At 42.4% G+C, this 68,360-nt stretch overlaps 2 protein-coding genes across 3 annotated transcripts; both read right to left on the reverse strand.

Annotated features, from left to right (window-relative positions):
* Nucleotides 1-14,250: 14,250 nt before the first annotated feature.
* LOC139395722 (E3 ubiquitin-protein ligase RBBP6-like) lies at nt 14,251-58,509 on the reverse strand. The gene is made up of 14 exons (XM_071143063.1): nt 57,851-58,509; nt 55,750-55,838; nt 53,493-53,589; nt 52,113-52,249; nt 51,443-51,552; nt 51,192-51,254; nt 40,494-40,597; nt 39,232-39,845; nt 39,057-39,123; nt 38,772-38,887; nt 24,150-24,503; nt 20,941-21,036; nt 18,092-20,650; nt 14,251-16,069 (listed from the first exon to the last, which is right to left on the reverse strand). Exons 2-14 carry the CDS (start codon nt 55,785-55,787, stop codon nt 15,154-15,156), a joined length of 5,271 nt encoding a protein of 1,756 aa, XP_070999164.1. The 5' UTR covers nt 55,788-55,838; nt 57,851-58,509; the 3' UTR covers nt 14,251-15,153.
* Nucleotides 58,510-62,463: 3,954 nt separating this feature from the next.
* LOC139395723 (E3 ubiquitin-protein ligase RBBP6-like) lies at nt 62,464-68,248 on the reverse strand. 2 transcript variants are annotated; one of them, XM_071143065.1, is made up of 4 exons: nt 67,180-68,248; nt 64,051-64,150; nt 63,529-63,662; nt 62,464-63,375 (listed from the first exon to the last, which is right to left on the reverse strand). In XM_071143065.1, the coding sequence occupies exons 1-3, from the start codon at nt 67,343-67,345 to the stop codon at nt 63,554-63,556; spliced, it is 375 nt and encodes a 124-aa protein (XP_070999166.1). In that variant the 5' UTR covers nt 67,346-68,248; the 3' UTR covers nt 62,464-63,375; nt 63,529-63,553. The 2 variants fall into 2 exon arrangements, with proteins under 2 accessions (XP_070999166.1, XP_070999167.1); XM_071143066.1 differs by having other exon boundaries at nt 62,464-63,427.
* Nucleotides 68,249-68,360: the final 112 nt, after the last annotated feature.

The raw sequence follows: 68,360 nt of genomic DNA on the forward strand, positions 1-68,360 counted from the left end.
TACTATAATTAGTCTGGTTAGTTAGGTCTACTGTAGTATACTATAATTAGTCTGGTTAGTTAGGTCTACTGTAGTATACTATAATTAGTCTGGTTAGTTAGGTCTACTGTAGTATACTATAATTAGTCTGGTTAGATAGGTCTACTGTAGTATACTTTAATTAGTCTGAATGGATATGTCTACTGTAGTATACTATAATTAGTCTGGTTAGTAGTATACTGTAGTGTACTATAATTAGTCTGAATGGTCTACTGTAGTATACTATAATTAGTCTGGTTAGTTAGACCTACTGTAGTATACTATAATTAGTCTGGTTAGTTAGGTCTAATGTAGTATACTATAATTAGTCTGGTTAGTTAGGTCTACTGTAGTATACTATAATTAGTCTGGTTAGTTAGGTCTACTGTAGTATATTATAATTAGTCTGGTTAGTTAGGTCTACTGTAGTATATTATAATTAGTCTGGTTAGTTAGGTCTACTGTAGTATACTATAATTAGTCTGAATGGATAGGTCTACTGTAGTATACTATAATTAGTCTGGTTAGTTAGGCCTACTGTAGTATACTATAATTAGTCTGTTTAGTTAGGTCTACTGTAGTATACTATAATTAGTCTGGTTAGTTAGGTCTACTGTAGTATACTATAATTAGTCTGGTTAGTTAGGTCTACTGTAGTATACTATAATTAGTCTGGTTAGTTAGGTCTACTGTAGTATACTATAATTAGTCTGGTTAGTTAGACCTACTGTAGTAAACTATAATTAGTCTGGTTAGTTAGACCTACTGTAGTATACTATAATTAGTCTGGTTAGTTAGGTCTAATGTAGTATACTATAATTAGTCTGGTTAGTTAGGTCTACTGTAGTATACTATAATTAGTCTGGTTAGTTAGGTCTACTGTAGTATACTATAATTAGTCTGGTTAGTTAGGTCTACTGTAGTATATTATAATTAGTCTGGTTAGTTAGGTCTACTGTAGTATACTATAATTAGTCTGAATGGATAGGTCTACTGTAGTATACTATAATTAGTCTGGTTAGTTAGGCCTACTGTAGTATACTATAATTAGTCTGAATGGATAGACCTACTGTAGTATACTATAATTAGTCTGTTTAGTTAGGTCTACTGTAGTATACTATAATTAGTCTGGTTAGTTAGGTCTACTGTAGTGTACTATAATTAGTCTGGTTAGTTAGGCCTACTGTAGTATACTATAATTAGTCTGAATGGATAGACCTACTGTAGTATACTATAATTAGTCTGGTTAGTTAGGTCTACTGTAGTATACTATAATTAGTCTGGTTAGTTAGACCTACTGTAGTATACTATAATTAGTCTGGTTAGTTAGGTCTACTGTAGTATACTATAATTAGTCTGGTTAGTTAGGTCTACTGTAGTATACTATAATTAGTCTGGTTAGTTAGGTCTACTGTAGTATACTATAATTAGTCTGGTTAGTTAGGTCTACTGTAGTATACTATAATTAGTCTGGTTAGTTAGGTCTACTGTAGTATACTATAATTAGTCTGGTTAGATAGGTCTACTGTAGTATACTTTAATTAGTCTGAATGGATATGTCTACTGTAGTATACTATAATTAGTCTGGTTAGTAGTATACTGTAGTGTACTATAATTAGTCTGAATGGTCTACTGTAGTATACTATAATTAGTCTGGTTAGTTAGACCTACTGTAGTAAACTATAATTAGTCTGTTTAGTTAGACCTACTGTAGTATACTATAATTAGTCTGGTTAGTTAGACCTACTGTAGTATACTATAATTAGTCTGGTTAGTTAGACCTACTGTAGTATACTATAATTAGTCTGGTTAGTTAGGTCTAATGTAGTATACTATAATTAGTCTGGTTAGTTAGGTCTACTGTAGTATACTATAATTAGTCTGGTTAGTTAGGTCTACTGTAGTATATTATAATTAGTCTGGTTAGTTAGGTCTACTGTAGTATATTATAATTAGTCTGGTTAGTTAGGTCTACTGTAGTATACTATAATTAGTCTGAATGGATAGGTCTACTGTAGTATACTATAATTAGTCTGGTTAGTTAGGCCTACTGTAGTATACTATAATTAGTCTGTTTAGTTAGGTCTACTGTAGTATACTATAATTAGTCTGGTTAGTTAGGTCTACTGTAGTATACTATAATTAGTCTGGTTAGTTAGGCCTACTGTAGTATACTATAATTAGTCTGAATGGATAGACCTACTGTAGTATACTATAATTAGTCTGGTTAGTTAGGTCTACTGTAGTATACTATAATTAGTCTGGTTAGTTAGACCTACTGTAGTATACTATAATTAGTCTGGTTAGTTAGGTCTACTGTAGTACACTATAATTAGTCTGGTTAGTTAGGTCTACTGTAGTATACTATAATTAGTCTGGTTAGTTAGGTCTACTGTAGTATACTATAATTAGTCTGGTTAGTTAGGTCTACTGTAGTATACTATAATTAGTCTGGTTAGATAGGTCTACTGTAGTATATTATAATTAGTCTGGTTAGATAGGTCTACTGTAGTATACTTTAATTAGTCTGAATGGATAGGTCTACTGTAGTATACTATAATTAGTCTGGTTAGTTAGGTCTACTGTAGTATACTATAATTAGTCTGGTTAGATAGGTCTACTGTAGTATACTATAATTAGTCTGGTTAGTTAGGTCTACTGTAGTATACTATAATTAGTCTGGTTAGTTAGGTCTACTGTAGTATACTATAATTAGTCTGGTTAGTTAGGTCTACTGTAGTATACTATAATTAGTCTGGTTAGTTAGGTCTACTGTAGTATACTATAATTAGTCTGGTTAGTTAGGTCTACTGTAGTATACTATAATTAGTCTGGTTAGTTAGACCTACTGTAGTAAACTATAATTAGTCTGGTTAGTTAGACCTACTGTAGTATACTATAATTAGTCTGGTTAGTTAGACCTACTGTAGTATACTATAATTAGTCTGGTTAGTTAGGTCTAATGTAGTATACTATAATTAGTCTGGTTAGTTAGGTCTACTGTAGTATACTATAATTAGTCTGGTTAGTTAGGTCTACTGTAGTATACTATAATTAGTCTGGTTAGTTAGGTCTACTGTAGTATATTATAATTAGTCTGGTTAGTTAGGTCTACTGTAGTATACTATAATTAGTCTGGTTAGTTAGGTCTACTGTAGTATACTATAATTAGTCTGGTTAGTTAGGCCTACTGTAGTATACTATAATTAGTCTGAATGGATAGACCTACTGTAGTATACTATAATTAGTCTGTTTAGTTAGGTCTACTGTAGTATACTATAATTAGTCTGGTTAGTTAGGTCTACTGTAGTGTACTATAATTAGTCTGGTTAGTTAGGCCTACTGTAGTATACTATAATTAGTCTGAATGGATAGACCTACTGTAGTATACTATAATTAGTCTGGTTAGTTAGGTCTACTGTAGTATACTATAATTAGTCTGGTTAGTTAGACCTACTGTAGTATACTATAATTAGTCTGGTTAGTTAGGTCTACTGTAGTATACTATAATTAGTCTGGTTAGTTAGGTCTACTGTAGTATACTATAATTAGTCTGGTTAGTTAGGTCTACTGTAGTATACTATAATTAGTCTGGTTAGTTAGGTCTACTGTAGTATACTATAATTAGTCTGGTTAGATAGGTCTACTGTAGTATATTATAATTAGTCTGGTTAGATAGGTCTACTGTAGTATACTTTAATTAGTCTGAATGGATAGGTCTACTGTAGTATACTATAATTAGTCTGGTTAGTTAGGTCTACTGTAGTATACTATAATTAGTCTGGTTAGATAGGTCTACTGTAGTATACTATAATTAGTCTGGTTAGTTAGGTCTACTGTAGTATACTATAATTAGTCTGGTTAGTTAGGTCTACTGTAGTATACTATAATTAGTCTGGTTAGTTAGGTCTACTGTAGTATACTATAATTAGTCTGGTTAGTTAGGTCTACTGTAGTATACTATAATTAGTCTGGTTAGTTAGGTCTACTGTAGTATACTATAATTAGTCTGGTTAGTTAGGTCTACTGTAGTATACTATAATTAGTCTGGTTAGTTAGGTCTACTGTAGTATACTATAATTAGTCTGAATGGATAGACCTACTGTAGTATACTATAATTAGTCTGAATGGATAGGTCTACTGTAGTATACTATAATTAGTCTGGTTAGTTAGGTCTACTGTAGTATACTATAATTAGTCTGGTTAGTTAGGTCTACTGTAGTATACTATAATTAGTATGAATGGATAGACCTACTGTAGTATACTATAATTAGTATGAATGGATAGACCTACTGTAGTATACTATAATTAGTCTGGTTAGTTAGGTCTACTGTAGTATACTATAATTAGTCTGGTTAGTTAGGTCTACTGTAGTATACTATAATTAGTCTGAATGGTCTACTGTAGTATACTATAATTAGTCTGAATGGAAGGTCTACTGTAGTATACTATAATTAGTATGAATGGAAGGTCTACTGTAGTATATTATAATTAGTCTGAATGGAAGGTCTACTGTAGTATACTATAATTAGTCTGGTTAGTTAGGTCTACTGTAGTATACTATAATTAGTATGAATGGAAGGTCTACTGTAGTATATTATAATTAGTCTGGTTAGTTAGGTCTACTGTAGTATACTTTAATTAGTCTGGTTAGTTAGGTCTACTGTAGTATATTATAATTAGTATGAATGGAAGGTCTACTGTAGTATATTATAATTAGTCTGGTTAGTTAGACCTACTGTAGTATACTATAATTAGTCTGGTTAGATAGGTCTACTGTAGTATACTTTAATTAGTCTGGTTAGTTAGGTCTACTGTAGTATACTATAATTAGTCTGGTTAGTTAGGTCTACTGTAGTATACTTTAATTAGTCTGGTTAATTAGGTCTACTGTAGTATACTATAATTAGTCTGAATGGATAGGTCTACTGTAGTATACTATAATTAGTCTGGTTAGTTAGGTCTACTGTAGTATACTATAATTAGTCTGGTTAGTTAGGTCTACTGTAGTATACTATAATTAGTCTGGTTAGTTAGGTCTACTGTAGTATACTATAATTAGTCTGGTTATTTAGACATACTGTAGTATACTATAATTAGTCTGGTTAGTTAGACCTACTGTAGTATACTATAATTAGTCTGGTTAGTTAGGTCTACTGTAGTATACTATAATTAGTCTGGTTAGTTAGGTCTACTGTAGTATACTATAATTAGTCTGGTTAATTAGGTCTACTGTAGTATACTATAATTAGTCTGAATGGATAGACCTACTGTAGTATACTATAATTAGTATGACAGGATAGGTCTACTGTAGTATACTATAATTAGTCTGGTTAGTTAGGTCTACTGTAGTATACTATAATTAGTCTGGTTATTTAGACCTACTGTAGCATACTATAATTAGCCTGAATGGATAGGCCTACTGTAGTATACTATAATTAGTCTGGTTAGTTAGGTCTACTGTAGTATACTATAATTAGTATGAATGGATAGGTCTACTGTAGTATACTATAATTAGTCTGGTTAGTTAGGTCTACTGTAGTAAACTATAATTAGTCTGAATGGATAGGTCTACTGTAGTATACTATAATTAGTCTGGTTAGTTAGGTCTACTGTAGTATACTTTAATTAGTCTGGTTAGTTAGACCTACTGTAGTATACTATAATTAGTCTGGTTAGATAGGTCTACTGTAGTATACTATAATTAGTCTGGTTAGTAGTATACTATAATTAGTCTGGTTAGATAGACCTACTGTAGTATACTATAATTAGTATGAATGGATAGGTCTACTGTAGTATACTATAATTAGTCTGGTTAGTTAGGTCTACTGTAGTATACTATAATTAGTCTGGTTAGTTAGGTCTACTGTAGTATACTTTAATTAGTCTGGTTAGTTAGACCTACTGTAGTATACTATAATTAGTCTGGTTAGATAGGTCTACTGTAGTATACTATAATTAGTCTGGTTAGTAGTATACTATAATTAGTCTGGTTAGATAGACCTACTGTAGTATACTATAATTAGTATGAATGGATAGGTCTACTGTAGTATACTATAATTAGTCTGGTTAGTTAGGTCTACTGTAGTATACTATAATTAGTCTGGTTAGTTAGGTCTACTGTAGTATACTATAATTAGTCTGGTTAGTTAGGTCTACTGTAGTATACTTTAATTAGTCTGGTTAGTTAGACCTACTGTAGTATACTATAATTAGTCTGGTTAGATAGGTCTACTGTAGTATACTATAATTAGTCTGGTTAGTAGTATACTATAATTAGTCTGGTTAGATAGACCTACTGTAGTATACTATAATTAGTATGAATGGATAGGTCTACTGTAGTATACTATAATTAGTCTGGTTAGTTAGGTCTACTGTAGTATACTATAATTAGTCTGGTTAGTAGTATACTATAATTAGTCTGGTTAGTTAGGTCTACTGTAGTATACTATAATTAGTCTGGTTAGTTAGGTCTACTGTAGTATACTATAATTAGTCTGGTTAGTTAGTTCTACTGTAGTATACTATAATTAGTCTGGTTAGTTAGGTCTACTGTAGTATACTATAATTAGTCTGGTTAGTTAGGTCTACTGTAGTATACTATAATTAGTCTGGTTAGTTAGGTCTACTGTAGTATACTATAATTAGTCTGGTTAGTTAGGTCTACTGTAGTATACTATAATTAGTCTGAATGGATAGGTCTACTGTAGTATACTATAATTAGTCTGAATGGATAGGTCTACTGTAGTATACTATAATTAGTCTGGTTAGTTAGGTCTACTGTAGTATACTATAATTAGTCTGGTTAGTTAGGTCTACTGTAGTATACTATAATTAGTCTGAATGGATAGGTCTACTGTAGTATACTATAATTAGTCTGGTTAGTTAGGTCTACTGTAGTATACTATAATTAGTCTGGTTAGTTAGGTCTACTGTAGTATACTATAATTAGTCTGGTTAGTTAGGTCTACTGTAGTATACTATAATTAGTCTGGTTAGTTAGGTCTACTGTAGTATACTATAATTAGTCTGGTTAGTTAGACCTACTGTAGTATACTATAATTAGTCTGAATGGATCGGTCTACTGTAGTATACTATAATTAGTCTGAATGGATCGGTCTACTGTAGTATACTATAATTAGTCTGAATGGATCGGTCTACTGTAGTATACTATAATTATGCTACCAATTATATCCTATCTTCTGGGCCTGAGTTCCCATAATGCAACACTAGACTATACATGGAGACACAGTTCCCATAATGCAACACTAGACTATAAATAGGACATCAGGAACAACTCAGAGGAACCGTTTTCTGGACAAAGGTTTAATAGTTGAAGACTTGTTTTAGATCATTATTGTTTTGTACCAATATGACAACACTCCTCCTCTCTTTTTGAGTTAACAGGAAACACTCTCCCTCCAACCCTCCTCCCCCCTACCCCTCCCGGAGTCCTTGGGTCGTACCTCTCCTGGTAACACCTTACTGCTGGGTCTGAAGAGGCTGTCTGTGCGGCTGGTCGACTGCAGGAAAACACCGGTGCTAGGTGGGTTCATGCTGTTACATACATTTATTTTGGGACACACCCTGAATGGCATTAATTACCACTAAGTACAATATATTTAAGGATGTAGAATCATTACAACTCTACACCCTTGGATACATTGACAATTTGAAGATTTAATACGATTTTACATTGAAGATTTTAAATTCTTAAATTCGGTTACAAGAGTGTGAAAAGCTGGGCCTAAATCTGTCTTCGATATGAAGGAACCATAACTGTCTGTCTTCGCTTCACAGGGGACAGTCCTAACCGTCACTCTCTCAGTAGAAGGGGCTTGTCAACTTGGGAGGCTGATGCTGAGGAGGCAGAGAAAAGTCTCTCCAGATCAGAACACCTCAAGAAACACCAGCAGAGACCCACACGGAAGAAACCTCACTGCTGCTCTGACTGTGGGAAGAGTTACACCTCTAAAGTAAACCTTAGAGGACACCAGAGAATTCATACTGGAGAGAAACCTCACTGCTGCTCCCAGTGTGGAGCTAGCCTCTCCTCTGCCAGTGCACTGGAAGGACACATGCGGATTCACACTGGAGAAAAACCGTACCAGTGCTCAGAATGTGGGCAGAGATTTACATACTCCAGTGGTTTACGGATACATGAGAGAATAAAACACACCAGCGAAAAACCACACTGTTGCTCTGACTGCGGGAAGAGATTTGTTACATCGCAACGCTTAAAAGCTCACCAGCGGACTCACACTGGAGAGAGACCGTTCCACTGCTCTGAGTGTGGGAAGAGTTTCAAACAAGCCTCAGCACTGTCTGAACACAAACGAATACACACAGGAGAGAAGCCTCACCACTGTGAGCAGTGCGGGGGAAGCTATTCCTCTTCTAAATTACTCAGAATACATCAGAGGATTCACACAGGGGAGAAACCTTACCAATGCACTGACTGTGGGAAAAGCTTCAGATTTCTGTCTTCTTTAAGACGTCACCAGCTAAGACATACTGGAGAAAAGCCCCACCAATGTACTGAGTGTGGGAAGAGGTTTGCTGTTAAGAGTGGGCTCTGGTTACATAACATAGTGCACACTGGAGAGAAAGGATACCAATGCCCACAGTGTGGCAAGAAGCTAGGATCATCTCATTCTCTAGAGCAGCATAAGCGTACACACACTGGACAGAAACCCTTCCACTGCTCCCACTGTAAGTTAAGCTTTGCCACTAATTCAGCCCTGTACAAACACCAGATAATTCACACAGGCGAGAAACGACACAGCTGCAATGTCTGCCAGAGGAGATTTGGACGGTCCGATCACCTGAAAATTCACATGCAAATTCACACAGGAGAAAAGCCATACCACTGCTCTAAGTGCGAGCTGAGTTTCACTAACAACAGATCTCTGAAAGAACATGAGGTCAGACACACAGAAGATAAACCTCACTGCTGCTCCCAGTGCGGTGCTAGTCTCTCCTCTGCCAGGGCACTGGAAGGACACATGCGGATTCACACTGGAGAGAAACCGTACGAGTGCTCTGAATGTGGGCAGAAGTTTGCACATAGAGCCAGTCTTGGGTCACACAGAAGAATACACACAGGAGAGAAACCCTATCACTGCTCTGACTGCAAGAAGAGCTTTCAAAGACTTGGCGCTTTAAAACTACACAAGTTCACACATTCAGAGAAGATGTACCACTGCTCTCAGTGTGAGTCGAGCTGCACAACGCCAGACGCATTGAAGAAACACCAGCGTATACACACTGGAGAGAAGCCTTACCACTGCTCCCACTGTGACAAGAGCTTCCTTCGGCAACAGTCTCTCAAAGGACACGAGCGTAGTCACAAGGGAGAGAAACCGTTCTCTTGCTCAGACTGCGGGAACAACTTTGCCACAATGGAAACCTTGCGAATTCACCATCGAAGACACACAGGAGAGAGGCCATACCAATGCCCTTTCCCTGACTGTGGGAAGAGTTTTTCCCAGGCCAGCGCCTTTAAAGTCCACAAGAGAAGGCACACAGGAGAGAAGCCGCACCACTGTGATCAGTGTGGGATGAGTTTTGTCACGTCAGGTGACTTGCAAACTCACTCCAAAAGAAGCCATACTGCTGCACAGCCTGTGTTTCTCTAGATCTCATTACTTAAAGATTCACCAGAGAGGCCACACAGGAGAGAGGCCATGCAGCTGCTCAGAGTGTGACAAGAGTTACACTTTGAAGAGTCACCTTACAAGACACCAGCGGAGACACACAGGAGAGAAACCTCACTACTGCGCAGAGTGCGGCAAGAGCTTCAAGTGTTTAATGGACCTGAGATGCCACGTTCAGCGCAAACATAGTGGGACACCCTACCACTGCACCCAGCTTCAGCTCCCCTCAGCATCTGAAGTACCACCAGATGACACACACGGGAGAGAAACCATTCATATGCACCGACTGCGGGAATTCACTCAGGCCGTGGTTTTGACGTACCACAGGAGGATTCACACCGGAGAGAAACCTCACAGCTGTGATCAGTGTGACAAGAGTTTCAGTAAAAGGAGCAGTCTGCAATCACACCAGCGGACACATACAGAAGAGAAGCCTTACAGCTGTGATGAGTGTGGGAAGAGATTCACCAATTCAGGAACCCTGGTTTCGCACAAGAGAATACACTCCTGAGAGAAAGATTACCACACACAGGAGCGAGGCCTAATGGCCATGTTCAAGTGAACACACACTGATAATTTTTTTATGCCTGGATTAAATATGTAGTTTTGTAAATGATGGAACACATTTTATAGAATGAGCATCAAGGACACACAGTAACAACTGTGAAACATGAAACACTTCTAGTTTGTCCTTGACAATTCCCACAACTGAAACCACACTTGAAAATACAGAGGCTTTCACTCAGTGTTGTGGCCAACCGCTATGCAGATACAGGTCTGATTGAATCAAGCTCTGAGAACGGACATATTTCTCAACATCACAACTTGCTGTTGGATACAAATTATTAAATTATTAAAAATTATAAACATTTGAAGAAGTAAACGGTGCAGGTGAAGTTCTAATCGAACTCTGTATGGAACATGATATTTACCATCTACTGTTCTTTCAAAATTAACACTTGTTTCGTTTTGCTTTTGGATTGTGGGCTCAATTCAATGAGATTTGGCGTTTGCCGACACCTGCATAGCTGGTGTTGTGACGATGTCTGAGGTGGAACTGTACCTATCATGAACATTGGCTGCATGGAGGAGTAGGAATCCCATCCAGCCATGTTTACAAACTCAAACACTGTCATTTAGGGCTGGATTCAATCTGCCTTAATCCGCCATAACCGACAACTGCATAGTCGTTTCATTGTTTTCAATGTTTTTATTCAGGTGATGTCCGAGGTGTAACCACATTGTAGCTGTCGAGGACATTACCATAATCTCATGCAGTCTTTTTAGATTCAAACCTTGATTAGCCTGAGATAATGCTGTAATCTACACCTCAAATAGCCTGATATAATGCTGTAATCTACACCTTTATTAGCCTGATATAATGCTGTAATCTACACCTTGATTAGCCTGATATAATGCTGTAATCCACACCTTGATTAGCCTGATATAATGCTGTAATCTACACCTTGATTAGCCTGATATAATGCTGTAATCCACACCTTGATTAGCCTGATATAATGCTGTAATCTACACCTTGATTAGCCTGATATAATGCTGTAATCCACACCTTGATTAGCCTGATATAATGCTGTAATCTACACCTTGATTAGCCTGATATAATGCTGTAATATACACCTTTATTAGCCTGATATAATGCTGTAATCTACACCTTTATTAGCCTGATATAATGCTGTAATCTACTCCTTGATTAGCCTGATATAATGCTGTAATCTACTCCTTGATTAGCCTGATATAATGCTGTAATCTACACCTTTATTAGCCTGATATAATGCTGTAATCCACACCTTGATTAGCCTGATATAATGCTGTAATCTACACCTTGATTAGCCTGATATAATGCTGTAATCCACACCTTGATTAGCCTGATATAATGCTGTAATCCACACCTTGATTAGCCTGATATAATGCTGTAATCTACACCTTGATTAGCCTGATATAATGCTGTAATCCACACCTTGATTAGCCTGATATAATGCTGTAATCCACACCTTGATTAGCCTGATATGTTGTACAGTGCACAATTACAAGATTATGTTCTATACTGCTATGGGTTTAAAGCCAACAGGTAGGCCTCTGGGCTTAAAGCCAACAGGTAGACCTCTGGGTTTAAAGCCAACAGGTAGGCCTCTGGGTTTACAGCCAACAGGTAGACCTCTGGGTTTAAAGCCAACAGGTAGGCCTCTGGGTTTAAAGCCAACAGGTAGGCCTCTGGGTTTAAAGCCAACAGGTAGGCCTCTGGGCCAACAGCCGATTGGGTGTAACCTTGTGATAAGGCTGCATCCTGTCTTCCAGACACTGAGGGTGCAGCTACATCCTGTCTTCCAGACACAGAGGGTGCAGCTACATCCTGTCTTCCAGACACCGAGGGTGCAGCTACATCCTGTCTTCCAGACACCAAGGGTGCAGCTACATCCTGTCTTCCAGACACCGAGGGTGCAGCTACATCCTGTCTTCCAGACACCGAGGGAGCAGCTACATCCTGTCTTCCAGACACCGAGGGAGCAGCTACATCCTGTCTTCCAGACACCGAGGGAGCAGCTACATCCTGTCTTCCAGACACCGAGGGTGCAGCTACATCCTGTCTTCCAGTTGATTGTCGGAGAACTGAAAGATTACTTTTGTATAGCAACAGCAATATGACCTGGAGACAGAAACTCCACCTATTCTGAGCGAATCTTGTTGTTCCTGCTCGAGTGCACAATATACCCTTTTATGCTTGTCACACTTCTGCTGACTGCTATGTAGACAAAGAGCTTTTTATTAAACCTGAGACCCAACTCTGTTCAGGGGCTCTTATCTCCTCACCACTGAGTGATTGTTAACCCCTCCAGAATTGTAATTCTTATAATAAACGTTGTTTTAAGAATCTGCAGCAGCCTCTTCCTTCTGATTGGAATTTCCACAACAGTTGCTGTGTAATTATGTAATTGATGAATTAAGTTATGTGTAATCTACACCTCAACTAGTCTGACGTAATCTATACCATTATTTAGGTTGTTTGAGATTATTATTTCTCTCGTTAAAACTTGATCTGAATGAATGGTGCCCTAAATGTCAGAATGACTAACCAGTGAGCCTATCATTATGGATTGGTGACTAAACTGAATGACTAACCAGTGAGTCTATCATTATGGATTGGTGACTAAACTGAATGACTAACCAGTGAGTCTATCCTTATGGATTGGTGTCACGAGAATATCTAATCCCAATGATGATAATAATCACTATAAGCTTTGACCAATTCCCCAGAGGTTGTAAGGCCCTGGCTAATAGAAGACTTAGACAAAGTCTCAGAATTCTGCAAAAGGTTCTGAGTTCTGAGATTTTTCAGAGTTCTGAAAATCATACATTGCACATAGTCTTTTATACCTCACATTTTGGTTATAACGTACACTTTATAAATGCCCCTCTTCTCTAACTCTCTCCCAATGTTCTGCCACATGCTCCATAATCTACCGCAAGCCTAACGGTTTCTCCCCTCCCTGGGTGGGGAGACTTCCTTCCTGTTAACAGTTTCACAAGTCGTCTGTTGACAGTTCCTCTTCTCCTTGAACGTCTCAACTATACTTCTGCTTATTGTCAAATTAGTAACATACTGTCTTAGTCTTCCTATGCACACACATTAGAGAATTATACTCTTATAATTCTAATACATTTCACTCTGTTGTACTGTTTCAGGCTGGAATACTTTAGTCATTACCTTAAACATAAATTCCTTTATCAATTGGTGACTAGCCAGCTTATCATTATGGATTGGTGACTAACCATCTTACCATTATGGACTGGTGACTAACCAGCTTATCATTACGGATTGGTGACTAACCAGCTTGTCATTACGGATTGGTGACTAACCAGCTTATCATTACGGATTGGTGACTAACCATCTTATCATTATGGATTGGTGACTAACCAGCTAATCATTATGGATTGGTGACTAACCAGCTTATCATTACGAACTGGTGACTAGCCAGCTTATCATTATGGATTGGTGACTAACCAGCTTATCATTACGGACTGGTGACTAGCCAGCTTATCATTATGGATTGGTGACTAACCAGCTAATCATTACGGACTGGTGACTCAGCTAAATGCACATATGGTGTTTCACCAAACATTGATTTTGCGTTAATGAGAGAAGTGTTGAACTCCAATGAATGGCTGATCAAAAAGGGTCCTGAACATAAGATAGCAGGTTTTACAAGTGTTATGAGTTTAGAAAATAAACCATTTAAACATGTGAAAAATGTGTCACAGTCAATAAAACACAAGAACTGTGGTATTCTGATATTAAACATTAGACAGGTTTTATTCACCAAACTATAAATGAAAAGACAACAGTCAGAAAGTTTAAAGGGAAAAAAAAGTTTAATAACAGTAACTTCCACTAGTCACCATTCAGTTAGCCTGGCTTCAGATCAGTTAGCCCCGGCTTCAGATCAGTTAGCCCGGCTTCAGATCAGTTAGCCCCGGCTTCAGATCAGTTAGCCCCGGCTTCAGATCAGTTAGCCCCGGCTTCAGATCAGTTAGCCCCGGCTTCAGATCAGTTAGCCCCGGCTTCAGATCAGTTAGCCCCGGCTTCAGATCAGTTAGCCCCGGCTTCAGATCAGTTAGCCCCGGCTTCAGATCAGTTAGCCCCGGCTTCAGATCAGTTAGCCCCGGCTTCAGATCAGTTAGCCCCGGCTTCAGATCAGTTAGCCCCGGCTTCAGATCAGTTCATATAAACATGATGATATAACCTACTATACATCAGGGAGGTGTCCCAAATTAACCTCTAATCCCTTTATAGTGAACTACATTCGACCAGAGTCCTATAAACTAGGGCCCATTGGACTAGGGTGCTAATGACTAGGACCCATTGGACTAGGGCTCTAATGACTAGGGCCCATACGACTCTGGTTAAACGTAGTGTACTATATAGTGAACAGGGTTAAATTTGGAACACTTCAGAGTTTCAGACACCTTATAGCCATAGATCAGGGTAATGGAATATAATGCAGCATCATCTTTGTACAAAAACACATTCACAGAGAACCTGCATCAGAGAGAGAGCATCACATTAACAGAAAACACAAAATACTTACAAATATCTGAGGTGAGCTCCACTTATTCCAGTGGTTCCATTATAGATAAACAAACTATATCCAGCTCAGCTTAAGTACTTAAAAGAATTTGACAAAGTATCCCCACAAGAAGGTTTTGTCCAGTTATAATAACCTTTAGCTAGATGCTAACGGAGCTAGCATAAACTAGCAAACTCAGGTTGTAACCATTAGCTAGATGCTAACGGAGCTAGCATGAGCTAGCAATCTCAGTTGTAGTCTTTAGCTAGATGCTAACGGAGCTAGCATGAGCTAGCAGTCTCAGTTGTAGTCTTTAGCTAGATGCTAACGGAGCTAGCATGAACTAGAAAAACTCAGGCTGTAACCATGAGCTAGATGCTAACGGAGCTAGCAGGGTCTCAGATGTTGGCTGACTCCTGCCCAGTCTTCTCCTCTGCCTCCCCTCCTCCTCCTCCCTCTTCCTCTTTATTCTTCCTGTGCTTCTTCTTCTTGTTCTTGTGTTTGTGTTCCTTCCTTCCTTCGACGGGAGGCTCAACGTCGGCAGAATGCTTCTTGTGCTTCTTGTGTTTTTTATGTTTCTTGTGTTTCTTCTTCTTCTTCTTGTCCGTCGCCGTGGAGCCGCTGTGGTTGCTAGGGGAGCCGCCGGGGCTCTGGGAGGCGGGGCTCTGGGTGTTGTGTGAGGGGCTATGGCTCAGGCCACTGCCTCGCTCCCCGTCTGACCCCTCCCCTTCGCTGTAGTCGGGGACGAAGGCTGCCTCGTCCGTCTCTCTACCCAGGTCAGAACACAGACGCTGTCGCCTTGGTTCTGGCCCCGCCCCTCGACTCTCCTCCCTCCCTACCCCTCCTCTTCCTTCCTCCTTCACTCCTCTGGATTCGGTCTTAGCTGGTTTTCTAAAGTTCACCTGACCCTTTTTAAGGCCTCTGCCTTCCTCCCTCCTTCTAGTCCCCTCCTCCCTCCCTCTCCTCCCCTCTGTGTTGGCTGTTTTAGAGACACTACCCTGCACCTCCCTGCCTTGGCCACTAGGCGGTGCTGGTGAGACTTCTCTCCTCAGAGCGTCTCTGGGCACGGAGGAGGAAACCGCCAACGCCCCATTCTCCCTGGACGCTGAGTGCTGCTCCTCTTCCTCCTCCTCCTCCTCCTCTCTCTCCCACTTGGACCGGGGTGGAGGCTGGATGAGGACTCCTCCGGTCTCACGGTCCCTCCTCTCCCTGCCTGGGCTGGGGAACTGGACGGGACTGGGTCTCCTCTGGGTCTGGAGGTCCCGGGGTTTTGACACAGCACCCTGGCTCTGGCTCGGCTCAGACCTGCTGCTGCTGGAACACACAGATCCAAGATCAGGGGTTAGAGAGAACATCAACTAGGAACCATTATACCCATGTTATATACACAGATCTAGGATCAGGGGTTAGAAACCATTATACCCATGTTATATACACAGATCTAGGATCAGGGGTTAGAGAGATCATCAACTAGGAACCATTATACCATGTTATATACACAGATCTAGGATCAGGGGTTAGAAACCATTATACCCATGTTATATACACAGATCTAGGATCAGGGGTTAGAGAGAACATCAACTAGGAAGCATTATACCCATGTTATATACACAGATCTAGGATCAGGGGTTAGAGAGAACATCAACTAGGAACCATTATACCCATGTTATATACACAGATCTAGGATCAGGGGTTAGAAACCATTATACCCATGTTATATACACAGATCTAGGATCAGGGGTTAGAAACCATTCTAACCAATGTTCCCTCATTTGTTTCGGGACTGAGACATTTCAGGTCAGCTGAGCTCAAACTTGAATGTTGTGAAAATACTGTGCAACTTCCGGCGGCCGTTTACTGTGAAGGCCCCACCCGTTTACTGGGAAGGCCCTTACCCGTTTACTGGGAAGGCTTTACTGGGAAGGCCCCACCCGTTTACTGGGAAGGCCCTTACCCGTTTACTGGGAAGGCTTTACTGGGAAGGCCCCACCCGTTTACTGTGAAGGCCCTTACCCGTTTACTGGGAAGGCTTTACTGGGAAGGCCCCACGCGTTTACTGTGAAGGCCCTTACCCGTTTACTGGGAAGGCCCTTACCCGTTTACTGGGAAGGCCCCACCCGTTTACTGTGAAGGCCCCACCCGTTTACTGTGGCCTGGGAAGGCCCCACCCGTTTACTGTGGCCTGGGAAGGCCCCACCCGTTTACTGGGGCCTGGGAAGGCCCCACCCGTTTACTGTGAAGGCCCCACCCGTTTACTGTGAAGGCCCCACCCGTTTACTGTGAAGGCCCCACCCGTTTACTGTGAAGGCCCCACCCGTTTACTGGGAAGGCCCCACCCGTTTACTGGGAAGGCCCCACCCGTTTACTGGGAAGGCCCCACCCGTTTACTGTGAAGGCCCCACCCGTTTACTGTGAAGGCCCCACCCGTTTACTGTGAAGGCCCCACCCGTTTACTGTGAAGGCCCCACCCGTTTACTGTGAAGGCCCTACCCGTTTACTGTGAAGGCCCTACCCGTTTACTGTGAAGGCTCTACCTGCTTTAAGTTCCAGTTTTGACAGTGGCCAAGTAGGCTACTGTGGTTATTTGTTCAGTGAATGGCACAGATCCATATATGGCAATGGCTATTTGCATATAGGCCTACTGCAGCTCTGATTGGTTGTTGCACCGGTCTGTGCAGAATATTCGATCACAATTCTCACAGTAGAGGGAAACGCTGATAGTGTTAACTAAAGGAGAAAGCTCTAGAACGCTGATAGTGTTAACTAAAGGAGAAAGCTCTAGAACGCTGATAGTGTTAACTAAAGGAGAAAGCTCTAGAACGCTGATAGTGTTAACTAAAGGAGAAAGCTCTAGAACGCTAATAGTGTTAACTAAAGGAGAAACTCTAGAACGCTGATAGTGTTAACTAAAGGAGAAAGCTCTAGAACGCTGATAGTGTTAACTAAAGGAGAAAGCTCTAGAACGCTGATAGTGTTAACTAAAGGAGAAAGCTCTAGAACGCTGATAGTGTTAACTAAAGGAGAAAGCTCTAGAACGCTGATAGTGTTAACTAAAGGAGAAAGCTCTAGAACGCTAATAGTGTTAACTAAAGGAGAAACTCTAGAACGCTGATAGTGTTAACTAAAGGAGAAAGCTCTAGAACGCTGATAGTGTTAACTAAAGGAGAAAGCTCTAGAACGCTGATAAGTGTTAACTAAAGGAGAAAGCTCTAGAACGCTGATAAGTGTTAACTAAAGGAGAAAGCTCTAGATAGTGTTAAACCACAATGATTGTTGATTAACAACACGGGCTAATAAAGAACCGTTGGAAGGTCAGAGGTCGAAAGGGCAACTCACCCAGTTGAAGTGACAGAGTGGTCTGATGAGTGGTGGGTCGTGGGCTCAGAACTCTTTCTGCTGATCTTTCTGGTCTTCCCAGAACCCTCCTTCACCACCACCACCGCTGCTGCTATTGCTCTGTCTTCAGCTACAGTCTCTCTCTGGGACCCTGCCGCTCGCTCCCCTGTAGAGGCAGGTCTGTCTACGGAGGACGAGGTCTTCTCTCCTTTCTGTTCCCTGGTGGCTGACTTCTCCCTGGATGATGACCTGTCCGTCTTGGCTGATGCTGGTCTCTCTCTCTCCTTGGAGCTCTCAGCTGGTCTCTCTCTCTCCTTGGAGCTCTCAGCTGGTCTCTCTCTCTCCTTGGAGCTCACAGCTGGTCTCTCTCTCTCCTTGGAGCTCTCAGCTGGTCTCTCTCTCTCAGCAGGCGGCGTGTACTCTCTCTCTGTTCTCTCCCCGGTGACATCAGGTTTCTTAGCGATGGCCGAGCGTTCCGCGATGGTCATGCGGTCTAGAGAGACTGACCTTCCTCCTCCTCCTCCTCTCTCCGGCAAACGTTCCCCTGACGACGGCCTCTCGGACCTAACAGACCTGACCTCTGACCTCTCGCCAGACAACCTCCGCTCCACCATCACCGCCACCCTCTCCGTCCCTCCATCCCGCTCTGCTCCTCCTCTCTCAGGACCAGCAGGTCTCTCTCCAGTAGAGGTGATAGTAGTGGTGATATTAGCAGCTGGAGCTGGTCTCTCCTCTGGGCGGGCCATACTGCTGTTCCTCCCCAGGTCTCTGTTCAGTTTGATTCTCCTCTGGGGGAAGGGTTTGACCTGCAGACCCATGAGAGGCCAGATAGACCCCCTGTCACTCTCTCTTCTGCCCGCCTCAGAGCTCCCTGGGATGGGCAGCAGCCCGTCGCCTCTCCCCTCTCTCCCCAGGTCCATGGAGGAACCAGGGATGGAGATGGAGATGGGATGGAAACGGTCTAGCCTCCCTGTCTGTGAGGAACCAGGGATGGGGAGCAGACCCTCTCCTCTACCCGACTCTCTGCATGCCAGGTTCAGGAGGAGGGAAGGCTTGGCAGGAAGTCCTCTCTGGAGGTACGGACCCTCGGCTCGGCGGAGCTTAGCTGGGGGCCCCCCCATCCCCCTGTCCATCCCCCTCCCCCTTTCCCTCTCTTCCACTCTCCTCCTCTTCTCCGCTGGGGAGGGAGGTGCAGGCTGGAGGGGGCGACCACAGTGTACCCCGACACTGTGAATGGGATCTCTCCTTCCCCCGCGGGCGTCGCCCAGGTGTTTAGGGAGGTCGTGGGGGTGAGGGGGGAGGGGGCGGGGCAGGGGGAGTTTAGCCAAACCTCCTCGAACAGTAGGGGTGCTCCGCCCCTTCTCTCTCTTGATTGGCTCGTCTGGTTTGACTGGTTTGGATGCTTTGGTTGGTTTAGCGGCTGAAGACTCTTTGTTCTTAGAGGCTGTGACCGTCGCCTCTCCTCCCGTCTTTCTCTTAACCTTCTCTCCTTTCACCTTTCCCTCCGTCTTTACTTTCACCTTACCCCCCTTCTCCTTCCTGCTCTTCTCTGATTGGCCGGACGAGGTGGGAGGGGTTTTACCGGACAGCAGCGCTGCCTTATTGGTCGAGACCTTGGTGGAGGTGGGTGGGGCTTTGCTAGGGGTCAGGGTGTGGAGATCATCCATTGGCTCGTCCCTGACGGGTGTGGCGTCTCCCCTGTCCAGCGATTGGTCGGCTGAATCCAGCTCCTCCCCGTTCTTCTTTTTCTTCAGTTTCTTCCCTTTCAGAGTTTTAGTTCCGCCCTCTGACGTTTTGGTTCCCCCCTGCGTGCGTTCCTTACTTCCGTCCCCCCTGACGGAGGCAGAGGGCAGAGCGGACAAGGCGTGGTGAGTTCTGTGGGGTCCGGGAGGTCCCCCTCTCTCACCTCTCCTCACCCGCCCCTGGGGGGAGTAGTCTCTGGGAGGAGGGGTGAGGCGGTCCCTCTCTCTGCTGCCCCGGCCACCGCGGTGGTGCACCGAGGCATGCTGGGTACTGTAGTCTTTGTAGTACTTGTTGTACCAGTCCCTGTACTCTTTCTCCCACTGTCTGTAGCTGTCTCTCTCCCAGCGCTCCCTGCCCCCGGGAGACAGGTCAGGTCCGCCTTTAGGCTCGTAAGGAGCCGGCTCTCGAGGGGGGGGCTTATGGTGACCTCTAACCCCTCCAGGACTCCTGCTCCTCCTGTAGCCCCCTGGGGAGCGAGACCTGGGCCGATACCCCCCTCCTCCTCCTCCTTCAGCTCCGTCTCCTCCTTCCCAGCCCCCACCACCACCACCACCACCTCGGTAAGGCGGAGGGGAGCGAGGAGAACCGGAGCGACGGTAGCCGTAGGAACGGGAGCGTGAGCGGGACCGTGGCGAGCGGCCGTAGGAGCGGCTGCGTCCTCCCCGGCCTCCGTTGCGTCTGGAGAAGGGGGAGCGTCCGTAAGACCTGGAACGGGAGCGGGAGCGGCTGGGGGTGTACGAGTAAGACCTGGAGCGGGAGCGAGGAGATCGGGAGTAGGGGGAACGGCTGAACGGAGAACGACTGTAGGAACGAGACCTGGGGAAGAGAGAAAAACACTTGATATGTCTGATTACCATCTCTACACAATTCATATCATCTCTGTCCTAGATATGAAAAACACTTGATATGTCTGATTACCATCTCTACACAATTCATATCATCTCTGTCCTAGATATGAAAAACACTTGATATGTCTGATTACCATCTCTACACAATTCATATCATCTCTGTCCTAGATATATCTCCGTCAGAGAAGATATCTCCATGAACAGTTCAAGAGGTTTAATCCAGAACTATGATGAGATGTCATCGTGTGGTGTTGTTACCTGGAGTAGGAGCGTCTCCGTCTCTTGGGAGCAGGTCTGTATTCCATCAGCTCTTTGGCAAAGTCTTTAGTGAACTCATCCAGCTTGGACGTTACCCTGGTAACACAGAGAGACAGGACTGGTCACATCCCATAATACATGTCTGAGGGAAACCTTTGAACAGGTCAAACTCTCTCAGCCACGGAACAGCCACTACTAGCCCGGGGTAACATGGCCCCCCCCACTACTAGCCCGGGGTAACATTCCCCCCCCCCCACTACTAGCCCGGGGTAACATTCCCCCCCCCCACTACTAGCCCGGGGTAACATTCCCCCCCCCCACTACTAGCCCGGGGTAACATTCCCCCCCACGACTAGCCCGGGGTAACATTCCCCCCCCCACTGCTAGCCCGGGGTAACATTACCCCCCCACTACTAGCCCGGGGTAACATTCCCCCCCCACTACTAGCCCGGGGTAACACAGCCCCCCCCTCCCACTACTAGCCTGGGGTAACCCCCCCCCCCCCCCACTACTAGCCCGGGGTAACATTCCACCCCCCCACTACTAGCCCAGGGTAACATTCCTCCCCCCCACTACTAGCCCGGGGTAACATTCTCTCCCCCCCCCCCCCCCCCACTACTAGCCCGGGGTAACATTCCCCCCCCCCCCACTACTAGCCCGGGGTAACATTCCCCCCCCCACTACTAGCCCGGGGTAACATTCCCCCCCCCACTACTAGCCCGGGGTAACATTCCCCCCCACGACTAGCCCGGGGTAACATTCCCCCCCCCCACTGCTAGCCCGGGGTAACATTACCCCCCCACTACTAGCCCGGGGTAACATTCCCCCCCCACTACTAGCCCGGGGTAACACAGCCCCCCCCTCCCACTACTAGCCTGGGGTAACATTCCCCCCCCCCCCCCCCCCCAATACTAGCCCGGGGTAACATTCCCCCCCCCCCACTACTAGCCCAGGGTAACATTCCTCCCCCCCACTACTAGCCCGGGGTAACATTCCCCCCCCCCCCCCCACTACTAGCCCGGGGTAACATTCCCCCCCCCCCCCACTACTAGCCCGGGGTAACATTCCTCCCCCCCACTACTAGCCCGGGGTAACATTCTCTCCCCCCCCCCCACTACTAGCCCGGGGTAACATTCCCCCCCACTACTAGCCCGGGGTAACACAGCCCCTCCCTCCCACTACTAGCCTGGGGTAACATTCCCCCCCTCCCCCCCACTACTAGCCCGGGGTAACATTCCCTCCTCCCCCCCCCCCCCCCCCCCACTACTAGCCCGGGGTAACATTCCCCCCCACTACTAGCCCGGGGTAACATTCCCCCCCACTACTAGCCCGGGGTAACATTCCCCCCCACTACTAGCCCGGGGTAACATTCCCCCCCACTACTAGCCCGGGGTAACATCCTCCCCCACTACTAGCCCGGGGTAACATCCCCCCCACTACTAGCCCGGGGTAACATTCCCCCCCCACTACTAGCCCGGGGTAACACAGCCCCCCCCTCCCACTACTAGCCTGGGGTAACATTCCCCCCCCCCCCCCCAATACTAGCCCGGGGTAACATTCCCCCCCCCCCCCACTACTAGCCCAGGGTAACATTCCTCCCCCCCACTACTAGCCCGGGGTAACATTCTCTCCCCCCCCCCCCCCCCCCCACTACTAGCCCGGGGTAACATTCCCCCCCCCCCCACTACTAGCCCGGGGTAACATTCCTCCCCCCCACTACTAGCCCGGGGTAACATTCTCTCCCCCCCCCCCCACTACTAGCCCGGGGTAACATTCCCCCCCACTACTAGCCCGGGGTAACATTTCCCCCCCCCCCCCCCCCACTACTAGCCCGGGGTAACACAGCCCCTCCCTCCCACTACTAGCCTGGGGTAACATTCCCCCCCTCCCCCCCACTACTAGCCCGGGGTAACATTCTCTCCTCCCCCCCCCCCCCCCCCCACTACTAGCCCGGGGTAACATTCCCCCCCACTACTAGCCCGGGGTAACATTCCCCCCCACTACTAGCCCGGGGTAACATTCCCCCCCACTACTAGCCCGGGGTAACATTCCCCCCCACTACTAGCCCGGGGTAACATTCCCCCCCACTACTAGCCCGGGGTAACATCCTCCCCCACTACTAGCCCGGGGTAACATCCCCCCCACTACTAGCCCGGGGTAACATTCCCCCCCACTACTAGCCCGGGGTAACATTCCCCCCCACTACTAGCCCGGGGTAACATTCCCCCCCACTACTAGCCCGGGGTAACATTCCCCCCCACTACTAGCGCGGGGTAACATTCCCCCCACTACTAGCCCGGGGTAACATTCCCCCTCACTACTAGCCCGGGGTAACATTCCCCCCCCCCCACTACTAGCCCGGGGTAACATTACCCCCCCCCCCACTACTAGCCCGGGGTAACATTCCCCCCCCCCCACTACTAGCCCGGGGTAACATTCCCCCCCCCCCACTACTAGCCCGGGGTAACATTACTAGCCCCCCCCCCCCACTACTAGCCCGGGGTAACATTCCCCCCCCACTACTAGCCCGGGGTAACATTCCCCCCCCCACTACTAGCCCGGGGTAACATTCCCCCCCCCCACTACTAGCCCGGGGTAACATTCCCCCCCACTACTAGCCCGGGGTAACATTCCCCCCCACTACTAGCCCGGGGTAACATTCCCCCCCACTACTAGCCCGGGGTAACATTCCCCCCCCCACTACTAGCCCGGGGTAACATTCCCCCCCACTATTAGCCCGGGGTAACATTCCCCCCCACTACTAGCCCGGGGTAACATTCCCCCCCACTACTAGCCCGGGGTAACATTCCCCCCCACTACTAGCCCGGGGTAACATTCCCCCCCACTACTAGCCCGGGGTAACATTCCCCCCCACTACTAGCCCGGGGTAACATTCCCCCCCACTACTAGCCCGGGGTAACATTCCCCCCCCCCCCACTACTAGCCCGGGGTAACATTCCCCCCCACTACTAGCCCGGGGTAACATTCCCCCCCACTACTAGCCCGGGGTAACATTCCCCCCCACTACTAGCCCGGGGTAACATTCCCCCCCACTACTAGCCCGGGGTAACATTCCCCCCCACTACTAGCCCGGGGTAACATTACAATGAATTCAACTGTTTACTAATCCCAGTAATGTGAAGATACCAGCCTCAGGCATAGCAGCCTCAGCAGCATCATTACAATGAATGAAATCAGGTGCAACTCACTGTTCCTGTTGGAGTCTCCTCTGTCTGTAGAAGTCCTCCTTGGAGAGGGGGGGTCCGGAGGGTAGGAGGGGCGGGGGACCCAGCGAGTGGGGCTGGGTGTTGGGAGGGGGAACCCAGGGGGCATTAACCCCCGGAGGCATCTGGCCGTGTGTGTAGAGGGGCTGAGGGGGGTAGTTAACAGGGGGAGGGGGTCCGGTGGAGTAGGGAGGGGGGTAGGACTGGGGCGGGATGGAGTGGGGGTTGGGGGGAGGGTGGTAGAGGTTAGGGCCCGGGTAGAGGTGAGGGGCTGGGCCCGGGGCGGAAGGAAGGGGGTGGCGTGGGGGTGGGGCGTGGTCAGAAAGAGGTCTGTAGGGTCTGGAGGGGGGTGAGAGAGGGGGAGGGTTACAATTTAGACTTGAGTCATTTAGTAGCTCTTATGCAAAGTTGACAAAACAGCATTACCCCCCCCCCCCCCCTGTTATGACCTCTATATTCTATAGTCCTGTATTCTACAGTAACCCTGTTATGACCTCTATATTCTATAGTCCTGTATTCTACAGTAACCCTGTTATGACCTCTATATTCTATAGTACTGTATTCTACAGTAACCCTGTTATGACCTCTATATTCTATAGTCCTGTATTCTACAGTAACCCTGTTATGACCACTATATTCTATAGTCCTGTATTCTACAGTAACCCTGTTATGACCTCTATATTCTATAGTCCTGTATTCTACAGTAACCCTGTTATGACCACTATATTCTATAGTCCTGTATTCTACAGTAACCCTGTTATGACCACTATATTCTATAGTCCTGTATTCTACAGTAACCCTGTTATGACCTCTATATTCTATAGTACTGTATTCTACAGTAACCCTGTTATGACCTCTATATTCTATAGTACTGTATTCTACAGTAACCCTGTTATGACCTCTATATTCTATGGTCCTGTATTCTACAGTAACCCTGTTATGACCTCTATATTCTATAGTCCTGTATTCTACAGTAGCCCTGTTATGATCTCTATATTCTATAGTCCTGTTACGACCTCTATATTCTATAGTCCTGTATTCTACAGTAACCCTGTTATGACCACTATATTCTATAGTCCTGTATTCTACAGTAACCCTGTTATGACCTCTATATTCTATAGTCCTGTATTCTACAGTAACCCTGTTATGACCTCTATATTCTATAGTCCTGTATTCTACAGTAACCCTGTTATGACCTCTATATTCTATAGTCCTGTATTCTACAGTAGCCCTGTTATGACCACTATATTCTATAGTCCTGTATTCTACAGTAACCCTGTTATGACCTCTATATTCTATAGTCCTGTTATGACCTCTATATTCTATAGTACTGTATTCTACAGTAACCCTGTTATGACCTCTATATTCTATAGTCCTGTATTCTACAGTAACCCTGTTATGACCTCTATATTCTATAGTCCTGTATTCTACAGTAACCCTGTTATGACCTCTATATTCTATAGTCCTGTTATGACCTCTATATTCTATAGTCCTGTTATGACCTCTATATTCTATAGTCCTGTTATGACCTCTATATTCTATAGTCCTGTTATGACCTCTATATTCTATAGTCCTGTATTCTACAGTAACCCTGTTATGACCTCTATATTCTATAGTCCTGTATTCTACAGTTACCCTGTTATGACCTCTATATTCTATAGTCCTGTATTCTACAGTAACCCTGTTATGACCTCTATATTCTACAGTAACCCTGTTATGACCTCTATATTCTATAGTCCTGTATTCTACAGTTACCCTGTTATGACCTCTATATTCTATAGTCCTGTATTCTACAGTAACCCTGTTATGACCTCTATATTCTATAGTCCTGTTATGACCACTATATTCTATAGTCCTGTATTCTACAGTAACCCTGTTATGACCTCTATATTCTATAGTCCTGTATTCTACAGTAACCCTGTTATGACCTCTATATTCTATAGTCCTGTATTCTACAGTAGCCCTGTTATGACCTCTATATTCTATAGTCCTGTTATGACCTCTATATTCTACAGTAACCCTGTTATGACCTCTATATTCTACAGTCCTGTATTCTACAGTAACCCTGTTATGACCTCTATATTCTACAGTCCTGTATTCTACAGTAACCCTGTTATGACCACTATATTCTATAGTCCTGTATTCTACAGTAACCCTGTTATGACCTCTATATTCTATAGTACTGTATTCTACAGTAACCCTGTTATGACCTCTATATTCTATAGTCCTGTATTCTACAGTAACCCTGTTATGACCTCTATATTCTATAGTCCTGTTATGACCTCTATATTCTATAGTCCTGTATTCTACAGTAACCCTGTTATGACCTCTATATTCTATAGTCCTGTATTCTACAGTAACCCTGTTATGACCTCTATATTCTATAGTCCTGTATTCTACAGTAACCCTGTTATGACCTCTATATTCTATAGTCCTGTATTCTACAGTAACCCTGTTATGACCTCTATATTCTATAGTCCTGTATTCTACAGTAACCCTGTTATGACCTCTATATTCTATAGTCCTGTATTCTACAGTAACCCTGTTATGACCTCTATATTCTATAGTCCTGTATTCTACAGTAACCCTGTTATGACCTCTATATTCTATAGTCCTGTATTCTACAGTAACCCTGTTATGACCTCTATATTCTATAGTCCTGTATTCTACAGTAACCCTGTTATGACTATATTCTATAGTCCTGTTATGACCTCTATATTCTATAGTCCTGTATTCTACAGTAACCCTGTTATGACCACTATATTCTATAGTCCTGTATTCTACAGTTACCCTGTTATGACCTCTATATTCTATAGTACTGTATTCTACAGTAACCCTGTTATGACCTCTATATTCTATAGTCCTGTATTCTACAGTAACCCTGTTATGACCTCTATATTCTATAGTACTGTATTCTACAGTAACCCTGTTATGACCACTATATTCTATAGTCCTGTATTCTACAGTAACCCTGTTATGACCTCTATATTCTATAGTCCTGTTATGACCTCTATATTCTATAGTCCTGTTATGACCTCTATATTCTATAGTCCTGTTATGACCTCTATATTCTATAGTCCTGTATTCTACAGTAACCCTGTTATGACCTCTATATTCTATAGTCCTGTATTCTACAGTAACCCTGTTATGACCTCTATATTCTATAGTCCTGTTATGACCTCTATATTCTATAGTCCTGTATTCTACAGTAACCCTGTTATGACCTCTATATTCTATAGTCCTGTATTCTACAGTAACCCTGTTATGACCACTATATTCTATAGTCCTGTATTCTACAGTAACCCTGTTATGACCTCTATATTCTATAGTCCTGTTATGACCTCTATATTCTATAGTCCTGTATTCTACAGCAACCCTGTTATGACCTCTATATTCTATAGTCCTGTTACGACCTCTATATTCTATAGTCCTGTATTCTACAGTAACCCTGTTATGACCTCTATATTCTATAGTCCTGTTATGACCTCTATATTCTATAGTCCTGTTATGACCTCTATATTCTATAGTCCTGTTATGACCTCTATATTCTATAGTCCTGTATTCTACAGTAACCCTGTTATGACCTCTATATTCTATAGTCCTGTATTCTACAGTAACCCTGTTATGACCTCTATATTCTATAGTCCTGTTATGACCTCTATATTCTATAGTCCTGTATTCTACAGTAACCCTGTTATGACCTCTATATTCTATAGTCCTGTATTCTACAGTAACCCTGTTATGACCACTATATTCTATAGTCCTGTATTCTACAGTAACCCTGTTATGACCTCTATATTCTATAGTCCTGTTATGACCTCTATATTCTATAGTCCTGTATTCTACAGCAACCCTGTTATGACCTCTATATTCTATAGTCCTGTTACGACCTCTATATTCTATAGTCCTGTATTCTACAGTAACCCTGTTATGACCTCTATATTCTATAGTCCTGTTATGACCTCTATATTCTATAGTCCTGTTATGACCTCTATATTCTATAGTCCTGTTATGACCTCTATATTCTATAGTCCTGTTATGACCTCTATATTCTATGGTCCTGTATTCTACAGTAACCCTGTTATGACCTCTATATTCTATAGTCCTGTATTCTACAGTTACCCTGTTATGACCTCTATATTCTTTAGTCCTGTATTCTACAGTAACCCTGTTATGACCTCTATATTCTACAGTAACCCTGTTATGACCTCTATATTCTATAGTCCTGTATTCTACAGTAACCCTGTTATGACCTCTATATTCTATAGTCCTGTTATGACCACTATATTCTATAGTCCTGTATTCTACAGTAACCCTGTTATGACCTCTATATTCTATAGTCCTGTATTCTACAGTAGCCCTGTTATGACCTCTATATTCTATAGTCCTGTTATGACCTCTATATTCTACAGTAACCCTGTTATGACCTCTATATTCTACAGTCCTGTATTCTACAGTAACCCTGTTATGACCTCTATATTCTACATTCCTGTATTCTACAGTAACCTTGTTATGACCACTATATTCTATAGTCCTGTATTCTACAGTAACCCTGTTATGACCTCTATATTCTATAGTCCTGTATTCTACAGTAACCCTGTTATGACCTCTATATTCTATAGTCCTGTATTCTACAGTAACCCTGTTATGACCTCTATATTCTATAGTCCTGTTATGACCTCTATATTCTATAGTCCTGTATTCTACAGTAACCCTGTTATGACCTCTATATTCTATAGTCCTGTATTCTACAGTAACCCTGTTATGACCTCTATATTCTACAGTCCTGTATTCTACAGTAACCCTGTTATGACCTCTATATTCTATAGTCCTGTATTCTACAGTAACCCTGTTATGACCTCTATATTCTATAGTCCTGTATTCTACAGTAACCCTGTTATGACCTCTATATTCTATAGTCCTGTATTCTACAGTAACCCTGTTATGACCTCTATATTCTATACAGTAACCCTGTTATGACCTCTATATTCTATAGTCCTGTATTCTACAGTAACCCTGTTATGACCTCTATATTCTATAGTCCTGTATTCTACAGTAACCCTGTTATGACCTCTATATTCTATAGTCCTGTATTCTACAGTAACCCTGTTATGACCACTATATTCTATAGTCCTGTATTCTACAGGAACCCTGTTATGACCTCTATATTCTATAGTCCTGTTATGACCTCTATATTCTATAGTCCTGTTATGACCTCTATATTCTATAGTCCTGTTATGACCTCTATATTCTATAGTCCTGTATTCTACAGTAACCCTGTTATGACCTCTATATTCTATAGTACTGTATTCTACAGTAACCCTGTTATGACCTCTATATTCTATAGTCCTGTATTCTACAGTAACCCTGTTATGACCTCTATATTCTATAGTCCTGTTATGACCTCTATATTCTATAGTCCTGTATTCTACAGTAACCCTGTTAGTCCTGACCTCTGACCTCTATATTCTATAGTCCTGTATTCTACAGTAACCCTGTTATGACCTCTATATTCTATAGTCCTGTATTCTACAGTAACCCTGTTATGACCTCTATATTCTATAGTCCTGTATTCTACAGTAACCCTGTTATGACCTCTATATTCTATAGTCCTGTATTCTACAGTAACCCTGTTATGACCTCTATATTCTATAGTCCTGTATTCTACAGTAACCCTGTTATGACCTCTATATTCTATAGTCCTGTATTCTACAGTAACCCTGTTATGACCACTATATTCTATAGTCCTGTATTCTACAGTAACCCTGTTATGACCTCTATATTCTATAGTACTGTATTCTACAGTAACCCTGTTATGACCACTATATTCTATAGTCCTGTATTCTACAGTAACCCTGTTATGACCTCTATATTCTATAGTCCTGTTATGACCTCTATATTCTATAGTCCTGTATTCTACAGTAACCCTGTTATGACCTCTATATTCTATAGTCCTGTATTCTACAGTAACCCTGTTATGACCTCTATATTCTATAGTCCTGTTATGACCTCTATATTCTATAGTCCTGTATTCTACAGTAACCCTGTTATGACCTCTATATTCTATAGTCCTGTATTCTACAGTAACCCTGTTATGACCTCTATATTCTATAGTCCTGTATTCTACAGTAACCCTGTTATGACCACTATATTCTATAGTCCTGTATTCTACAGTAACCCTGTTATGACCTCTATATTCTATAGTCCTGTATTCTACAGTAACCCTGTTATGACCTCTATATTCTATAGTCCTGTATTCTACAGTAACCCTGTTATGACCTCTATATTCTATAGTCCTGTATTCTACAGTAACCCTGTTATGACCTCTATATTCTATAGTCCTGTATTCTACAGTAACCCTGTTATATGACCTCTATATTCTACAGTAACCCTGTTATGACCTCTATATTCTATATAGTCCTGTTATGACCTCTATATTCTATAGTAACCCTGTATTCTACAGTAACCCTGTTATGACCTCTATATTCTATTCTACAGTCCTGTTATGACCTCTATATTCTATAGTCCTGTTATGACCTCTATATTCTATAGTCCTGTATTCTACAGTAACCCTGTTATGACCTCTATATTCTATAGTACTGTATTCTACAGTAACCCTGTTATGACCTCTATATTCTATAGTCCTGTATTCTACAGTAACCCTGTTATGACCTCTATATTCTATAGTACTGTATTCTACAGTAACCCTGTTATGACCTCTATATTCTATAGTCCTGTATTCTACAGTAACCCTGTTATGACCTCTATATTCTATAGTCCTGTTATGACCTCTATATTCTATAGTCCTGTATTCTACAGTAACCCTGTTATGACCTCTATATTCTATAGTCCTGTATTCTACAGTAACCCTGTTATGACCTCTATATTCTATAGTCCTGTATTCTACAGTAACCCTGTTATGACCAGTTGACCTCTATATTCTACAGTAACCCTGTTATGACCTCTATATTCTATAGTCCTGTTATGACCTCTATATTCTATAGTCCTGTATTCTACAGTAACCCTGTTATGACCTCTATATTCTATAGTCCTGTTATGACCTCTATATTCTATAGTCCTGTATTCTACAGTAACCCTGTTATACCTCTATATTCTATAGTCCTGTTATGACCTCTATATTCTATAGTCCTGTTATGACCTCTATATTCTATAGTCCTGTATTCTACAGTAACCCTGTTATGACCTCTATATTCTATAGTCCTGTATTCTACTATAGTCCTGTATTCTACAGTAACCCTGTTATGACCTCTATATTCTATAGTCCTGTATTCTACAGTAACCCTGTTATGACCTCTATATTCTATAGTACTGTATTCTACAGTAACCCTGTTATGACCTCTATATTCTATAGTCCTGTATTCTACAGTAACCCTGTTATGACCTCTATATTCTATAGTACTGTATTCTACAGTAACCCTGTTATGACCTCTATATTCTATAGTCCTGTATTCTACAGTAACCCTGTTATGACCTCTATATTCTATAGTCCTGTTATGACCACTATATTCTATAGTCCTGTATTCTACAGTAACCCTGTTATGACCTCTATATTCTATAGTACTGTATTCTACAGTAACACTGTTATGACCTCTATATTCTATAGTCCTGTATTCTACAGTAACCCTGTTATGACCTCTATATTCTACAGTAACCCTGTTATGACCTCTATATTCTATAGTCCTGTTATGACCTCTATATTCTATAGTCCTGTATTCTACAGTAACCCTGTTATGACCTCTATATTCTATAGTCCTGTTATGACCTCTATATTCTATAGTCCTGTATTCTACAGTAACCCTGTTATGACCTCTATATTCTATAGTCCTGTTATGACCTCTATATTCTATAGTCCTGTTATGACCTCTATATTCTATAGTCCTGTATTCTACAGTAACCCTGTTATGACCACTATATTCTATAGTCCTGTATTCTACAGTAACCCTGTTATGACCTCTATATTCTATAGTCCTGTATTCTACAGTAACCCTGTTATGACCTCTATATTCTATAGTCCTGTATTCTACAGTAACCCTGTTATGACCTCTATATTCTATAGTCCTGTTATGACCTCTATATTCTATAGTCCTGTATTCTACAGTAACCCTGTTATGACCTCTATATTCTATAGTCCTGTTATGACCTCTATATTCTATAGTCCTGTTATGACCTCTATATTCTATAGTCCTGTATTCTACAGTAACCCTGTTATGACCACTATATTCTATAGTCCTGTATTCTACAGTAACCCTGTTATGACCTCTATATTCTATAGTCCTGTATTCTACAGTAACCCTGTTATGACCTCTATATTCTATAGTCCTGTATTCTACAGTAACCCTGTTATGACCTCTATATTCTATAGTCCTGTATTCTACAGTAACCCTGTTATGACCTCTATATTCTATAGTCCTGTATTCTACAGTAACCCTGTTATGACCTCTATATTCTATAGTCCTGTTATGACCTCTATATTCTATAGTCCTGTATTCTACAGTAACCCTGTTATGACCTCTATATTCTATAGTCCTGTTATGACCTCTATATTCTATAGTCCTGTTATGACCTCTATATTCTATAGTCCTGTATTCTACAGTAACCCTGTTATGACCACTATATTCTATAGTCCTGTATTCTACAGTAACCCTGTTATGACCTCTATATTCTATAGTCCTGTATTCTACAGTAACCCTGTTATGACCTCTATATTCTATAGTCCTGTATTCTACAGTAACCCTGTTATGACCTCTATATTCTATAGTCCTGTATTCTACAGTAACCCTGTTATGACCACTATATTCTATAGTCCTGTATTCTACAGTAACCCTGTTATGACCTCTATATTCTATAGTCCTGTTATGACCTCTATATTCTATAGTCCTGTATTCTATAGTCTATAGTCCTGTTATGACCTCTATATTCTATAGTCCTGTTATGACCTCTATATTCTATAGTCCTGTATTCTACAGTAACCCTGTTATGACCTCTATATTCTATAGTCCTGTATTCTACAGTAACCCTGTTATGACCTCTATATAGTCCTGTATTCTACAGTAACCCTGTTATGACCTCTATATTCTATAGTAACCCTGTTATGACCTCTATATTCTATAGTCCTGTATTCTACAGTAACCCTGTTATGACCTCTATATTCTATAGTCCTGTATTCTACAGTAACCCTGTTATGACCTCTATATTCTATAGTCCTGTATTCTACAGTAACTCCTGTTATGACCTCTATATTCTATAGTCCTGTATTCTACAGTAACCCTGTTATGACCTCTATATTCTATAGTCCTGTATTCTACTACATGTATTCTACCCTGTTATGACCTCTATATTCTATAGTCCTGTATTCTACAGTAACCCTGTTATGACCTCTATATTCTATAGTCCTGTATTCTACAGTAACCCTGTTATGACCTCTATATTCTATAGTCCTGTATTCTACAGTAACCCTGTTATGACCTCTATATTCTATAGTCCTGTATTCTACAGTAACCCTGTTATGACCTCTATATTCTATAGTACCCTGTTATGACCTCTATATTCTATAGTCCTGTTATGACCTCTATATTCTATAGTCCTGTTATGACCTCTATATTCTATAGTCCTGTTATGACCTCTATATTCTATAGTCCTGTATTCTACAGTAACCCTGTTATGACCTCTATATTCTATAGTCCTGTATTCTACAGTAACCCTGTTATGACCTGTTATGACCTCTATATTCTATAGTCCTGTATTCTACAGTAACCCTGTTATGACCTCTATATTCTATAGTCCTGTATTCTACAGTAACCCTGTTATGACCACTATATTCTATAGTCCTGTATTCTACAGTAACCCTGTTATGACCTCTATATTCTATAGTCCTGTATTCTACAGTAACCCTGTTATGACCTCTATATTCTATAGTCCTGTATTCTACAGTAACCCTGTTATGACCTCTATATTCTATAGTCCTGTATTCTACAGTAACCCTGTTATGACCAGTTGACCTCTATATATTCTACAGTAACCCTGTTATGACCTCTATATTCTATAGTCCTGTTATGACCTCTATATTCTATAGTCCTGTTATGACCTCTATATAGTCTATACAGTAACCCTGTTATGACCTCTATATTCTATAGTCCTGTATTCTACAGTAACCCTGTTATGACCTCTATATTCTATAGTGACTGTATTCTACAGTAACCCTGTTATGACCTCTATATTCTATAGTCCTGTATTCTACAGTAACCCTGTTATGACCTCTATATTCTATAGTCCTGTATTCTACAGTAACCCTGTTATGACCTCTATATTCTATAGTCCTGTATTCTACAGTAACCCTGTTATGACCTCTATATTCTATAGTCCTGTATTCTACAGTAACCCTGTTATGACCACTATATTCTATAGTCCTGTATTCTACAGTAACCCTGTTATGACCTCTATATTCTATAGTCCTGTATTCTACAGTAACCCTGTTATGACCTCTATATTCTATAGTCCTGTATTCTACAGTAACCCTGTTATGACTATATTCTATAGTTGACCTCTATATTCTACAGTAACCCTGTTATGACCTCTATATTCTATAGTCCTGTATTCTACAGTAACCCTGTTATGACCTCTATATTCTATAGTACTGTATTCTACAGTAACCCTGTTATGACCTCTATATTCTATAGTCCTGTTATGACCTCTATATTCTATAGTCCTGTTATGACCTCTATATTCTATAGTCCTGTATTCTACAGTAACCCTGTTATGACCTCTATATTCTATAGTCCTGTATTCTACAGTAACCCTGTTATGACCTCTATATTCTATAGTCCTGTATTCTACAGTAACTCTGTTATGACCTCTATATTCTATAGTCCTGTATTCTACAGTAACCCTGTTATGACCTCTATATTCTACAGTCCTGTATTCTACAGTAACCCTGTTATGACCTCTATATTCTATAGTCCTGTATTCTACAGTAACCCTGTTATGACCTCTATATTCTATAGTCCTGTATTCTACAGTAACCCTGTTATGACCTCTATATTCTATAGTCCTGTATTCTACAGTAACCCTGTTATGACCTCTATATTCTATAGTACTGTATTCTACAGTAACCCTGTTATGACCTCTATATTCTATAGTCCTGTATTCTACAGTAACCCTGTTATGACCTCTATATTCTATAGTCCTGTTATGACCCTATATTCTAGTCCTGTATTCTACAGTATAGTCCTGTTATGACCTCTATATTCTATAGTCCTGTATTCTACAGTAACCCTGTTATGACCTCTATATTCTATAGTCCTGTATTCTACAGTAACCCTGTTATGACCACTATATTCTATAGTCCTGTATTCTACAGTAACCCTGTTATGACCTCTATATTCTATAGTCCTGTATTCTACAGTAACCCTGTTATGACCACTATATTCTATAGTCCTGTATTCTACAGTAACCCTGTTATGACCACTATATTCTATAGTCCTGTATTCTACAGTAACCCTGTTATGACCTCTATATTCTATAGTCCTGTATTCTACAGTAACCCTGTTATGACCTCTATATTCTATAGTCCTGTATGACCTCTATATTCTATAGTCCTGTATTCTACAGTAACCCTGTTATACAGTAACCCTGTTATGACCTCTATATTCTATAGTCCTGTATTCTACAGTAACCCTGTTATGACCTCTATATTCTATAGTCCTGTATTCTACAGTAACCCTGTTATGACCTCTATATTCTATAGTCCTGTATTCTACAGTAACCCTGTTATGACCTCTATATTCTATAGTCCTGTATTCTACAGTAACTCTGTTATGACCTCTATATTCTATAGTCCTGTATTCTACAGTAACCCTGTTATGACCTCTATATTCTACAGTCCTGTATTCTACAGTAACCCTGTTATGACCTCTATATTCTATAGTCCTGTATTCTACAGTAACCCTGTTATGACCTCTATATTCTATAGTCCTGTATTCTACAGTAACCCTGTTATGACCTCTATATTCTATAGTCCTGTATTCTACAGTAACCCTGTTATGACCTCTATATTCTATAGTACTGTATTCTACAGTAACCCTGTTATGACCACTATATTCTATAGTCCTGTATTCTACAGTAACCCTGTTATGACCTCTATATTCTATAGTCCTGTTATGACCTCTATATTCTATAGTCCTGTTATGACCTCTATATTCTATAGTCCTGTATTCTACAGTAACCCTGTTATGACCTCTATATTCTATAGTCCTGTATTCTACAGTAACCCTGTTATGACCACTATATTCTATAGTCCTGTATTCTACAGTAACCCTGTTATGACCTCTATATTCTATAGTCCTGTATTCTACAGTAACCCTGTTATGACCACTATATTCTATAGTCCTGTATTCTACAGTAACAGTAACCCTGTTATGACCTCTATATTCTATAGTCCTGTATTCTACAGTAACCCTGTTATGACCTCTATATTCTATAGTCCTGTATTCTACAGTAACCCTGTTATGACCTCTATATTCTATAGTCCTGTATTCTACAGTAACCCTGTTATGACCTCTATATTCTATAGTCCTGTATTCTACAGTAACCCTGTTATGACCACTATATTCTATAGTCCTGTATTCTACAGTAACCCTGTTATGACCACTATATTCTATAGTCCTGTATTCTACAGTAACCCTGTTATGACCTCTATATTCTATAGTCCTGTATTCTACAGTAACCCTGTTATGACCTCTATATTCTATAGTCCTGTATTCTACAGTAACCCTGTTATGACCTCTATATTCTATAGTCCTGTATTCTACAGTAACCCTGTTATGACCTCTATATTCTATAGTCCTGTATTCTACAGTAACCCTGTTATGACCAGTTGACCTCTATATTCTACAGTAACCCTGTTATGACCTCTATATTCTATAGTCCTGTTATGACCTCTATATTCTATAGTCCTGTTATGACCTCTATATTCTATAGTCCTGTTATGACCACTATATTCTATAGTCCTGTATTCTACAGTAACCCTGTTATGACCTCTATATTCTATAGTACTGTATTCTACAGTAACCCTGTTATGACCTCTATATTCTATAGTCCTGTATTCTACAGTAACCCTGTTATGACCTCTATATTCTATAGTCCTGTATTCTACAGTAACCCTGTTATGACCTCTATATTCTATAGTCCTGTATTCTACAGTAACCCTGTTATGACCATGACCTCTATATTCTACAGTAACCCTGTTATGACCTCTATATTCTATAGTCCTGTTATGACCTCTATATTCTATAGTCCTGTTATGACCTCTATATTCTATAGTCCTGTTATGACCACTATATTCTATAGTCCTGTATTCTACAGTAACCCTGTTATGACCTCTATATTCTATAGTACTGTATTCTACAGTAACCCTGTTATGACCTCTATATTCTATAGTCCTGTATTCTACAGTAACCCTGTTATGACCTCTATATTCTATAGTACTGTATTCTACAGTAACCCTGTTATGACCTCTATATTCTATAGTCCTGTATTCTACAGTAACCCTGTTATGACCTCTATATTCTATAGTCCTGTTATGACCACTATATTCTATAGTCCTGTATTCTACAGTAACCCTGTTATGACCTCTATATTCTATAGTACTGTATTCTACAGTAACCCTGTTATGACCTCTATATTCTATAGTCCTGTATTCTACAGTAACCCTGTTATGACCAGTTGACCTCTATATTCTACAGTAACCCTGTTATGACCTCTATATTCTATAGTCCTGTTATGACCTCTATATTCTATAGTCCTGTATTCTACAGTAACCCTGTTATGACCTCTATATTCTATAGTCCTGTTATGACCTCTATATTCTATAGTCCTGTATTCTACAGTAACCCTGTTATGACCTCTATATTCTATAGTCCTGTTATGACCTCTATATTCTATAGTCCTGTTATGACCTCTATATTCTATAGTCCTGTATTCTACAGTAACCCTGTTATGACCTCTATATTCTATAGTCCTGTATTCTACAGTAACCCTGTTATGACCTCTATATTCTATAGTCCTGTATTCTACAGTAACCCTGTTATGACCTCTATATTCTATAGTCCTGTATTCTACAGTAACCCTGTTATGACCTCTATATTCTACAGTAGTCCTGTTATGACCTCTATATTCTATAGTCCTGTTATGACCTCTATATTCTATAGTCCTGTATTCTACAGTAACCCTGTTATGACCACTATATTCTATAGTCCTGTATTCTACAGTAACCCTGTTATGACCTCTATATTCTATAGTCCTGTATTCTACAGTAACCCTGTTATGACCTCTATATTCTATAGTCCTGTATTCTACAGTAACCCTGTTATGACCTCTATATTCTATAGTCCTGTTATGACCTCTATATTCTATAGTCCTGTTATGACCTCTATATTCTATAGTCCTGTTATAACCACTATATTCTATAGTCCTGTTATAACCACTATATTCTACAGTCCTGTTATAACCACTATATTCTATAGTCCTGTATTCTACAGTAACCCTGTTATGACCTCTATATTCTATAGTCCCGTGTGATCAGTGTCGTACCTGTCCCAAGGTGGTCTGGGTCCTCCTCTGTGGGAATGGGAGGGCTGTGGAGGTGGACCTGATGGGTGGGAGGGCCTTATGGGTGGAGGGTGACCAATCATAGGCATGTGGTATCCCTGGGAAACCAATCAGAGAGAAAGCTCAAGGAAATACACAGGAACATTTTAGGAAAATGCAAATAAGATAGTTTTTTTTTAAATGGGAATAGTGTGTATTAGAATCTACAGAGGCTACGACAGGTCATAAGAGCCCTATGTAGCCTCTAAGACAACTAGTGTGCCTCACCTGAGGTCCGCTGTCGGCTGATCTGATTGGTGGCTCTGACACCATGTAAGGCCCCGCCTCCATCTCACTGAGAGAGAGAAAAAAAACACCAATGAATCAGTCAGTTAATCAAATCAGTCAAATATCAACGGTTGAGATGTGTATCTGTGTGGCGTCCGTCGTCCCGGCAACTCACCCTGGCGGCGGTGGCTCGTTGTGATTGGCCAAGTGCCTTGGCTCCGCCCGGTGTGGTTCAGGGGCGGGGTCAGGAGAGATTGACACCTCAGGCGGTCCCATCGGTGGGGTCTGAATGGGCAGGCTTTGTGTCAGGGTGACAGGAGGAGTGAGGGAGGCTGGGGGGCGAGAGGCGTTGGCCAATAGGGGGTCCTGCTGGCGAGCGTTGGGCAATAGGGGGTCCTGCTGGCGAGCGTTGGCCAATAGGGGGTCCTGCTGGCGAGCGTTGGCCAATAGAGGGTCCTGCTGGCGAGCGCTGGCCAATAGGGGGTCCTGCTGGCGAGTGCTGGCCAATAGGGGGTCCTGCTGGCGAGTGCTGGCCAATAGGGGGTCCTGCTGGCGAGTGCTGGCCAATAGGGGGTCCTGCTGGCGAGTGCTGGCCAATAGGGGGTCCTGCTGGCGAGTGCTGGCCAATAAGGGGTCCTGCTGGCGAGTGTTGGCCATTAGGGGGTCCTGCTGGCGTGAGCCGAGGGTTCTGAATGGCTGAGGCCGTGCTGGGGGCGGGGCAGACTGCTGCAGGGTTTTGTTTCGTGCTGGTTTGGTGTAACCAGACTCATTCTTAAAGTTATTCACTGCCTGAGGGGAGAGAGAGAGGGGGGGAAGAGAGAGAGAAGGGGGGAAGAGAGAGAGAAAGGGGGAAGAGAGAGAGAAAGGGGGAAAGAGAGAGAAAGGGGGAAGAGAGAGAAAGGGGGAAGAGAGAGAGAAAGGGGGAGAGAGAGAGAAAGGGGGAAGAGAGAGAGGGAAGAGAGAGGGGAAGAGAGAGAGAAAGGGGGAAGAGAGAGAGAGGGGGGGAAGAGAGAGGGGGGGAAGAGAGAGGGGGGGAAGAGAGAGGGGGGGAAGAGAGAGGGGGGAAGAGAGAGGGGGGGAAGAGAGAGAGAGGGGAGAGAGAGAGATAGGAGAGAGAGAGATAGGAGAGAGAGAGAGAGAGAGAGAGAGAGAGAGAGAGGGAGAGAGAGAGGGGGAGAGAGAGAGAGAGAGAGAGAGAGGAGAGGGGGGAGAGAGAGGGGGGGGAGAGAGGGGGGGAGAGAGAGGGGGGGAGAGAGAGAGGGAGAGAGAGAGAGAGGGGGGAGAGAGAGAGAGGGGAGAGAGAGAGAGGGGAGAGAGAGATTTTGAATGAATAAATGAAGCTATAGTGTGTATGAGTGTAGTTTAATTACTGACCGACCGAGTGTGTGTGTGTGTGTGTGTGTGTGGTTTGGCCTAATGCGTCTCCGTGATGTGTACCTGTCGTAGGAACTTGTTAGCGATGAGAGCGTCAGGTGAGACGTCGGACTGTTTGCAGGTGAAACAGGTGTGCTCCTCTGAGTCCAGCAGATTGGTCCTGATACCTAGAGGTTAAAAGGTCATACACAGAAGTTAGAGGTCAGGGGTGAAACAAATACAGAACTGTTAATTGAGACAATAAGGACCCACCCCCTGCATTTCCAAAACACAGATTAAATCATCTGCATGTTATATTGAATGTAAACAATGTTGTTGCTTCAGTAGAGTGATCAGGGGACTAGTTCATCACCACTAAATAAATGTTGTGTTGCTTCAGTAGAGTGATCAGGGGACTAGTTCACCACTAAATAAATGTTGTGTTGCTTCAGTAGAGTGATCAGGGGACTAGTTCATCATCACTAAATAAATGTTGTGTTGCTTCAGTAGAGTGATCAGGGGACTAGTTCATCACTAAATAAATGTTGTGTTGCTTCAGTAGAGTGATCAGGGGACTAGTTCATCACTAAATAAATGTTGTGTTGCTTCAGTAGAGTGATCAGGGGACTAGTTCATCACTAAATAAATGTTGTGTTGCTTCAGTAGAGTGATCAGGGGACTAGTTCATCACTAAATAAATGTTGTGTTGCTTCAGTAGAGTGATCAGGGGACTAGTTCATCACTAAATAAATGTTGTGTTGCTTCAGTAGAGTGATCAGGGGACTAGTTCATCACCACTAAATAAATGTTGTGTTGCTTCAGTAGAGTGATCAGGGGACTAGTTCATCACCACTAAATAAATGTTGTGTTGCTTCAGTAGAGTGATCAGGGGACTAGTTCATCACCACTAAATAAATGTTGTGTTGCTTCAGTAGAGTGATCAGGGGACTAGTTCATCACCACTAAATAAATGTTGTGTTGCTTCAGTAGAGTGATCAGGGGACTAGTTCATCACCACTAAATAAATGTTGTGTTGCTTCAGTAGTGATCAGGGGACTAGTTCACCACTAAATAAATGTTGTGTTGCTTCAGTAGAGTGATCAGGGGACTAGTTCATCACTAAATAAATGTTGTGTTGCTTCAGTAGAGTGATCAGGGGACTAGTTCACCACTAAATAAATGTTGTGTTGCTTCAGTAGAGTGATCAGGGGACTAGTTCATCACCACTAAATAAATGTTGTGTTGCTTCAGTAGAGTGATCAGGGGACTAGTTCACCACTAAATAAATGTTGTGTTGCTTCAGTAGAGTGATCAGGGGACTAGTTCATCACTAAATAAATGTTGTTGCTTCAGTAGTGATCAGGGGACTAGTTCATCACTAAATAAATGTTGTGTTGCTTCAGTAGAGTGATCAGGGGACTAGTTCACCACTAAATAAATGTTGTGTTGCTTCAGTAGAGTGATCAGGGGACTAGTTCACCACTAAATAAATGTTGTGTTGCTTCAGTAGAGTGATCAGGGGACTAGTTCACCACTAAATAAATGTTGTGTTGCTTCAGTAGAGTGATCAGGGGACTAGTTCATCACTAAATAAATGTTGTGTTGCTTCAGTAGAGTGATCAGGGGACTAGTTCATCACCACTAAATAAATGTTGTGTTGCTTCAGTAGAGTGATCAGGGGACTAGTTCATCACTAAATAAATGTTGTGTTGCTTCAGTAGAGTGATCAGGGGACTAGTTCATCACTAAATAAATGTTGTGTTGCTTCAGTAGAGTGATCAGGGGACTAGTTCATCACTAAATAAATGTTGTGTTGCTTCAGTAGAGTGATCAGGGGACTAGTTCATCACTAAATAAATGTTGTGTTGCTTCAGTAGTGATCAGGGGACTAGTTCATCACCACTAAATAAATGTTGTGTTGCTTCAGTAGAGTGATCAGGGGACTAGTTCATCACTAAATAAATGTTGTGTTGCTTCAGTAGAGTGATCAGGGGACTAGTTCATCACTAAATAAATGTTGTGTTGCTTCAGTAGAGTGATCAGGGGACTAGTTCATCACCACTAAATAAATGTTGTGTTGCTTCAGTAGAGTGATCAGGGGACTAGTTCATCACTAAATAAATGTTGTGTTGCTTCAGTAGAGTGATCAGGGGACTAGTTCATCACTAAATAAATGTTGTGTTGCTTCAGTAGAGTGATCAGGGGACTAGTTCATCACCACTAAATAAATGTTGTGTTGCTTCAGTAGAGTGATCAGGGGACTAGTTCATCACTAAATAAATGTTGTGTTGCTTCAGTAGAGTGATCAGGGGACTAGTTCATCACTAAATAAATGTTGTGTTGCTTCAGTAGAGTGATCAGGGGACTAGTTCATCACTAAATAAATGTTGTGTTGCTTCAGTAGAGTGATCAGGGGACTAGTTCATCACCACTAAATAAATGTTGTGTTGCTTCAGTAGAGTGATCAGGGGACTAGTCATCACCACTAAATAAATGTTGTGTTGCTTCAGTAGAGTGATCAGGGGACTAGTTCACCACTAAATAAATGTTGTGTTGCTTCAGTAGAGTGATCAGGGGACTAGTTCATCATCACTAAATAAATGTTGTGTTGCTTCAGTAGAGTGATCAGGGGACTAGTTCATCACTAAATAAATGTTGTGTTGCTTCAGTAGAGTGATCAGGGGACTAGTTCATCACTAAATAAATGTTGTGTTGCTTCAGTAGAGTGATCAGGGGACTAGTTCATCACTAAATAAATGTTGTGTTGCTTCAGTAGAGTGATCAGGGGACTAGTTCATCACTAAATAAATGTTGTGTTGCTTCAGTAGAGTGATCAGGGGACTAGTTCATCACTAAATAAATGTTGTGTTGCTTCAGTAGAGTGATCAGGGGACTAGTTCATCACTAAATAAATGTTGTGTTGCTTCAGTAGAGTGATCAGGGGACTAGTTCATCACCACTAAATAAATGTTGTGTTGCTTCAGTAGTGATCAGGGGACTAGTCATCACCACTAAATAAATGTTGTGTTGCTTCAGTAGAGTGATCAGGGGACTAGTTCATCACTAAATAAATGTTGTGTTGCTTCAGTAGAGTGATCAGGGGACTAGTTCATCACCACTAAATAAATGTTGTGTTGCTTCAGTAGAGTGATCAGGGGACTAGTTCATCACCACTAAATAAATGTTGTGTTGCTTCAGTAGAGTGATCAGGGGACTAGTTCATCACTAAATAAATGTTGTGTTGCTTCAGTAGAGTGATCAGGGGACTAGTTCATCACTAAATAAATGTTGTGTTGCTTCAGTAGAGTGATCAGGGGACTAGTTCATCACACTAAATAAATGTTGTGTTGCTTCAGTAGAGTGATCAGGGGACTAGTTCATCACTAAATAAATGTTGTGTTGCTTCAGTAGAGTGATCAGGGGACTAGTTCATCACTAAATAAATGTTGTGTTGCTTCAGTAGAGTGATCAGGGGACTAGTTCATCACTAAATAAATGTTGTGTTGCTTCAGTAGAGTGATCAGGGGACTAGTTCATCACTAAATAAATGTTGTGTTGCTTCAGTAGAGTGATCAGGGGACTAGTTCATCACCACTAAATAAATGTTGTGTTGCTTCAGTAGAGTGATCAGGGGGTTCATCACCACTAAATAAATGTTGTGTTGCTTCAGTAGAGTGATCAGGGGACTAGTTCACCACTAAATAAATGTTGTGTTGCTTCAGTAGAGTGATCAGGGGACTAGTTCATCACCACTAAATAAATGTTGTGTTGCTTCAGTAGAGTGATCAGGGGACTAGTTCATCACTAAATAAATGTTGTGTTGCTTCAGTAGAGTGATCAGGGGACTAGTTCATCACTAAATAAATGTTGTGTTGCTTCAGTAGAGTGATCAGGGGACTAGTTCATCACTAAATAAATGTTGTGTTGCTTCAGTAGAGTGATCAGGGGACTAGTTCATCACTAAATAAATGTTGTGTTGCTTCAGTAGAGTGATCAGGGGACTAGTTCATCACTAAATAAATGTTGTGTTGCTTCAGTAGAGTGATCAGGGGACTAGTTCATCACTAAATAAATGTTGTGTTGCTTCAGTAGAGTGATCAGGGGACTAGTTCATCACCACTAAATAAATGTTGTGTTGCTTCAGTAGAGTGATCAGGGGACTAGTTCACTAAATAAATCACCACTAAATAAATGTTGTGTTGCTTCAGTAGAGTGATCAGGGGACTAGTTTCACCACTAAATAAATGTTGTGTTGCTTCAGTAGAGTGATCAGGGGACTAGTTCATCACCACTAAATAAATGTTGTGTTGCTTCAGTAGAGTGATCAGGGGACTAAATAAATGTTGTGTTGCTTCAGTAGAGTGATCAGTTCCACTAAATAAATGTTGTGTTGCTTCAGTAGAGTGATCAGGGGACTAGTTCACCACTAAATAAATGTTGTGTTGCTTCAGTAGAGTGATCAGGGGACTAGTTCATCACTAAATAAATGTTGTGTTGCTTCAGTAGAGTGATCAGGGGACTAGTTCATCACTAAATAAATGTTGTGTTGCTTCAGTAGAGTGATCAGGGGACTAGTTCACCACTAAATAAATGTTGTGTTGCTTCAGTAGAGTGATCAGGGGACTAGTTCATCACCACTAAATAAATGTTGTGTTGCTTCAGTAGAGTGATCAGGGGACTAGTCATCACCACTAAATAAATGTTGTGTTGCTTCAGTAGAGTGATCAGGGGACTAGTTCATCACTAAATAAATGTTGTGTTGCTTCAGTAGAGTGATCAGGGGACTAGTTCATCACTAAATAAATGTTGTGTTGCTTCAGTAGAGTGATCAGGGGACTAGTTCACCACTAAATAAATGTTGTGTTGCTTCAGTAGAGTGATCAGGGGACTAGTTCACCACTAAATAAATGTTGTGTTGCTTCAGTAGAGTGATCAGGGGACTAGTTCACCACTAAATAAATGTTGTGTTGCTTCAGTAGAGTGATCAGGGGACTAGTTCATCACTAAATAAATGTTGTGTTGCTTCAGTAGAGTGATCAGGGGACTAGTTCATCACTAAATAAATGTTGTGTTGCTTCAGTAGAGTGATCAGGGGACTAGTTCATCACTAAATAAATGTTGTGTTGCTTCAGTAGAGTGATCAGGGGACTAGTTCACCACTAAATAAATGTTGTGTTGCTTCAGTAGAGTGATCAGGGGACTAGTTCATCACTAAATAAATGTTGTGTTGCTTCAGTAGAGTGATCAGGGGACTAGTTCATCACCACTAAATAAATGTTGTGTTGCTTCAGTAGAGTGATCAGGGGACTAGTTTCACTAAATAAATGTTGTGTTGCTTCAGTAGAGTGATCAGGGGACTAGTTCATCACCACTAAATAAATGTTGTGTTGCTTCAGTAGAGTGATCAGGGGACTAGTTCATCACTAAATAAATGTTGTGTTGCTTCAGTAGAGTGATCAGGGGACTAGTTCATCACTAAATAAATGTTGTGTTGCTTCAGTAGAGTGATCAGGGGACTAGTTCATCACTAAATAAATGTTGTGTTGCTTCAGTAGAGTGATCAGGGGACTAGTTCACCACTAAATAAATGTTGTGTTGCTTCAGTAGAGTGATCAGGGGACTAGTTCATCACCACTAAATAAATGTTGTGTTGCTTCAGTAGAGTGATCAGGGGACTAGTTCATCACCACTAAATAAATGTTGTGTTGCTTCAGTAGAGTGATCAGGGGACTAGTTCATCACCACTAAATAAATGTTGTGTTGCTTCAGTAGTGATCAGGGGACTAGTTCATCACCACTAAATAAATGTTGTGTTGCTTCAGTAGAGTGATCAGGGGACTAGTTCATCACCACTAAATAAATGTTGTGTTGCTTCAGTAGAGTGATCAGGGGACTAGTTCATCACCACTAAATAAATGTTGTGTTGCTTCAGTAGAGTGATCAGGGGACTAGTTCATCACCACTAAATAAATGTTGTGTTGCTTCAGTAGAGTGATCAGGGGACTAGTTCACCACTAAATAAATGTTGTGTTGCTTCAGTAGAGTGATCAGGGGACTAGTTCATCACCACTAAATAAATGTTGTGTTGCTTCAGTAGAGTGATCAGGGGACTAGTTCATCACCACTAAATAAATGTTGTGTTGCTTCAGTAGAGTGATCAGGGGACTAGTTCACCACTAAATAAATGTTGTGTTGCTTCAGTAGAGTGATCAGGGGACTAGTTCACCACTAAATAAATGTTGTGTTGCTTCAGTAGAGTGATCAGGGGACTAGTTCACCACTAAATAAATGTTGTGTTGCTTCAGTAGAGTGATCAGGGGACTAGTTCACCACTAAATAAATGTTGTGTTGCTTCAGTAGAGTGATCAGGGGACTAGTTCACCACTAAATAAATGTTGTGTTGCTTCAGTAGAGTGATCAGGGGACTAGTTCACCACTAAATAAATGTTGTGTTGCTTCAGTAGAGTGATCAGGGGACTAGTTCATCACCACTAAATAAATGTTGTGTTGCTTCAGTAGAGTGATCAGGGGACTAGTTCATCACCACTAAATAAATGTTGTGTTGCTTCAGTAGAGTGATCAGGGGACTAGTTCATCATCATCACTAAATAAATGTTGTGTTGCTTCAGTAGAGTGATCAGGGGACTAGTTCATCACCACTAAATAAATGCTGTGTTGCTTCAGTAGAGTGATCAGGGGACTAGTTCACCACTAAATAAATGTTGTGTTGCTTCAGTAGAGTGATCAGGGGACTAGTTCACCACTAAATAAATGTTGTGTTGCTTCAGTAGAGTGATCAGGGGACTAGTCAGGGGACAGTCATCACCACTAAATAAATGTTGTGTTGCTTCAGTAGAGTGATCAGGGGACTAGTTCATCACTAAATAAATGTTGTGTTGCTTCAGTAGAGTGATCAGGGGACTAGTTCATCACCACTAAATAAATGTTGTGTTGCTTCAGTAGAGTGATCAGGGGACTAGTTCATCACTAAATAAATGTTGTGTTGCTTCAGTAGAGTGATCAGGGGACTAGTTCATCACTAAATAAATGTTGTGTTGCTTCAGTAGAGTGATCAGGGGACTAGTTCATCACTAAATAAATGTTGTGTTGCTTCAGTAGAGTGATCAGGGGACTAGTTCATCACCACTAAATAAATGTTGTGTTGCTTCAGTAGTGATCAGGGGACTAGTTCATCACCACTAAATAAATGTTGTGTTGCTTCAGTAGAGTGATCAGGGGACTAGTTCATCACCACTAAATAAATGTTGTGTTGCTTCAGTAGAGTGATCAGGGGACTAGTTCATCACTAAATAAATGTTGTGTTGCTTCAGTAGAGTGATCAGGGGACTAGTTCATCACTAAATAAATGTTGTGTTGCTTCAGTAGTGATCAGGGGACTAGTTCATCACTAAATAAATGTTGTGTTGCTTCAGTAGAGTGATCAGGGGACTAGTTCACCACTAAATAAATGTTGTGTTGCTTCAGTAGAGTGATCAGGGGACTAGTTCATCACCACTAAATAAATGTTGTGTTGCTTCAGTAGAGTGATCAGGGGACTAGTTCATCACCACTAAATAAATGCTGTGTTGCTTCAGTAGAGTGATCAGGGGACTAGTTCATCACCACTAAATAAATGTTGTGTTGCTTCAGTAGTGATCAGGGGACTAGTTCATCACCACTAAATAAATGTTGTGTTGCTTCAGTAGAGTGATCAGGGGACTAGTTCATCACCACTAAATAAATGCTGTGTTGCTTCAGTAGAGTGATCAGGGGACTAGTTCATCACCACTAAATAAATGTTGTGTTGCTTCAGTAGAGTGATCAGGGGACTAGTTCATCACCACTAAATAAATGCTGTGTTGCTTCAGTAGAGTGATCAGGGGACTAGTTCACCACTAAATAAATGTTGTGTTGCTTCAGTAGAGTGATCAGGGGACTAGTTCATCACCACTAAATAAATGTTTTGTTGCTTCAGTAGAGTGATCAGGGGACTAGTTCATCACCACTAAATAAATGCTGTGTTGCTTCAGTAGAGTGATCAGGGGACTAGTTCACCACTAAATAAATGTTGTGTTGCTTCAGTAGAGTGATCAGGGGACTAGTTCACCACTAAATAAATGTTGTGTTGCTTCAGTAGAGTGATCAGGGGACTAGTTCATCACTAAATAAATGCTGTGTTGCTTCAGTAGAGTGATCAGGGGACTAGTTCACCACTAAATAAATGTTGTGTTGCTTCAGTAGAGTGATCAGGGGACTAGTTCACCACTAAATAAATGTTGTGTTGCTTCAGTAGAGTGATCAGGGGACTAGTTCACCACTAAATAAATGTTGTGTTGCTTCAGTAGAGTGATCAGGGGACTAGTTCATCACCACTAAATAAATGTTGTGTTGCTTCAGTAGAGTGATCAGGGGACTAGTTCATCACCACTAAATAAATGTTGTGTTGCTTCAGTAGAGTGATCAGGGGACTAGTTCATCATCATCACTAAATAAATGTTGTGTTGCTTCAGTAGAGTGATCAGGGGACTAGTTCATCACCACTAAATAAATGCTGTGTTGCTTCAGTAGAGTGATCAGGGGACTAGTTCACCACTAAATAAATGTTGTGTTGCTTCAGTAGAGTGATCAGGGGACTAGTTCATCACTAAATAAATGTTGTGTTGCTTCAGTAGAGTGATCAGGGGACTAGTTCATCACTAAATAAATGTTTTTAAAACATTCAAACAGAAAATAGCTTTGTTTCCATGACAACAGAAGGGCAACACTATTCGGCTGGCAGCCACACAACTTAACTTACAATGAAAGAGCAAGGAACGTTTTGCCAAGGCCATCAGATGTCTTATTGGCAGAGAGAGATTTACAGTCAGCTACATTTCCTAATGTCTTTAAGTTAATCTTGCAAGATATTTCTGTTTTTAAATTATTATTTTATGCTTTATAAAGGCAGAATTCTGACCCAAAAATAACCTAGGGATGGGAAATGCCCAAATATAGGCATGGGAAATGCCCAAATATAGGCATGGGAAATGCCCAAATATAACCTAGGGATGGGAAATGCCCAAATATAACCTAGGGATGGGAAATGCCCAAATATAACCTAGGGATGGGAAATGCCCAAATATAACCTAGGGATGGGAAATGCCCAAATATAGGCATGGGAAATGCCAATATAACCTAGGGATGGGAAATGCCCAAATATAGGCATGGGAAATGCCCAAATATAACCTAGGCATTGGAAATGCCATGGGCCTCACGATACGATCGCGATACTTAGGCGCCGATGCCACGTGTTTTAGGATTCAATACTGCGATGTTAGTGCGATTTCGATGTTCCAGACATATTGCTCACCACATGTCTGCTGCTATCGAAAAAGGAAGATAAAAGAGTTTCACAAAGACAATGCTAACTAGCATTAGCGCAATGACTGGCAGTCTACAGGAACAGCTAGCATGCCATCTGTTCATCCCACTCTGGGGAAGTGGGGCCCTGGGTCACCGGTTTGACTGGGCGGGGGGGTTGGGTCACCGGTTTGACTGGGCGGGGGGGTTGGGTCACCGGTTTGTCTGGGCGGGGTGGGGGGGGGGACCTGGACCAGCTGTGTGTGTGTGTTAACTCACAGTCGTCAGGTTGTTACAGCCGTGTGTGTGTGTGTGTGTTAACTCACAGTCGTCAGGTTGTTACAGCCGTGTGTGTGTGTGTGTTAACTCACAGTCGTCAGGTTGTTACAGCTGTGTGTGTGTGTTAACTCACAGTCGTCAGGTTGTTACAGCCGTGTGTGTGTGTGTTAACTCACAGTCGTCAGGTTGTTACAGCCGTGTGTGTGTGTGTGTGTTAACTCACAGTCGTCAGGTTGTTACAGCCGTGTGTGTGTGTGTGTTAACTCACAGTCGTCAGGTTGTTACAGCCGTGTGTGTGTGTGTGTTAACTCACAGTCGTCAGGTTGTTACAGCCGTGTGTGTGTGTGTGTTAACTCACAGTCGTCAGGTTGTTACAGCTGTGTGTGTGTGTTAACTCACAGTCGTCAGGTTGTTACAGCCGTGTGTGTGTGTGTTAACTCACAGTCGTCAGGTTGTTACAGCCGTGTGTGTGTGTGTGTGTTAACTCACAGTCGTCAGGTTGTTACAGCCGTGTGTGTGTGTGTGTGTGTTAACTCACAGTCGTCAGGTTGTTACAGCCGTGTGTGTGTGTGTGTGTGTTAACTCACAGTCGTCAGGTTGTTACAGCCGTGTGTGTGTGTGTGTTAACTCACAGTCGTCAGGTTGTTACAGCCGTGTGTGTGTGTTAACTGACAGTCGTCAGGTTGTTACAGCCGTGTGTGTGTGTTAACTCACAGTCGTCAGGTTGTTACAGCCGTGTGTGTGTGTGTGTTAACTCACAGTCGTCAGGTTGTTACAGCCGTGTGTGTGTGTGTGTTAACTCACAGTCGTCAGGTTGTTACAGCCGTGTGTGTGTGTGTGTGTGTTAACTCACAGTCGTCAGGTTGTTACAGCCGTGTGTGTGTGTGTGTTAACTCACAGTCGTCAGGTTGTTACAGCCGTGTGTGTGTGTGTGTTAACTCACAGTCGTCAGGTTGTTACAGCCGTGTGTGTGTGTGTGTTAACTCACAGTCGTCAGGTTGTTACAGCCGTGTGTGTGTGTGTGTTAACTCACAGTCGTCAGGTTGTTACAGCCGTGTGTGTGTGTGTGTTAACTCACAGTCGTCAGGTTGTTACAGCCGTGTGTGTGTGTGTGTTAACTCACAGTCGTCAGGTTGTTACAGCCGTGTGTGTGTGTTAACTCACAGTCGTCGCAGTAGGAGTTACCACAGCAGGGTATGACCACAGCATCATTCATCAGGTCGTTACCTGGAACAGATTAGAAGACTGAATCACTTTGTTTAAGACATTTTAACAACAAGTCTCTGCTCAGATGTCATTTTTTTGGGGTGTTTGACAAAAAAATCTCCTAGTTAAATTAAACCAATAAATAAATTGTATAATTAAAGTGTAATAATAATAATAATAATAATAATAATAATGAATGCGTTAATTACAGATGGGGCAGAGCAGCTCATCAGGGATTGGATCAGCCTCATCTTCAGACGATGACGCTTCACGAGGAACAAAGGGGGGACGTTCCTTCTTACCCAGAGCATAGGCCTCCCTGCAACACATTATCTATAGTCTCTCCTTCTTACCCAGAACACGAAAACACAAAATGAGCACAGAGACAGAGAGACAGAGAGAGACACAGAGACAGAGAGAGAGACACAGAGAGAGAGACACAGAGAGAGAGACACAGAGAGAGAGACACAGAGAGAGAGACACAGAGAGAGAGACACAGAGAGAGAGACACAGAGAGAGAGACACAGAGAGAGAGAGGAGAGAAGAGAAGAGAGAGAGACAGAGAGAGAGAGAGACACAGAGACAGACAGAGAGAGACACAGAGAGAGAGAGAAGAGAGAGAGAGAGAGAGAGACACAGAGAGAGAGAAGAGAGAGAGAGACACAGAGAGAGAGAAGAGAGAGAGAGACAGAGAGAGACACAGAGAGAGAGAAGAGAGAGAGAGACACAGAGAGAGAGAAGAGAGAGAGAGAGACACAGAGAGAGACAGAGAGAGACACAGAGAGAGAGAGAAGAGAGAGAGACAGAGAGAGACACAGAGAGAAAGAAGAGAGAGAGAGACACAGAGACAGACAGAGAGAGACACAGTGTGGTACATACGCGTCTATAGCAGGAATAGCATATTCTCCAGTGCTGGTCAACATGGCTCCTTTAGTTCCTGGTTCAGCCTTCACCATAAAGCTCTGAGGGATTCCCTTACTGGTCCTGATTGGCTTAGGAGCCTCTACGCTCTTATCCTACAACACAGATACCATATGTAATGTTATGTAGTGTATATGTAGGGATGCCCTTACTGGCTTAGGGGCCTCTACGCTCTTATCCTACAACACAGATACCATATGGCATGTTATGTAGTGTATATGTTATGTAGTGTATATGTCATGTTATGTAGTGTATATGTAGGGATGCCCATACTGGCTTAGGAGCCTCCACGCTCTTATCCTACAACACAGATACCATATGTCATGTTATGTAGTGTATATGTCATGTTATGTAGTGTATATGTAGAGAGGCCCTTACTGGTCCTTACTGGCTTAGGAGCCTCTACGCTCTTATCCTACAACACAGATACAATATGTCATGTTATGTAGTGTATATGTCATGTTATGTAGTGTATATGTAGGGATGCCCTTACTGGTCCTGATTGGCTTAGGAGCCTCTACGCTCTTATCCTACAACACAGATACCATATGTCATGTTATGTAGTGTATATGCAGTGTTGTGTAGTGTAGTGTTGTGTAGTGTAGTGTAGTGCTGTGTAGTGCTGTGTAGTGTAGTGTAGTGTAGTGCTGTGTAGTGTATATGTAGTGTAGATGTAGTGTAGTGTATATGTAGTGTTGTGTAGTGTAGTGTAGTGCAGTGTAGTGCTGTGTAGTGCAGTGCAGTGTAGTGTAGTGTAGTGTAGTGCTGTGTAGTGTAGTGCTGTGTAGTGCAGTGTAGTGTATATGTAGTGTAGTGGTGTGTAGTGTTGTGTTGTGTGGTGCTGTGTAGTGCAGTGTAGTGCAGTGTAGTGCAGTGTAGTGCAGTGTAGTGCTGTGTAGTGCTGTGTAGTGTAGTGTAGTGTAGTGCTGTGTAGTGCTGTGTAGTGTATATGTAGTGTAGTGTATATGTAGTGTAGTGTATATGTAGTGTAGTGTATATGTAGTGTAGTGTATATGTAGTGTAGTGCAGTGTAGTGCAGTGTAGTGCTGTGTAGTGTAGTGTAGTGTAGTGTAGTGCTGTGTAGTGTAGTGCTGTGTAGTGTATATGTAGTGTAGTGTATATGTAGTGTAGTGTATATGTAGTGTAGTGTATATGTAGTGTAGTGTATATGTAGTGTAGTGTATATGTAGTGTAGTGTAGTGCAGTGTAGTGCAGTGTAGTGCAGTGTAGTGCTGTGTAGTGCTGTGTAGTGTAGTGTAGTGCAGTGCAGTGCTGTGTAGTGTAGTGCTGTGTAGTGCTGTGTAGTGTAGTGTTATGTAGTGTTGTGTTGTGTCGTACCATCTGCATGGGGCAGTGTTTGATGTAGTGTCCGTTCTTGCCACAGCGATAGCAGGTGTAATGTGCAGGAGGCGGTCCTATGGCCTTCTTAGAGTAACTGAGGAGGAGACACAGAAAAAAAACACATTGCTCACGGACTCAACCTTTTTCACCAAGTAGACCGGAATACTGGGTCGATTCCAAAACAACCAAAGAGCGTTGAAGCGTGAGGCTAAACTTGTCTCCGTTTTTACGTACACGTACAAACAGTGTACACGCACGTACACAGAAACTCTGTGACAGAGAGCATCATCTTGCATCACCCCATCATCTACGGTTCACGCTGCCACTGAGTCTCAAGTTTAAACATTAGACTACAGTTCACTGAAACAGCAGAGGTGTGGAGTCCACGCTCGAGTCGGACTCCAGTCAACAACATTTTATTGACTTGAGACGCGACTCGATAGAAAATAAAAACAACTTGAGACTTGACTTGAACTGTACTTTGACTTGAGATTGAGGACTAGCATTTGGCCAGGTTATGAGTAACATTTTGATGACTTGAGACTTGACTTGAACTGTACTTTGACTTGAGATTGAGGACTAGCATTTGGCCAGGGTATGAGTAACATTTTGACACTCATTTCCCATAGATTATGCTTCTCCTCACGCAGCCAGAGACAGACCGATTGGCTAGTGAATACTTATGTGAAATGTGATATTTCAGACAAATTTTTTTAATGGGGTATTGTGATGTCATTATGGGGTATTGTGATGTCATTATTAGGTATTGTGATGTCATTATGGGGTATTGTGTGTAGATTGATGAGGGGGGGGGGGGGGGACAATGTAAACCATTTTAAAATAAGGCTGTAACATAAATGTGGAAAAAGGTCAAGGGCTCTGAATACTTTCCGAAAGCACTGTATAACACATCTTTAGATGGTTCTTCATTTTTAACGAAAATGTCAGATGAGACCGTGGGACTATATGGAGGTTCTATATGGAGTTGAAGACAGACAGATTTTTTATAGATTTTATTATTATTATTATTATTATTATTTTTAACTTGACTTGAATAAAAGGTGTGATTCGACAGAAGCCAGAGAACGCTACCTGCCTGAGTGCATTGCGCCAACTGTAAAGTTTGGTGGAGGAGGAATAATGGTCTGGGGCTGTTTTTCATGGTTCGGGCCCCTTAGTTCCAGTGAAGGCAAATCTTAACGCTACAGCATACAATGACATTCTACAAGATTCTGCACTTCCAACTTTGTAGCAACAGTTTGAGGCCTTTCCTGTTTCAGCATGACAACACCCCCCACACAGAGAGCGAGGTCCATACAGAAATGTTTTGTTGAGATCAGTATGGAAGAACTTGACTGGCTTGCACAGAGCCCTGCCCTCAACCCTATCAAACACCTTTGGGATGAAATAGTCCTCCCAACTGTGAGACAGGTCTAACCACCCAACCTCCTGACCTTTCTAATGCTTGTGGCTGAATGGAAGCAAGTCCCCTGCAGAAATGTTCCAACATCTAGTGGAAAGCCTTCCCAGAGGAGTGGAGGCTGTTATAGCAGCAATGTTCCAACATCTAGTGGAAAGCCTTCCCAGAAGAGTGGAGGCTGTTATAGCAGCAATGTTCCAACATCTAGTGGAAAGCCTTCCCAGAAGAGTGGAGGCTGTTATAGCAGCAATGTTCCAACATCTAGTGGAAAGCCTTCCCAGAGGAGTGGAGGCTGTTATAGCAGCAATGTTCCAACATCTAGTGGAAAGCCTTCCCAGAAGAGTGGAGGCTGTTATAGCAGCAAAGGGGGGGACCAACTCCATATTAAAGCCTTCCCAGAAGAGTGGAGGCTGTTATAGCAGCAAAGGGGGGGACCAACTCCATATTAAAGCCTTCCCAGAAGAGTGGAGTCTGTTATAGCAGTAAAGGGGGGACCAACTCCATATTAATGCCAATGATTTTGTAATGAGATGTTCGAGGCACAGGTGTCCACATACTTTTGGTCATGTAGTGTATCTTTATGAGCTGGATTGCCTGTCTTTGCAATCAGTTTATTTTAGTTTGCTCCCGTTAGCATATTTAGCTAGACGCCTCCATGGAAATGCTCTATCAGTTGTACTAATTTTGTTAGCATTCTGGTAATAGACACCCAATGGGATTTTTGTTGTTGCATTTTCAGCACTAAGACATTAATACTGTAAATCCTCTCTGGGATGAGAAGGACGGCGTGATCACGCGGATACCGCCCAACCCTGCTGTGTGTGTTACACTCACTGTATGGGGTCATATTCACTGTTGGACTGGGACATCATGGCTCTGATCTTGTCATCCTCTGATGCATTGGCCTCCGCTAGGTTGGCAGTCTAAAGAGAAAAGGGAGGAATGGGAGGAGAGGGGGGAGAGGGGGAGAGAGGAATGAGGAGAGGGATGAGGAGTATGGGAGAGAGGAATGAGGAGAGGGATGAGGAGAGGAATGAGGAGAGGGATGAGGAGGAGTATGGGGGAGAGGAATGAGGAGAGGGATGAGGAGGAGTATGGGCGAGAGGAATGAGGAGTATGGGCGAGAGGAATGAGGAGTATGGGGGAGAGGAATGAGGAGAGGGATGAGAAGGAGTATGGGGGAGAGGAATGAGGAGAGGGATGAGGAATGAGGAGAGGGATGAGGAGGAGTATGGGCGAGAGGAATGAGGAGAGGGATGAGGAGGAGTATGGGCGAGAGGAATGAGGAGAGGGATGAGGAGGAGTATGGGCGAGAGGAATGAGGAGAGGGATGAGGAGGAGTATGGGCGAGAGGAATGAGGAGAGGGATGAGGAGTATGGGCGAGAGGAATGAGGAGAGGAATGAGGAGAGGAATGGGATGAGGAGAGGAATGAGGAGAGGGATGAGGAGAAGGATGAGGAGAGGGATGAGGAGAGGGATGAGGAGTATGGGCGAGAGGGATGAGGAGAGGGATGAGGAGTATGGGCGAGAGGAATGAGGAGAGGGATGAGGGGGGGTATGGGCGAGAGGGATGAGGAGAGGGATGAGGAGGAGTATGGGCGAGAGGAATGAGGAGAGGGATGAGGAGGAGTATGGGCGAGAGGAATGAGGAGAGGGATGAGAGGAATGAGGAGAGGGATGAGGAGTATGGGGGAGAGGAATGAGGAGAGGGGGAGGAGGAGTATGGGCGAGAGGAATGAGGAGAGGAATGAGGAGGAGTATGGGCGAGAGGGATGAGGAGAGGAATGAGGAGAGGAATGAGGAGAGGAATGAGGAGAGAGGAATGAGGAAAGGGATGAGGAGAGAGGAATGAGGAAAGGGATGAGGAGAGAGGAATGAGGAAAGGGATGAGGAGAGAGGAATGAGGAAAGGGATGAGGAGAGAGGAATGAGGAAAGGGATGAGGAGAGAGGAATGAGGAAAGGGATGAGGAGAGAGGAATGAGGAAAGGGATGAGGAGAGAGGAATGAGGAAAGGGATGAGGAGAGAGGAATGAGGAAAGGGGCGAGAGGAATGAGGAGTATGGGCGAGAGGAATGAGGAGAGGGATGAGGGGGAGTATGGGCGAGAGGGATGAGGAGAGGGATGAGGAGGAGTATGGGCGAGAGGAATGAGGAGAGGGATGAGGAGGAGTATGGGCGAGAGTAATGAGGAGAGGGATGAGGAGGAGTATGGGCGAGAGGAATGAGGAGAGGAATGAGGAGTATGGGCGAGAGGAATGAGGAGAGGGATGAGGAGTATGGGGGAGAGGAATGAGGAGAGGGATGAGGAGTATGGGGGAGAGGAATGAGGAGAAGGATGAGGAGTATGGGGGAGAGGAACGAGGAGAGGGGGAGGAGGAGTATGGGCGAGAGGAATGAGGAGAGGAATGAGGAGAGGAATGAGGAGGAGTATGGGCGAGAGGAATGAGGAGAGGAATGAGGAGGAGTATGGGCGAGAGGAATGAGGAGAGGGATGAGGAGAGGAATGAGGAGAGGAATGAGGAGAGGAATGAGGAGAGGAATGAGGAGAGGAATGAGGAGAGGAATGAGGAGAGGAATGAGGAGAGGAATGAGGAGAGGAATGAGGAGAGGAATGAGGAGAGGAATGAGGAGAGGAATGAGGAGAGGGATGAGGAGAGAGGGATGAGGAGAGAGGAATGAGGAGAGAGGAATGAGGAAAGGGATGAGGAGAGAGGAATGAGGAAAGGGATGAGGAGAGAGGAATGAGGAAAGGGATGAGGAGAGAGGAATGAGGAGAGGGATGAGGAGAGAGGAATGGAGTTAGAGGAAGATGCCAAGAGTTAAGGTGATAATCAATTTACATTTTAATTCATGCCTCAAATTGAGTTGAAATTAAATGAACCCCAACCGGATTCCCAAAGACCAAAAACACACACACAGAGAGAGAGACAGTACCTTAGAGAGCTGGGCCAGGGAGACGGACGGTGAAGAGTCGGTCTGAAGGAGAAGAGCAACATTAAGACAGAGCAGAGTCAAGGTGGGACATCACCACCTGTCTGCCTGGGAGCAGACACGGGCTCAAATCTAGATGACACGGCTTCTTCCCGTCTCCTTCTGAAAAGACACTGGAGGAGGAGAAGATACCATCCACCCGTCTTTTGAGGAGGAGACAGGAGATAGGAGGTGAGGAATCAAGGACACACAGTAGATTGATCACCCCTATTCCACAGCCAGAGAGGCAGATCATATACATCCAGTCAACTCATATCACTACTACAGTGTGACAGTTTCACCAATGTTATGGTTCAGTAGTTCTGACCAGAAGACCATCAGGAACACCATGGTGGAGGGGTCAGAGTTTCCCCACTCTAAAACACTGATCTGGGGGCAGTTCTTCATCTCCAAGTGAATGGTTATGGTAAGGATTTGGTGGCAGGGAAGCTGATCCTAGATCTGTTCCTAGGGGACGAACGCAGCAGAGCCTGACCATTTCCTCACCGTCGTCCTTCTCCAATACGACGTGAGGAGAAACCGCAAAACACTGAGATTCACACAGGAACTGGTGCTGGGGGGGATACAGCCTGGCTAGCTACATCACACAGGAACTGGTGCTGGGGGGGGGGGGGGGATACAGCCTGGCTAGCTACATCACACAGGAACTGGTGCTGGGGGGGGGATACAGCCTGGCTAGCTACACTAGTAGTAGATGGTGCTACAGCCTGGCTAGCTACACTAGTAGTAGTAGTTGGTACTATAGCCTGGCTAGCTACACCAGTAGTAGTAGTAGTTGATATTACAGCCTGGCTAGCTACACCAGTAGTAGTAGTTGGTACTACAGCCTGGCTAGCTACACTAGTAGTAGTTGGTATTACAGCCTGGCTAGCTACACTAGTAGTAGATGGTACTACAGCCTGGCTAGCTACACTAGTAGTAGTTGGTATTACAGCCTGGCTAGCTACACTAGTAGTAGATGGTGCTACAGCCTGGCTAGCTACATTATTAGTAGGTACTACAGCCTGTCTAGCTACATCAATAGTAGTTGGTACTACAGCCTGGCTAGCTGCACTAGTAGTAGTAGTTGGTACTATAGCCTGGCTAGCTACACCAGTAGTAGTAGTAGTTGATATTACAGCCTGGCTAGCTACACCAGTAGTAGTAGTTGATATTACAGCCTGGCTAGCTACACCAGTAGTAGTAGTTGGTACTACAGCCTGGCTAGCTACACTAGTAGAAGTTGGTATTACAGCCTGGCTAGCTACACTAGTAGTAGATGGTGCTACAGCCTGGCTAGCTACACTAGTAGTAGTAGTTGGTACTATAGCCTGGCTAGCTACACCAGTAGTAGTAGTTGGTACTACAGCCTGGCTAGCTACACTAGTAGTAGTTGGTATTACTGCCTGGCTAGCTACACTAGTAGTAGATGGTACTACAGCCTGGCTAGCTACACTAGTAGTAGTTGGTATTACAGCCTGGCTAGCTACACTAGTAGTAGATGGTGCTACAGCCTGGCTAGCTACATTATTAGTAGGTACTACAGCCTGTCTAGCTACATCAATAGTAGTAGTTGGTACTACAGCCTGGCTAGCTACACTAGTAGTAGTAGTTGGTACTATAGCCTGGCTAGCTACACCAGTAGTAGTAGTAGTTGATATTACAGCCTGGCTAGCTACACCAGTAGTAGTAGTTGATATTACAGCCTGGCTAGCTACACCAGTAGTAGTAGTTGGTACTACAGCCTGGCTAGCTACATCAATAGTAGTAGTTGGTACTACAGCCTGGCTAGCTACACTAGTAGTAGGAGTTGGTACTACAGCCTGGCTAGCTACACCAGTAGTAGTAGTTGGTACTACAGCCTGGGTAGCTACACCAGTAGTAGTAGTTGGTACTACAGCCTGGCTAGCTACACCAGTAGTAGTAGTTGGTTCTACAGCCTGGCTAGCTACACCAGTAGTAGTAGTTGGTACTACAGCCTGGCTAGCTACATCAGTAGTAGTAGTAGTTGGTACTACAGCCTGGCTAGCTACACCAGTAGTAGTAGTTGGTTCTACAGCCTGGCTAGCTACACCAGTAGTAGTAGTTGGTTCTACAGCCTGGCTAGCTACACCAGCAGTAGTAGTTGGTACTACAGCCTGGCTAGCTACACCACTAGTAGTAGTTGGTACTACAGCATGGCTAGCTATATTAGTAGTAGTTGGTACTACAGCATGGCTAGCTATATTAGTAGTAGTTGGTACTACAGCCTGGCTAGCTATATTAGTAGTAGATGGTGCTACAGCCTGGCTAGCTACACCAGTAGTAGATGGTGCTACAGCCTGGCTAGCTACACTAGTAGTAGATGGTGCTACAGCCTGGCTAGCTATATTCGTAGTAGATGGTGCTACAGCCTGGCTAGCTATATTAGTAGTAGATGGTACTACAGCCTGGCTAGCTATATTAGTAGTAGATGGTGCTACAGCCTAGCTAGCTACACTAGTAGTAGTAGGTACTACAGCCTGGCTAGCTACACTAGTAGTAGTAGGTACTACAGCCTGGCTAGCTACACTAGTAGTAGTTGGTATTACAGCCTGGCTAGCTACACCAGTAGTAGTAGTTGGTACTACAGCCTGACTAGCTACACCAGTAGTAGTAGTCGGTACTTCCGCCTGGCTAGCTACACCAGTAGTAGTAGTAGTTGGTATAACAGCCTGGCTAGCTACATTAATAGTAGGTATTACAGCAGAGTTTGCTACACAAGTAGTAGTAGGAATTACAGCCTGGCTAAGTACATCACCAATGGTAGTAGTAGTCGGTGGTGGTATTTACAGCTGCGCTAGCTACATTTGTAGCTGTAGTTGGTATTACTACCTAGACCAGCCTAGCTTGTTTACTAATACTGGTGTAGCAAGCCCCTGCTAGCTACACCAGTATTAGTAATAATAGCTGTTGTTGTGGCCTTTTACTACACTATGAGCTAACAGGATTAAGTCCAGAGCTAGGTAACAGACTGAGCTAACATGATTAAGCCCAGAGCTAGGTAACAGACTATGAGCTAACAGGATTAAGTCCAGAGCTAGGTAACAGACTGAGCTAACAGGATTAAGCCCAGAGCTAGGTAACAGACTATGAGCTAACAGGATTAAGTCCAGAGCTAGGTAACAGACTATGAGCTAACAGGATTAAGTTTTAGAGCTAGGTAACAGACTGAGCTAACAGGATTAAGTCCAGAGCTAGGTAACAGACTATGGGCTAACAGGATTAAGTCCAGAGCTAGGTAACAAACTGAGCTAACAGGATTAAGTCCAGAGCTAGGTAACAGACTATGAGCTAACAGGATTAAGCCCAGAGCTAGGCAACAGACTATGAGCTAACAGGATTAAGTTTTAGAGCTAGGTAACAGACTGAGCTAACAGGATTAAGTCCAGAGCTAGGTAACAGACTATGGGCTAACAGGATTAAGTTTTAGAGCGCCGGTCTAGGGAACAGACTATGAGCTAACAGGATTAAACCCAGAGCTAGGCAACAGACTATGAGATAACAGGATTAAGTTTTCGAGCTAGGTAACAGACTATGGGCTAACAGGATTAAGTCCAGAGCTAGGTAACAGACTATGAGCTAACAGGATTAAGCCCAGAGCTAGGCAACAGACTATGAGCTAACAGGATTAAGTTTTAGAGCTAGGTAACAGACTGAGCTAACAGGATTAAGCCCAGAGCTAGGCAACAGACTATGAGATAACAGGATTAAGTTTTAGAGCTAGGTAACAGACTATGGGCTAACAGGATTCAGTTTTAGAGCTAGGCAACAGACTATGAGCTAACAGGATTAAATTTTAGAGCTAGGCAACAGACTATGGGCTAACAGGATTCAGTTTTAGAGCTAGGTAACAGACTATGAGCTAACAGGATTAAGTTTTAGAGCTAGGCCGGTCTAGGTAACAGACTATGAGCTAACAGGATTACGTTTTAGAGCTAGGCCGGTCTAGGTAACAGACTATGAGCTAACAGGATTAAGTTTTAGAGCTAGGCCGGTCTAGGTAACAGACTATGAGCTAACAGGATTAAGTCCAGAGCTAGGTAACAGACTATGAGCTAACAGGATTAAGTTTTAGAGCTAGGCAACAGACTATGAGCTAACAGGATTACGTTTTAGAGCTAGGTAACTGATTAGATCACGCTACACCAGTTAACCCAAGATCCTACTTCCCGAGCCACTGCATGTAGCTATGGTAACAGGTGAAGTGAACCACACGATGCCTTCACTACTCATCTACAGCAGTGTCTGGAGTGAGGCGCTATGGGTACACTTAGGATGATCTATCTAATGCATTATATGGAAAACACTGCAAAACAATATAATAAAATGATTTCCTTTTAAACAATACTTTCACTACCATATCCATTATACAATAGTAGTAAACAATAGCCATCATAACACTAGACAGAGGGGAAGAGGGAGGGTAGAGAGGTCTGGTTTAGTAAGCTATAAACTCTTCGTCGTCGCTGTCATCATCATCATCATCATCATCATAGTAGAGGCTGGTAGGGTTGGAAGGTTCAGAGGTCACTGTGAAGGGAAGACACAGGGTCTGGTGTGGTGGTGCACGTGCTCACAACAGAACACATAACCTCTTTATTGACAGTTCTGGCAGCGTACAGCAGCAACCAAACACAACCCTGTCGCCACGGGAACCTACCATGCCACACAGTCAGAACCCTGTGATGTCATAATAAGATCATTTCAGTGATGTAATAATAGTCTCTGTGATGTCATAATGGTATCATCACGGCACCGTTTTTTGGAAACTCTGTACCAAACATGATCGTGAATTCAGTAGTCATCATAGTAAGTACTTAACAACTAGTTTACAGTTTAGCTTTAAGTAAAAGAAAATATTGCAAAGTAGACAAAATGCATTGCATTTCTACGTAGTTTGTAGTTAAAAAAAGAAATAAAAATAAAAAACTTTGAGAGAACAAAAGGATCAGCTATGTCCAGTCCATATTAAAAATGTCAGAATATGATGGAGAGAACAACATTAGGACAGCCAAATATCATCAATTAACTTCAGGTTAAGAACACTGTTGAACAGGAACCAAATGATTTACCCCCCACCCCTCACACACACAGTCACACACAGGTATCCATACAAAATGTAATACGTCACAAACTCATTGCTATAACACCAGGTGAAAGAAAAAGCTCCCATTGATTTGAAGTAAAGCAGTGTAGTAACAACCCGCCTGTAGGATCATGAAGCATCGTCTCAACACACAGGGGGATGTGGGGGGGGGGGGGCTCTGTACAGTGGCAGGCTAACAACACCACGCTAACCGTTGTTTCAATATGAAATACAGTCACAATATAGTTCAGATCCATCAACACATTGAACAACATTAAAAAACACACACAGTGAGTTACAACAACAGAGAACAAGCAGTTGGGAACCATCAAAACAGAATATTAAATCACCATGACAACTCAAGAGTTAACTGGTTACCAATTCAGAACAGAATATTATCACCATAACAACTCAAGAGTTAACTGGTTACCAATTCAGAACAGAATATTATCACCATAACAACTCAAGAGTTAACTGGTGACCAATCAGAACAGAATATTATCACCATGACAACTCATAGTTAACTGGTGACCAATCAGAACAGAGTTTACACAGTATCGTTAACCACCAGAGCAGAGTTTATAAACAGAGGACAGAGATAGTAAGGAAAATGAGAGTGCTTTGTTACATACGGGTCTGGAGGATCCAGCAGCCATGTCAGAACGGTCACTACAAACAAACAGGAAGAAACAACAACAACAAGTCAACAACCACCACAGACATGGACTAGACAACAGTTTAGAATAGAATAGCTAGGCTGGTCTGACTGGATACTAGTGTGTGTGTGTGTGTGTGTGTGGGGGGGGGGGGGTACTACCGTTTGACTGGATACTAGTGTGTGGCTGTGTGGAGGGGGGGTATTGGAATCAACAGGCAATGGGGGGGTTACTATTTGACTAGATACTAGTGTGTGGAGGTTATTAGTATCGATGGGGGGGGGTTACTATTCGACTGGATACTAGTGTGTGGAGGTTATTAGGATCAACAGGCGATGGGTGGGGGGTTATTACTCATATCATGCAGATAGACACAGGGTCACAATGTCATAGCTACGTACACAATGAACGTTCTGCCCGCTGGTTTGACCCCTCCGATGGGGGTGCGTCTGACGATCACTGATGAGTGTTTGGGGATGTGAACCTCCTCATCAGTGTACTCTATAGAAGCACAAGGTACACAGCATATATCATCAGCACTGTACTCTATAGAAGCACAAGGTACACAGCATATATCATCAGTACTGTACTCTGTAGAAGCACAAGGTACACAGCATATATCATCAGTACTGTACTCTGTAGAAGCACAAGGTACACAGCATATATCATCAGTACTGTACTCTATAGAAGCACATGGTACACAGCATATATATACACACTGGGCACCTTTTGTGTGTGTGTATATATATATATATATATATATACACACACACACACACATACAAGGTGCCCAGTGTGTGTATATATATGCTGTGTACCATATATATATTCAGTACTGTAGTATAGAGAGCCACAAGGTACCCAGTATATATCATCAGTACTGAAGTTTATAGAAGCACAAGGTACCCAGTATATCATCAGTACTGTAGTATATAGACCAGGGAATATATTATATCATCAGTACTGTAGTCTATAGACCAGGGAATATATTATATCATCAGTACTGTAGTCTATAGACCAGGGAATATATTATATCATCAGTACTGTAGTCTATAGACCAGGGAATATATTATATCATCAGTACTGTAGTCTATAGAAGCACAGGGAATATATTATATCATCAGTACTGTAGTCTATAGACCAGGGAATATATTATATCATCAGTACTGTAGTCTATAGAACTGGGAATATATCATATCATCAGTACTGTAGTCTATAGACCAGGGAATATATTATATCATCAGTACTGTAGTCTATAGAAGAGGGAATATATTACATCATCAGTACTGTAGTCTATAGAACTGGGAATATATTATATGATCAGTACTGTAGTCTATAGAACAGGGAATATATTATATCATCAGTACTGTAGTCTATAGACCAGGGAATATATTATATCATCAGTACTGTAGTCTATAGACCAGGGAATATATTATATCATCAGTACTGTAGTCTATAGAACAGGGAATATATTATATCATCAGTACTGTAGTCTATAGACCAGGGAATATATTATATCATCAGTACTGTAGTCTATAGACCAGGGAATATATTATATCATCAGTACTGTAGTCTATAGAACAGGGAATATATTATATAATCAGTACTGTAGTCTATAGACCAGGGAATATATTATATCATCAGTACTGTAGTCTATAGACCAGGGAATATATTATATAATCAGTACTGTAGTCTATAGACCAGGGAATATATTATATCATCAGTACTGTAGTCTATAGACCAGGGAATATATTATATCATCAGTACTGTAGTCTATAGAACAGGGAATATATTATATCATCAGTACTGTAGTCTATAGACCAGGGAATATATTATATAATCAGTACTGTAGTCTATAGACCAGGGAATATATTATATCATCAGTACTGTAGTCTATAGACCAGGGAATATATTATATCATCAGTACTGTAGTCTATAGAACTGGGAATATATTATATCATCAGTACTGTAGTCTATAGACCAGGGAATATATCATATCATCAGTACTGTAGTCTATAGACCAGGGAATATATTATATCATCAGTACTGTAGTCTATAGACCAGGGAATATATTATATCATTAGTACTGTAGTTTATAGAAGAACAGGGAATATATTATATCATCAGTACTGTAGTATATAGACCAGGGAATATATTATATCATCAGTACTGTAGTATATAGACCAGGGAATATATTATATCATCAGTACTGTAGTATATAGACCAGGGAATATATTATATCATCAGTAATACAAAGTGTTTGGGGATGTGGACATCAAACAAAAAAGTTAAATTCACATCTTTCTTCCCTGTGTAAAAAGTCACCCCAGCCTAAACTCTTAGATTGGACTCAACACCTCAACACCTTATGAGTTTCTAGAGATGATAAATATGCTTTTGTTGATGGGGAAAAGTTGTATTTTGGTTCCTCAACAATGAGACACTCAGTCTGCCTGGTCAACGCAGCTCATGCAACAATGTTGATCACAACAATGAGACACCCAGTCTGCCTGGTCAACGCAGCTCATGCAACAATGTTGATCACAACGATGCTGTTTTCACTTTGATTCTTAATGTAAATCCAACAGTGTTGTGTAATTACCGTTACACTTTTATTATTATAATAATGTTTTACATATACAAACAGCTAGCTTGTCATTTCTTCTTAGCAAGTACGGGTCTAAATGTTGTTAGCCGCTAATGCTAATCGCCTGTTAGCCGGCGGGTTAATAGATGTACTGAGATATAGCAAAACGTACTTATACAACCTCATAATAACATAAAATCAGCATGTTGTTTATACAACAGTATCTTCTAAAAAAAAGCAAAGAGGAAAACACAAAGCAAGAATATGTTAGCTACATGAAGTAGCAATTCAATGTAGCCAAAAGATGATATGTTCCCGATGTCCAAAAAAACAGTCTTCAAAGTGGCCGCTATTAACTAAAGAATAATCATTATAATTACACTCCCAACAGTTGACAAGTGTTTGGACTTTAAATCGCAAGTTCAATTGCAACATTTGGTTCAAAATAAGGCCCATATCGTGCAGCCCTCTACACGGCTGCGTGGGAATGATCTCAAATGAGTGCAAGAAAATGGTTTTATAATACTAAATTAAAGGGAAAAAATCAGAATGGAGAAAGACCACCCTACGGGTCAGCGCACTACTCATAAAGCAAATATAGAATTTAAATAATTACAAATATTATTGTATTTTTGGGGAGAGGGGGGTCAAATACATTAATACAATCCAACTTTTGTAATACGTGAGATAGATGTGTATGTGTAATAAATAAATAAATATATATATATATATATATAAATATACACACATACACACACATATATCTATATATATACACATATACCTATATATAGATGTCTATATAGATTATGTTTTGGGCCCATATCCCCGATCCCTACCAGGAAGTACACACCATAAAATCATCGAGAATCTTGGCATCACTGATTACCATCAGCTCGTTGTAGAAACAACATGAACAACTTAACTAGCCCTCGTTAGTTACCTTCACGGGTCTGTGCGTTGGTGATCTGTAGGTCGCAGTCGGTGGCTTTGAGGCGCTCTCTGCCCATAATCTGCCGTTTCAGCTCGGCCAGGGTGATGTGCAGCCCGTCAAAGGTCACGGTGTTGTAGTCCAGTTTGGACGAGAATTTATAATGAACACACGACATTCTCACAACTAATCACTTAAACTCAAACTCAAAAGACAAAGGAGGGGGGAAACAACACGTTAGTTAAGAAATAACAATAACCAGTAGTAGATATGATCTGAGACTGAAGGTGGGGGAAACTACCAGATTATTCTATAATAAGATAATATCGAAGGGAAAACAGGCAATGAACTAATGGGAAGTATTCACAGATAGTCCCTTGTAGCGGTGTGCGTCAAAGACACCAAACTACTAGTAGTGACAGACCGGGACCCGGTCAGTTCGTTAATTAAGTGTCCGGTAAAACAACAAGAAAAAGTACAGTTCCACAAGTGTCCATTACGGTTGTTTGTTTTTTTCACGGTTATTAATACAGTCAGTAAGAGTCTCTCTCGCGGAAACAACGGGCCTTGTAGCTGCGGAAAGCAGCGCGGCACCGGGGTCGCGGTTAGGAGTCCATGCGAGGCCCGTAAGCGTCGCTCTTCCGCCGTAAAACGGCGCAAAGTCCTACAAAAAACAAAATCTTCTTCAATCCGTCTGGGGGGAGAAAAAAAATAATCAAACGTCCAAATAAAATAAAGTCCTTCAAACGATCCTTTTCGGAGTTGCAGTCCACGCAGGAAACGATGTTGATCCTTGTGTGACCTACGATGAGAGAAGGAGATCTGCGGCCTTGGTCCGTGTACCTACCAGTCAAAACAAAAACATTACCCACAGATAACCTTATTTTACACTAACTAGTTAACTGGTTAGAAAACGGCCACTGGAAATAAACACTTTTAATAACCAGTTAGCTTAGGTTTCTTATCCAAAACGACGGTAATTATCTCTTTCTAAACTATAATGTTCGTTGTTTTAAATCCATAACATCCATTTCGACGGTCTTTCAGTTGCTCCTCGTTGTCTTCTGAACATCATGGCGGGCCCGGAAACTGTCCCGACAAGAAAACGGAAACGAGGGTGACGTTCTTCTTTACTGTTCATTGGCGGACTACAATCTCTTTTGTTTGTAATCTATGTATGCTTGTGTTCCCTC

This window comes from Oncorhynchus clarkii, unplaced genomic scaffold (assembly GCF_045791955.1).
Source record: "Oncorhynchus clarkii lewisi isolate Uvic-CL-2024 unplaced genomic scaffold, UVic_Ocla_1.0 unplaced_contig_463_pilon_pilon, whole genome shotgun sequence".
Classification (NCBI taxonomy): domain Eukaryota; kingdom Metazoa; phylum Chordata; class Actinopteri; order Salmoniformes; family Salmonidae; genus Oncorhynchus; species Oncorhynchus clarkii.

What these genes read in the sequence shown, in the direction of transcription:
- LOC139395722 (XM_071143063.1), bottom strand. Translation starts at nt 55,787, where the DNA reads ATGATGTCCCAGTCCAACAGTGAATATGACCCCATACA. An exon ending in TGAGCTGCTCTGCCCCATCT is followed by an intron (nt 51,255 to 51,442) that starts GTAATTAACGCA and finishes AATCTGTTCCAG; the next exon opens with GTAACGACCTGATGAATGAT. An exon ending in CAGCCGACAGCGGACCTCAG is followed by an intron (nt 38,888 to 39,056) that starts GTGAGGCACACT and finishes TTGGTTTCCCAG; the next exon opens with GGATACCACATGCCTATGAT.
- LOC139395723 (XM_071143065.1), bottom strand. Translation starts at nt 67,345, where the DNA reads ATGTCGTGTGTTCATTATAAATTCTCGTCCAAACTGGACTACAACACC. An exon ending in CAACGCACAGACCCGTGAAG is followed by an intron (nt 64,151 to 67,179) that starts GTAACTAACGAG and finishes GTGCTTCTATAG; the next exon opens with AGTACACTGATGAGGAGGTT. An exon ending in GCGGGCAGAACGTTCATTGT is followed by an intron (nt 63,663 to 64,050) that starts GTACGTAGCTAT and finishes GTTTGTTTGTAG; the next exon opens with TGACCGTTCTGACATGGCTG.